Source organism: Mytilus galloprovincialis, chromosome 10 (assembly GCF_965363235.1).
Source record: "Mytilus galloprovincialis chromosome 10, xbMytGall1.hap1.1, whole genome shotgun sequence".
NCBI classification, from domain to species: Eukaryota; Metazoa; Mollusca; class Bivalvia; order Mytilida; family Mytilidae; genus Mytilus; species Mytilus galloprovincialis.
The window spans coordinates 32,375,954-32,448,042 of NC_134847.1; the positions used below are offsets into that span (position 1 = coordinate 32,375,954).

General features: G+C 32.4%; 2 protein-coding genes and 1 long non-coding RNA gene across 3 annotated transcripts; 1 reads left to right on the top strand and 2 right to left on the bottom strand.

The window, feature by feature from the left end:
• The first annotated feature begins 12,461 nt into the window (after positions 1 to 12,461).
• LOC143047389 (organic cation transporter protein-like) lies at positions 12,462 to 31,823 on the top strand. The gene is made up of 10 exons (XM_076220418.1): positions 12,462 to 12,752; positions 18,405 to 18,636; positions 19,948 to 20,051; positions 21,562 to 21,716; positions 22,066 to 22,234; positions 22,983 to 23,192; positions 24,010 to 24,236; positions 25,886 to 26,067; positions 28,646 to 28,797; positions 30,529 to 31,823. The coding sequence occupies exons 1-10, from the start codon at positions 12,610 to 12,612 to the stop codon at positions 30,614 to 30,616; spliced, it is 1,662 nt and encodes a 553-aa protein (XP_076076533.1). The 5' UTR covers positions 12,462 to 12,609; the 3' UTR covers positions 30,617 to 31,823.
• On the bottom strand, positions 19,648 to 30,350 carry LOC143047390 (uncharacterized). The gene is made up of 3 exons (XR_012969541.1): positions 30,198 to 30,350; positions 25,902 to 26,065; positions 19,648 to 19,893 (listed from the first exon to the last, which is right to left on the bottom strand). It is a non-coding gene; the product is annotated as an uncharacterized LOC143047390 (long non-coding RNA).
• Positions 31,824 to 33,641: 1,818 nt separating the features above from the next.
• LOC143047391 (uncharacterized) lies at positions 33,642 to 46,775 on the bottom strand. Its single transcript, XM_076220419.1, has 9 exons — positions 46,204 to 46,775; positions 44,205 to 44,273; positions 42,708 to 42,872; positions 41,908 to 42,028; positions 38,786 to 38,912; positions 37,697 to 37,879; positions 36,021 to 36,144; positions 35,075 to 35,500; positions 33,642 to 34,409 (listed from the first exon to the last, which is right to left on the bottom strand). Exons 1-9 carry the CDS (start codon positions 46,379 to 46,381, stop codon positions 34,084 to 34,086), a joined length of 1,719 nt encoding a protein of 572 aa, XP_076076534.1. The 5' UTR covers positions 46,382 to 46,775; the 3' UTR covers positions 33,642 to 34,083.
• Between the last annotated feature and the right edge of the window lie 25,314 nt (positions 46,776 to 72,089).

The window sequence follows — 72,089 nt, forward strand, 5'->3', positions numbered from 1 at the left end:
GCAACTTGTATTTTTGTATTTAAAATGATTCGTTGTAACGAGAATATTTGTGGTGAATGGAAACTGTGGGGTAAAAATCTTAAATTGCCTAAAATGTTGCTGGACCCAGTTTCGTTATCTGATCTGAATTTTCTGAAATGTGCAAGGTAGATAGACATTAGCCTTTTGATTTTTTTTTACTCGGTAAGTTTTGCCCTAATTGCTTGAACTTGCTTGCAATATTAAAGCCGATTTCAATGAGTGTGTAGACAAAGGGAATATCTTTGGTATCTTGCTTGCTGAACAGAAAAGTCATTGTTAGGTTATGTAAACTACCCTACTTTTAAAATAAAAATGAAAAAAATAATTAATGAAACTATGTTTTATGCTGCATGCGACAAGCTTCATTTTAATAAAACGACTATTTTTAGACTGTCCCGCGTAACATATTTCATTTATTGTAACCACTAAACTATGATTTTCGTCTAAACTATTTGATATTTTGAAAAACGTTTTTTTCCATTACTTAAGGATGTACTTAGGTGAGGTTTTGGAATTCGGGTCAAATGTTCGGACTCCTTGGTGTTTTTCCATACAGTCTCTTATGCATTTTTTAATGACGTTATGATGACGTCATAGAAAAAAAAGCGTTCCATACTAAAAATATGACGCACAACATCGGTCAACACTCCCATATTTGAAAATTAAGCTTGAAATTCTGTCCAAATATAGATGGCGACTCCGTAAAGCAAATTGCAGACTATTGTGCCGACCTCCGGGAAGTTTACCTCACTGGTACTCATATAATTTGTGATGAGACAATACATGACCTACTCCAGAAATGTCTCAGTATAAGTATTTTGGATATTTCGGGAGGTTCAACTCTTGGAAGATCTAAATTTACCAACACAGTTCTATCATCGGTAGGAACCCATGGTCAAAATATAGAAAAGTTGATGATATGCATGAATTCCAACATTACAAAATCTGGATTTCTTGAACTACTTCAAGTCAGTCAAAGAGCGACAAATCTTTCCTTAACAGTTACAGTTATTGACCCACCTTTCAACTTATTCTCTTTAAAGGACTGCCAACAGCTTCTAGCAGAATATGGCAATACAAGAGCTACACTGCAATAAACAGGAGAAAGTTTCAGGGAGATAGGTTTCATCGGGATTATCATTAAAAAATTATAACATTCAATAATACTATCCATCTGCGTTGAGTATACATGTATGTATGATAGACTTTGACTGATTTTGGAATATTCAAATTGCATATTTGGTCAAGTTTTCTATGGCACTAGACACAGTGCAGATAATGTTGCGAAGATGTTTCATATACTGGGGACGGAATACCGCTACGGGAAGAATAAGATTTTTTGAATGTAAATTTTCAGATCTAAGTAAAAATGTTGAGACGAGGTAAATACAAATACGGTGTAAGCCCTAGCTGGTCTGTATAACAACAGGTTATCCAAATGAGAACATATATCGTACCTGATAACAGTTGCTTGATGAATATTATATTGACTAACATACTAAGTCTGATTTGATAACCATTATACAGTCAAGATTCTACTTCGTCAATATTATCTCCCCATTACGCCAGTTCATTTTCACAATCGCAGAAATGGAAGCCATTGTAGGGATGACGCGCTGCCAATTTTGCTCTTGGAAACCGATAAATTTATCCACATTGCACCATTACGATCCTCATATGTCAGTTGTATTTTAAAAGACAAATGTATGGCAAGCCGTTTTACTATTTATTCGAATTTCAAGATATCTCCTATAATATAAGATATCTTATATAATTTATAAGATATCTCCTTTAATATATAAGATATCTTATATAATTTTATTTTTATAAGATATCTCATAGATTATATAAGATATCTCATATATTATATAAATATCTTAAATGTTATATGAGATATCTTAAATGTTATATAAGATATCTTTAATATTATATACTTTATAAGATATCTTATAAAGTATATGAGATATCTTATAAACAATTTTTATATAAGATATCTTATATAATTTATAAGATATCTCATATAGGTTATAAGATATCTTATATAGTTTATGAGATATCTTATAAAGACAATTATATAAGATATCTTATAAACTATAATCTTATAAACTATATAAGATATCTGATAAACTATATAAGACATCTTATAAACTTTATAAGATATCTTATAAACTTTAGGATATATCTTATAAACTAAATAAGATATCTCCTACAATATTTCAGATATCTTATATAATTTCATTTTTATGAGATATCTTATATATTATATGAGATATCTTATATATAATTTAAGATATATTTAATGTTATATAAGATATCTCCTAAAATCTATAAGATATCTTATATACTTTATAAGATATCTTATAAAGTATATGAGATATCTTATATACAATTTTATATAATATATCTTATATAATTTATAAGATATCTTATATAGTTTATAAGATATCTTATATAGTTTATAAGATATCTCATATAGTTTATAAGATATCTTATATAGTTTATGAGATATCTTATAAGGACAATTATATAAGATAGCTGATAAATTATATAAGATACCTTATAAACTATATAAGATATCTTATAAACTATATAAGATATCTTATAAACTATATAAGATATTTTATAAAGTTTATGAGATATCTTGAAGTAAGAATAAATAGCAAAACGGCTTACCATGCAAATGTATCAACTAGCTAATGAGCATCAGTTAATGATCTTGTCTGCATTGATTCAACTTAAAACTATTGTCTGATCGGTTGTCAGGTGGAATTTTCAAAAAATTATAAGCATTTAAAAAAATTCTTATCAAATATTTCGCGGAAGATTTTTTTTAGTGGTTGAAGACTATTAACCCTAGTTATCACACACAAAAAATTATAATTTTTCGAAGATATGCATTTTAATCATCCAACTTGAAAGACTGCCGTCAAGTACTTTTAGGAAAAAATAGCTATTCGAACACACCTACTCTGTTTTTGCGATTCATTAGATAGGTATTTCACTTGACCAATATATTTCATCTTTTAGTACTGTGATTTTTTTTATGTTATAAAGTCAACCTGGAGCTTTGATATATAAAAATGATTGAATCTGAAGCGAGACGATGTATGAAATATTCATGCTTTGAGCGATATCAAGACAAAATATTCAACCCAAACACGCCCTAACATAAAACGGTGCACTCGATTTTCTCTTTTCGATACAATTGTTACCCATTTTTTGGAATTTTTTCTTGAGTCCCATAATAGAAGGGCAGACACGAAAATTACATTGATATGCATTTTCTACAATCCAACTTGAAAGATACCCATGTCGTCGACTTGCTATCTAATTGTTCTGCTTAACTATGTACTAGATAAATTGAAAACTTATGCAAATGGTGTTTTTAAAATAAAACACTTCGTAATTGAGAAGAAAATTGTCATTTTTTTGTTTCTATTAACTTTTATAAATTTTTTGTCACTATATGTTAACATTACAGTAAGCAATTATCGCCTTCTCTAACAAAGAGCTTCGCTTCTTTTGTTCTATTTCAACCGGGTTTCCGCCTGTATATGTAAGACATGTATAAGTGTTATTGTGGTGTGGATACATTTATAGCTGGTGACAATTTTTTACATTTTTGTGAAAGGGTGAAGGTAAGTATTATGTCAAAATGTTTTCAAATATAAGCCACATTAATTTAAGTCAAATTGTTTGGTTCCTCGTTAATGTCTTCCTTCATTTGTTTTTATTTTTATTGTATGTATGTTTGGTTTTTTTTGTTTTTTTTTTGGTTTTTTTTTGGGGGGGGTTTTTTCCCTTTGTTAGTCAAATGACTATGGTCGAATTTTAGAGGAGAAGTTGTGAATAGGTTTAAGAGATACTATCATAAGATGTGGCAGCCAACAACAAGTTCTCCAAAATGAAAAAAAAAACCATTTAGATATGACTAAAAAACAATAGTCAGCTTTAAATTTAAAGGCCCCGAAATGACAAAATGTAAAACAAATAAAACGAGAAAACTAACGGCTTAGTTTATATACAAAAGAGTGCACGAAAAACAAATACACGTCAAAAAACGACAACCACTGAATTACAGCTCCTTACATATGACAGACACATGCATACAGCATGTGGCTGGGTTTGACATTTTATCCGGATCCCAACATTCCCCCTAACCTGAGACAGTGGTATTACAGTACAACATAAGAAAAAAACTATAAAAATCAGTTCAATAATTTTATGCTCTTCATACTATACATATATCAGAATATTGGTGCTTGTCATTCGCCCATAAAAATACCAGACGCAATGATTGTAAATAACATCAGTTTACCTATTATATTAAGGTTCGTGTGTACCCTAGCTTTGGTTAAAATATCTGTGTATTCACCTCAACATTTACTCTTAGAACAGACAAACATGTGTTCATGTGTACATCAAGCTTGGAAAGGTTTTAGGCATAGCATCTCCTAGATAAATATATTTCAAATGTTTACTTTGTCAACTTGTAGTAGAAGCGAAAAAATTGCACTTCAAATTCCAGTTTTTTATTTTCTAAAATATAAAAATTAATTTCAGATTTATTTTTTTGCCATAATATTTTCCCAGATACATAAGCTTCTCTGTGCTCAGAGTAAATTTTGAGATGTTGACGCATCCATTTAAGCCATATGGTCCACATGAATCTTAACGAATTAATGTTTCAAGTCAGACGGACATTTTTTAACTTTATCAGCTAAATAATGATATCAAAATAAAAGTTTACGGCGAAACCCAATTTCTATTGAATGGTTATACAATGCAGTACTTTTAAACCTCCCATGGTTTGTTGTTATTGTTTATTTTTTGTTTATTTTTTTTTTACATTTGTTGAAAGATATCGCTTTCAATCAAGTCACATGGTACCTACTTTTTACATTTAGTTCAATACAATATTTATCGGGTGTTTTTTTTTTAATTATTATTATTAAAGTACACACTATTTTTAAACTACAACTGTTTGTGTTTATTCCTTGATATAGCAGCACAGTTATATTTTGTGCAATGTCAATGGCATCATGCATCCCACAAGTAGGGGTTCATTAAGGAATGAAAATAAATTTGTGTTACAAGTGAATGTATTGATTTAAGTTGCAGTATAAAAACAATATTTAAGGTAAGTTTCATATAGATTATTACATTGATACAAGTGGATTATCGGATTTCAAATGATCCAATCGAGATAGTTAAATTATCAATTTTAAAGTCCGAGTAACTATTTTTTGCGTAGTAAAGTTCACAAGCATAGGCGGATTTAGGGGGGGGGGCCGGGGGGCCCGGGCCCCCCCCCTTTTTGGGAAAAAATTTGGTTGCTTATATAGGGAATCACTGAAGCGTGACTGGAGCGGGCCCCCTCTTAGGTCAGTCAGTGGGCCCCCACTTATGAAAATTTCTGGATCCGCCACTGACAAGTTGTAAATTTCAAAATCACAATGACACATGTTTAATGGCAGAATTGACAAATTCAAACAGTTATTATTCCTGGGAAGAGTCACTCTCTATAACGTAACGACGTCGTTTGGTTGTGTGAGGCGATGGTGACAACGACGGTAAATGACATGTTAATGTTAAATGTCCCTCCATAGATTGGTCCTCCAAATAGACGACTTAGACACGTTGGCGCGCCCGCTAAATTTCCAAAACAAACTTGATTTTCTGAGACCGCTGTTTTCTGTGCATTTTGAAATTCGTTCTGCCCAACCGGGTTATTATATAAAAAAAAAAAAAAAAGATGTGGTATGATTGCCAAAGAGACAACAATCCACAAAAGACCAAAATGACACAGACATTAACAACTATAGGTCACCGTACGCCTTCAACAATGAGCAAAGCCCATACCGCATAGTCAGCTATAGTAGGCCCCGATAAGACAATGTAAAACAATTCAAACGAGAAAACTAACGGCCTTATTTATGTAAAAAAAATGTTAATTGTTAATTGTGACCGTTCTTGTAGTTTGTGACGATTGCATATTTTTATCCGCCAAGATGGTCTTCGAAATTTCATGATGTTTCTTTGAATTTAGTTTGGAATAGGTGGAAATACTCTGGATATTTTTGTGTCCAGATATCTGAAAGAAATGAAAACTTTAAGATAATTATTAAAGGACAACTATTGAAGGTTCTGCACTTGAAAAACTTAGATGTTTAGGTTTGATTTGTGTTTTGTTATATAAAAATCATTCAGAAAATGTTTATAAACCTCTAGTACAATGTCAACGCCCCACAATTCCAAATCTATATCATCAGAGACATGTACATATTATAGTTTATATGAATTATATTGTATAATATGTCTCTGATATCATAAAGGAAACTAGAAGCATGTAGGTTAGTGTGTTTTGTCGTTCGAGATTTGTCATATCATTTGTTTTTGTAAATTGTTTTTGATATAAATAAGGCCGTAATTTTTCAATTAAATCTTTGCCTATTTTTTTATGTCTGGATCATTCCTTAAATAATAGTTGTCTGTTTGGTTTTGATTTTTCTCATCGTTGGAGGCTATACGATTGACTATATATAGATTCTTATACTGATACCAGTGGATTATCAGATTTATCCAATCGAGATAGTTAAATTATTGAATTTTAAAGTCGTAGCCTTGGATTGCTATATCGTTGATATACCACATCTCTTTATTTTTTTTTTATCCTGCAAACTATTGTACAAATGATGGGTACACAGATAAATTTTTGCAATATTTACAACATGTACATTTAATAAAGTCTTCTGTTTGGGTTGACCGCTTCCAAAAGGACCATGTTGATCAAGCAGTAATGTGGATTTTTTTTTGTGGGCAACAGTATATTTTGGGGTTCTCACGGTCCCCGTTTCGTTTTAATTTGGCGATGAATTTGATTCAATCAATTAACGATAAAGTACTTGTCGGAAACATTCAGGATAAAAACAATATCTGCACATATATTTATACTTTGCTGCGAAACGATGGAAAAGTTTAACCATCCTTGCTTTTTGTCTGTTTTTGAAATGGTATAAATAAATTTTGTATTTACCAACAATGTACATGATGTACATGTGTATTGTATATATTTCATGTATTTATGTTACTGAATTTGATTGTATATTGATGTGTAGAAATATTAACTAACTTCAATTTATTTTTAATACATATTAAAGAAATATTTCTTAAATAATAAAAGAAAAAAGGGTGTTCCTGTCTGGTATGTCATATTGTGCTGCGCGTTTTATTTACATGCCAGTACATATGATGTGTTGCTTTGGAGCACTTGCTTTCATCAGAATTTTAACACGCTCTACATTGTACATCAGAAAATTTGCAGTTCTAAGTACAATGTACATGTATTATATCGTATCATAGACTTGTATCATAGACATATATATATTTAGTATTAACCTGTTTAATATGATTATGCTCAAATCCTGCGTCGTCAAGTTTTTGTAGCATAAATCTTCTTGCAGAATGGTTTGTAAGGCGTCTATTGCCTGAGTCATTTTCACTTTCATTTCATCATTGTCATCGTCTTCTTTACTTTGAATTATCCCTATTATAAAATTGAGAATGGATTTGAATACTTGAGCGGACGTTTTGATTTATATAGTTTATAGGCATGTACAGGACATTTTTTTTTTTATCTATCTATACTATTATACATGTATGAACAAAAACAATTAAAAATTTGAAAAAAATACATGTTCTATACATGTCACATACAATAATTGTTTAGTATTCATTACCTTCACCTTTTTGTTGATATTTTTAACTGAGTGTTTTTTAAATTAAAAAGTTAACAGACTTTATATGATATCCTGCTTCTGTTTAGCTGAGAACAAAATAACAGTGCTTCAATCATGTTAATTTATTTAAATTTTATTTAACAGCCTGATACATGTAATAAATGAAATGAAATTTGATTTCAATTGTTGCATTGTAAAAATATCTAAAGTCTAAAGTGTGCAGATATATGTAGATTATTTGTCAACATGGTGTGTGAACTCATTTTTTTATTGGTGAAAATTCAATATTACAAGTTCATTTTTTTTTATTTATGATCTATTGTGACGTCACAAAAAGGGAAAACCATATAGAAAGTACACTTATTTTTACAGAATGTAAAAGAAATATAGATTTTATCTGTGTGTTTTGTCACAAAATATCATTTCATAAACAGATTCCACCAGTTAATGTTGTTAATATAATATTATTATTATGTTAATACATGTTTGATAATTCTTCACTCTCGACAGTTAGATTTTAAATATTTAAAACACTCGACAAGCCTCGTGTTTTAAATCTTAAAATTTTACTGTCTTGAGTGTATAAATATTTTATCAAACTCAATGCAGTGGTGGATTTGATATATAATTTGTATGTAAAGTAGGTAAATTCAGTATAATACATGTACATGCAGTAATATAAAATGACCAGTTTAATACATGAATGCAAAGAATTTACCTGCAGCAGTTGCCATCTTTTTCATAAATTTTCCTAATTTGTTTATGCCTATGGGTTGGCTCTTGTACCAGAGGCCAGATTTTTCTCTATTTGTATTTTCTTGAATATAAAAAGGATCAGTTGGATTTGAATACTTGAGCGGACGTTTTGATTTATATAGTTTATAGGCATGTACAGGACATTTTAACTCGTTTTCTGGATTTTTCCATGCCATTTGTGGGATGTCTCTCTGGTCTCTTAGACTTTTGCTTGTTCTTGTTTCTTTCATTCATTTGAAGATATTCTAGTCCCTTAGAATTTTGACATGACTGCATGTCATTTGGTGGTGTTCTGTGACTCCCCTTAGACCAAAATATAAAGTGTTAAAAACCCATACGGTGTGTAGAAGAGTTGTAGGATTGTCATCTCCAAGTTCTCCCGACTGAAATTAGCTTCTCGATAATTATCCTCATCACAGAGTGTCTCTGCCTTTTTATTACCATTCACTTTTCACATTTTTTTAATTTGCACCTGTTTTGCTGATAGGACATCTTTCACTTTTGAAAACTCTGCACTTTTACTAATTTGGTAGCCATAGTTATCGTGCCTCAAATATCATTCTGTCAAAACTGCAGAGCATACCTTTTAGGGATGCTGGTTCATATTGGTTTCCATCATCTTTCCGTACAGATATGAGGAATTGACATAAGATTTGGTTTAATTCATGGGGTGGGATTGAATATATTTCTCTTGTTTCAAATTTTGTAACTAAGAATTGCTGTAATGATTGTATGTCACTTTGTGTCTTTCTAGAGGTATTCTTATTTTCGTGGTCTAGAACAAATGTGTCGATACTGTCTTCAGGAATGGTCACAAACTGTCTTTTTTTTTTTTGGTTTTGGAAAACAGTTTAGGGAGGGTCAAATCTCTGTTAGATTCATGTATAGGTTCAGCTAAATACATAAAATTATTATCACTGAACTCATCAGTGTGGCAAGGGTCTATTGCTGGAAAAGGAGATGAAAATTTCTGTTGAGTGTTAGTTTTTGTTATTATTTCTGGTTCAATGTTTTGAACACTGTCTTCTAAAATATTATAACGATATCTGGCCTCTGTGACAATGCAACTTTCACAGAATCCAGTTTAATATCCCAAAGTGGGAAATCAAAATTTATAGTTTTCTTAAAATCATCCCTTTAATCCCGCCTACTCTAGCCCCGATATTCGGGTCATTGTTGATTTCTGAAGCCATATTTGTTTTTATTGTTGAAGCAGACGATGTCGCGAGTTTGTTTATATGTTGATATGTTGTGATTGATAAATTCCGAGAAATCCGAACGGAAAAGTAGTCCCGGCGGATTGTGACCTTTAGCTTAACCAATCATCTGCTGAGATCACCGGCAACCACACGATTAAATTTTTTTTTATACAATGGGCGCAGAAAGGGATAAATTGACGAAAAATAGAGAAATAAAACTTTTAAGTATCGGCATAACACTTGGGAAGGTCTCGGTAAAACTCGCCTATCCCAAACTTCTCATCGCCTCATACAACAAAAGTTTATATATATCTGACATTAAGGTTCTTTTGGTTTGGGTTTATATCTTGATATTTGTTAGCGTGTCTGATGGAGGTTATTCCCGATATACGTACGTGTCGTGTGCACTCAATTCGGTTACATAAAACTGAGAATTGAAATTGGGAATGTGTCAAAATGATAACAACTCGACTAAAGAGCAAAAAACAACCGAAGGCCACCAACGGGTCTTCAACACAGCGAGAAAATCCCATACCCGAAGGCGAGCTTCTCCTGTTTTTCATACATGATGCTATCCGAAGGTTCATATTTAATTCTCTCTTATGTTAGTTCAGCAACTACATGCATTTTGTTTTATTTGTTAAACAATAGTATTATACCAACTTTAAAATCAACACTGGAAAATGCGCTTAGCAGTATTTTTTTTTCAGAGCCGACCACAAAACTGGTCCTTGTCCTAGTTCTATTATTAGCAGGGTTTTTTCAAAGCTGACCTCTAAACTGGTCCTTTTCCTATTTCTATTATTAACAGTATTTTTTGTCAGAGCCGACCACTAAACTGGTCCTTTTCCTATTTCTATGATAGGAAAAAAATACGGTAACCGCGTATTTTCGTTGGAGCCCAACAAAATCTTATGATGAAAACTCATATCAGTTGTTAAACAGTATAGGTATACGATATTCAAGAAGATGGCCACCAAGGGTGACTGTGAATAGAAATATGGTCACCTGGGTCTTCTTCCGACAGACAGGGACACTCTTGCAAAATTTGGGCATTTTGTTTGGCTGTTTGGGATGTACAAGTACGCAGCCACGTCAATTCAGAATAAGGATGTTAAATCAGATACCTCGTTTAGAGAGAGTGTCATTCTTAATGTTCGTCAATAGCCCTTCAAAAAACTCTTTTGAGAATTGAAATGTGGCTTGTTTCAATACAAAATTTCGATCCCTATCAAATATACCCTCGTTCACAGTGATGGCCGGAATTTCCCAACCCTCATCATAGATGGCCTCCAACTTCCCGTAACTTTTGAAATATTTTTTATTTAACATGATCAATATAGATCTAAGTCTTATAAGTAGAAAAGTGAGAATGTTTACATTTTGTTCTTGCAAAATACACAATTAAGTAAGATGTCTTCGTTTTCTTTTAATCATGTCGGCATTTCACCATTTTGCGTTGCTGTGATGAATTTTGTAAACAAAAATATCATTTTGCAAATTGACTTTTTCTCTTATATAACTCCAATTTTATCATTTTTCAATTAATGGTCTTACATTTGTGTAGTTCTCAGTATCCCTAACGACACTGTTGACATAGAACGTTTGTGTATGCAATGTTATCAAGCACGTTGCATTCCAAACAAAGAAATGGGTACCGGAGGGATCCAATGGCCTTCGAAGTGAAAATTGGTTAATTAAGATGGGAGTCGAACTAAACACACCTGCCTTAAGAATAATAATATATAACAATCGGGAAAATAAATACACAATGGTTCGAACAACATATCTAAATAATTGAAAATTCTGAAATTTCATATAATCTAAAGGTTAAATGCTGCAGCTTGAAGTATTGCATGGATTGTGTCATAATACAATTATGTTAGAAGATCTTAGAAGGAATTACATGAGGCAGCAACATATTGAAGGCCATCCGAATGGGTCTTCAATACAGCATTCGGAAGCGTGCTTCAGCTGGCCCCTAACCAAAAACGTGTACTATTTCAGTGATAATGGACGTCATACATGCAGTGGTCGTTACATACAAACGTTCACCTAAATTGTCCCAGTCAATGGGTGAATTTAATGTGTCAATCAATGGCCACAGCCACACTGTTTTGAATTTCATTCTAATTACATCCCCTTACTTAATATTTCATGCATTTAATATCAAGAAATTAATTGGGAAAGTGTATCAAATAAAACATGCAAGTTATACACTGTTTACACTAGTGACGATTACTGTGTCCTTGGACCACTTAATAAAGATCTCTCAAGAAATGCATGGTGCATAATTATTTTTTTTTTTTTTTTGCAAATTCTCTACACAATCATAACGAAGTTATTGTATAATTATACATCCCTACAATCCGAACGCGTGCCCTCATTATTATGGGTTTACGGTAGGACCGGAGAAGTATAGGTAACGATGATATAATACCCAGTCAAACTTCTGGGTTACTAGATCTGATAAAAAATAGGTAATTTGTGTTCTTACTCTCGTTGCACTATTTCTAGATTATTGTGACTTAATACAAACGAAGATTAACATTAATCTTGACAATTGTTTGTAAATACAGAAGAAAAATTGGAAATTAAACCAGATGTTTTAGTTTGATAACACTTCTTCAATGTATAAGAAGAAGTTTTGATTATATCAGTTATCTTTTTTTCTACTCTCACGTTTATAGTTTAAAACTGGGTCAAACATTTAATCATGATCAGTATCTTCTCTTAAACCGTCTTTACACATGTACATGTACTAAGGTTGCAAGTACTATTCGCACAGTGTAAAATCCGTCCGAAAAGCAACACGTTCGAAGTGTCTGCGCTTTTCAAAATTTGACGATCATTCATTAATTTCTGTCATATTTTATAGCATTAAATTTGGCAAAATGAAGTTCGATGATATTTTGATGAAACTTGGAGAATTTGGTTTTTACCAAAAACGTTTATATGTTTTACTTTGCATGCCTGCAATTCTTGTCGGATCTTTTATGATGAATTTAGTGTTTGTTATGAAGACACCCGAGCACAGGTAAGGTAGCAACTATTTAAATTCGAGGGGGGAGGGGGAATTTTGTTTTTTTTTAATCAGAAAAAAATTTCGCGAACAAATTAATTTAGTTTTTCGATGCGATCAATCACTAAAAAAAATTCCCCAAAATTCAACACTATAAGGTATGGGGGGAATTAGCATTCAGAATAATTTTTTTGGTCATCTGCTTGACCATTTATTTATTTTTTCATCAAATTGAAAAAAAACATAACCCACCCACCTCCTTCCCCTGGAAGTAAAATGATTGTTCCCTAAGTTAATTGAAATAAATGCAGCGTAAGCGGGGGTGGAATAATTTATATAACTTGACTCTGCCAATTCGTAGATTTTTCAACTGATGACCACTTGGCGCAGATCCATAGTTATATTTTGAGGTTCGGGGTGCCTCTATGCTATTAATGTCAATGAGCGCAGCAATGCAAATTTTCTGATGACCACTTGGCGCAGATCCATTGTTTGAGGTTCGAAGTGCCATAGAGTGATATTAATGTCACCGAGAGTAGCGATGCATATTTTCTGATGACCACTTGGCGCATATCCATGGTTTGACGTTCGGGGTGCCTCTATGCTATTAATGTCACCGAGTGCAGCCGGATGCATATTTTCTGATGACCACTCGGCACATATCCATTGTTTGAGGTTCGCGGTGCCTCTGTCCTATTAATATCACTGAGCGCAGAGATTCATATTTTGTGATGACCTCTTGGCACAGATCCATTGTTTGAGGTTCGCGGTGCCTCTGTCCTATTAATGATTATGAGTGCAGCGATGCATATTTTCTGATGTAAAAAAATTCATATTTTCATCAGTTATGTACGTGGTTCTTTGACGAGTGCTTCATGCTGCAATCAATTATCATAACAATAACATATTGGCCCTATTTTACATGTAGACAATCATGAATACTAATTACATGTCTTTAATGAAATGATGAATGTCTTTTTATAATTAACCTGATATTTTCTACAGTAAATGTGTATAAACAATTATTATATTGTATCATAATTTAGCTGCGTGCACAGTTCAATTAAAACTTAGACAAGAAGTGTCTAAACTCCAAAAATCTGACCACCCATCGGGTAATTATACAAATGTATACAAACAAATTAAAACCTATAAAAAAGACATTCACAGTTAGCAAGTGAAATCAGTATGATGAATGTTTTTCTTTAGAATGAATTTATCTATTTAGATTAAAGACATTGTTTTCCCAGATTGCATATTTCAAAAATAAAAATACAGTTCTTAAGATTTTTTAATTTTCATCTTATTATTTTTTTATTGAAGGCAGCACATCGTTTGGAATATTTATGACTCAAATAGGTCGAAATCTACGTTTAAGCCGTGACGTCTTAGATCGCAACGAACGTAATATATTTTGAAACAACTGCATTACCAAAAAACGCTTTTACAACACGGATATATGTACATATAATTAATTGGTTTCATTTTTTTAAAATTTTATAACAATCTACTATTGAACAAGCAATAATTTTATGAACAATTGTAAATTATGATATTTGATATTATTTATAAAGCAAACAAGAATTATGAATTTTCTAATATTAAAATGTGTGGGGAACTTGTTTTATTTGTCACCATGTTAGGCTAAACAAGTGTGTTAGCTTTTAAATTCTTTATATGTAGCTGTGAACATTCATTGGTGTCAACGTATGTATAAATGATTGTTGTTTTTCGTCAAAGTTGGCAAAAAACCTGCTTCTACTAGTATTAAACAGGCCAGCAGTAAATACCGGTGCATTCTGGCAAATATTGGTCAACTGAAATGTACATGTACACTGAATCAAGTACAAATTGTCAAAGAACAGAAAGTTTCATAATAACGAGTTTAATTATTGTTTTTCGTTTATTGTTCAAATTAATAGAATTCAAAAGAATTTATATTGGGTAACTATCGTTGACACAAAATGAGTATATTCCTTAAAAAAACACAAACAGAAAAGTACTGTAACATTGCATTTATTGGTGTTCTTCGTCTCGGCACTGCCTCGGCACAATAGATAAACTGTGTGAGACAGTCCCGATAACCACAAGACCCAAAATAGGAGTATAACAATAGTACCAAACATAGCATGAATGTTCCGAAAGAGGTGCTGACCAAGTGTTGTTACTTTGTAGTCGATCCATCATCCAAGATGGCAACCAGCGGAAGACTTAGTTTAACATAGGACCCTATGGGAAATACATACAAATGTCTTATTTTAGAGAGCCACTGAATGGAATGAAATCAAACATAGCATGAACGTTCCTAATGAGGTGCTGACCAAGTGTTGTTACTTTGTAGCCGATCCATCATCCAAGATGGCCGTCAGCGGAAGACTTACTTTAACATAGGACCCTATGGGAAATAAATACAAATGTCTTATTTTAGAGAGCCACTGAATGGAATAAAACCAAACATAGCATGATTGTTCCTTAAGAGGTGCTGATCAAGTGTTGTTACTTTGTAGTCGATCCATCATCCAAGATGGCCGCCAGCGGGAGACTTAGTTTAACATAGGACCCTATGGGATATATACAAATGTCTTAGTTTAGAGAACCACTGAATGGAATGATAACAAACATAGCATGAATATTCCTTATGAGGTGCTAACCTTATGTTGCTACTTTGTAGCCGATCCGATATCCAAAATGGCCGCCAGCGGGGGATCTAAGTTTAACATAGGACCCTATGGGATACATACAAATGTCTTCTTTTAGAGAACCACTAAATGGAATGAGACCAAAGATAGCATGGATGTTCCTTATGAGGTGCTGACCAAGTGTTGTTTCTTTTTAGCTGGTCCATCATCCAAGATGGCCGCCAGTCGGGGACTTAGATTAACATAGGACCCTATGGGAAATACATATAAAAATGTCTTCTTTTAGAGAACCACTGCTTTGAATGAAACTAAATATGTCATAAATATTCTTTATGAGGTGCTGATGAAGTGTTGCTACTTTGTTGCTAGTTTACTGTTCAAGATCTAGGTGGCCACCAGGATTTATTATCAAATAAAACCCTTTGTGGTTACAGAGAATTGCTCTTAAACACATGTATCTGACGATAACATTTTAGGGATTCTACATAATCACTGATTATACAATTTCACTGTGACATATCTAAACAAATACCTAAGTTTGGTTTCATGGTCCACCCCACCCCTACCCCGAAGTCAAGGTTCTGGATCCGCCCCTGTTAGAATTGCGTGATCGATATATATAACTGGACTCTTACTAGAAGTTGGTACATGCATTTCATTTAGAAATAAACCGAGACTTACGACGTCAGCGAAGTTAAAGAAAATGGGACTCATCAAAGAAATTTCAAGTATTTATAATAAATTTCGAATATATGCCAGCTGAGGATACCCTCCGAGTACGATATTTTCTCGCTGCGTTGAAGACCCAATGGCCATTGGTTGCCGTCGGCTGTTGCCTGCTCTTTGGTCGGGTTGTTTTCTCTTCAACATATTTTCAATTTTAATTGCCGTTTGGATTATGCAAACAAATAATTATTCAAATACGTATTTGTACACTCTTTGAAAATACTAAAACTCTCAGTACATCGTAAATATATGAGGCGCAATTATTATTGTTAGATAACATTTATCTTGAAAACCATAATAGTCCTGCTCCTTTATGCTGAAGATTCTTTGTAATCATTGTATCTACTTTGAAAATTGTTGACTATTCTGATAATTGAATATCTCCCCTTTAAAATTGAAGATATAGATATTTGTTTAAATTGTTCAGGTTACTGTGTCAATGTCAAAGTTGAGTAATGAGCGTCTAAATAAATAGATACATAGGCATTTATGAAATCAAGGTTTAAATATGTGACACGTGGTCGCTTTAAAATATGTAGCAATAAAAAAAAACGGTCATTCCACCGTCTATTTGGATCACTTCCAATGTCAATATATAACAGACTTGGTCAATATATAAGGAGATGTCGTATATGATTGACAATGAGACAACTATCCACCAAAGTTAAAATGTAGTTGATGTAAGCAATTTTAGACAACCGTATTGCCTTCAACAATGAGAAAAGTATACTGTAAACCAATTAATTGTCGCGTGCGATTAATTTTCGCGAGTAGAAAAATGTCGCAAATATAAATCGTCGCGAATATGTAAAACATGGATCTTTTACAATTTAACTACATCAAACAAGGTCGAGAATAGCCTGGCATCCGGCCCAATCTAGCTACGCGTCGTAAGGGCCAGGTGGGGAACAAATATCATGTGATCGATTCAGAGCCAGTTGACTCTGAATCTAAAGTGAGGCTGAATAAATATTTGCATAAATTTAACCCGAATAATTCAGTCGTTATATTCCGCTGATCTACGAAGGCTACATTAACGCCTGAACGTCTTACTCGATCAAGACCGTCAACCGGAAAATTCACACCGCTTTGCAATATGGGAATTTTGATTTAAATTGGCAGCTAAAGAAGGAGGAGTTCCGGATGTTAATTGATGATAAATGATGTAAACTGATGTTAATTGATGTTAATTAATTATTATCGGATTTGTGTTAATTGAACACACGTGTTTGGTAAGACAATTTCAAGAGAGTTGTGCAGACTCATATCCTGATCGCTGCTGATTGGCTCTCTCTCACAGAGAGCAGGCGACGCGGCCAATGATCACAAGGAGTTCAAGCCCTCGTGTGGGAGAAAATCGGACACGGAAAGGGCTTGAATTATTCGAGTTAGCATAAATTTTGATGTGTGATGTAAACCAGCAAAGTTGGAATCCAATTCACACCTTGGACATGTGAAATCTTAAACTTTTAACTTTCCCACCAGGCGATTGCTGATAAGAATTAACCCTTTTTCTGCTTACTAATTATCATCATACTAATAATTAGATATGATAGCACTATACATCAATTCATAAAGAAAAATAGTGACAGTCTAATTTTTACTAATTGATGTTAAACAAATAATAATTGGATACAGATGTAAAACAAAAAAACAAACATTGCGCGACAAAATTAGTATTAACCAATCATTGACAGGCAGAACATTGATACACGCCTGGCTATACTGACAAGATTAGCCAGGACCCCAGGCTAGGTCGAGAATCGTGATACTAGATCGCCGCGTATGGGATAGTGAGGGCTAAACGCGCATTAAAGTATCCGCGAAAATAAGTTGGTTTACAGTAGATCAGAGCATTCAACCTGGGACTATTATACAATAATACAGTATAGTCCCAGCTGTAACAAGTGTGTTATGTTATTTCACAACGACCATTTAATTTCAAAGGGGAGTTACTGTATTTTTTCAAAATATTCTGATTCCCAATTTGATGGGGAAAAATATTATGATCAAGCATTAATTTTGACTAAAAAATGTTCTAAATGACATATTTTTACCATACCTTTTAGTGTTAAATTTTGAAAAAAATATTTAATTGATCGAAAAAAAAGTTTCGCGATTGATTTTTTTTTTGTCACAGACAAAAAAATAACATAACCCTTCTTCAAGTTAAATGGTTTCTCCCTTAACAATAATCAATCAATGTTTGGTATGCATGCGAATATATTCATAAATGATCAATATAAATAATTTTCATTATCTTTTTTTATCTTTTTTTTATTTTTGATACATTTTTTGACAGATGCAAATTACCTCAGCTGGACAATGATACATACGAAATCACGAGTGAATACCAGAGACATCTTATCAACATTACGATTCCGGAATCGGACGATGAAACCATAGAATACGATCGATGTCATTATTATGTTTATCCTTTTGGCGAAAGTCCATCTAGGCAGAATGCAACAAAAATCACGTGTACTGAATGGGTATACGATAAATCAGTAATAACACAATCTTTTGCATCGGAGGTAAGACAGCTAGAGATTAATTAAGTTGGCACCTCTCTTTGGTTTAGGGGAATATTGAATGTAAGAAAAATAGATTAAAAGACCCAAATAATTTAATGTTTTAAACATTTACCTAATACATATGTATGTCAATAAAGGCGTTTTCGATAATAAATATACGAATAAAAGGGTTTATCGCTATTTTGTGCATTTTTCTTTTGATCTTTTTCTGTGATAATTTTCATATCATGCTTCTCGCTTGAGATGGAAAATTATCGCTAGAAACTAAGGAGACCACGTGGCGTTGCTAACGAAATTGACATGAAATTGACAACGTCGTCATAGGTAAAATAGCGATAAACAGATTATCATTGGTCATCTCAACTCGATTGCTTTTCTCACTTTCGCTGTACCAGCTCAAGCGAGAAAATCAATCTCGTTGAGATGATCAACGATAATCTATAAATGTACATTTGGTATCAATTTAAATAAGACGATAAGCAACTAACAGAACCGAAACAAAATTGAATATATAGAGATTCAAGACAGAAATTTTCCAATGCGTACATTACAAAACTTCAACAATAGAAAGGTTAAGTCACAAAAATACCGAACTTCGAGGAAAATTCAAAACGGAAAGTCCCTAACCAAATGGCAAAATCAAAAGCTCAAACACATCAAAATTATTGGACAGCAAGTGACACACCCCTGATTTGGTACAGGCATTTTGTTATGCAGAAAATGATGCCTGGATTAAACCTGGTATTATATAATGGAGCTAGCTAAACCTCTCACTTGTATGCCAGTCTTTACTGTTATTTTACATGTTTAACGTCAACGATCCCTTCAACATGGAACAAAACCGTATGTATCACTGTAAGGCCAAGAACACAGACCAAGATTGGTCTAAAAGGAGAACGAATATAGACTGTAATCTGTTTGTTGGAAAAGCGACACACAGATATTGGTCTCCTTATTAAATAACATCAAGTTACAATGTAGTCTTAAGAAATATATACCTCATTAAAACAAACACTTTCCAATTTGATCACCAACGGATAGAAAAAGTTTTTACAATTTATATTGAATGTAAACAAATGTTCCAGATTCGTCGTGAAGTAAATCCATAAAGTTATATTGTTTTTGAAAGTTTATATTGTTTCCTCATTGGGAATCAAGTTTAAGCTGTTTCGTCTCGTACTCTCGTTTATTTATATTATTATCATTATACTTCTCCGTCAATTTCGCGTGAGTTTTTTGATGTGTTCCAAACATACGCTGAAATAAAAAATTTAAAAATGTATCTACTAGTATTTCATTTTGGTATTTTAGATGCATTTAGTATGTCAAGATACATTATTGACGTCACACGCTCAGATGATATTTTATTTTGGTGTTTTGGTTGGAGATTTGTTATTTGGAATTCTTGCAGACACGTAAGAACTTGAAATATGAAAAATTAGGTTAAGTGAGCTCAATCAGTATAGAAGAATTGGCTTTATGAAGCAACAGTAATATGGTAGCAGAGGAGACAGAATTTAATCAAAAATATGTCGCATTTTTCATTTTTACTTGATTTTGCACATAACCTTTTATGATACAAATTCCATAAATTAAAAAAAAAAAATAAAATAGTACACTTTCAAAAGGCAAAACTAATCGTGTAGTGGAACCTTTATTTTGATTTGCTTTCATGATGTTTGATTCAAGTCCAAAAATATTTCATTCGTAATCAGGACAAGAACAAACAAAAAAATGTTCTGCAAAGTGTGTCGACCAAGCGGAAAATATGGTTCTGTAATCTACAGTTACATGTAAATTGGCTCGTTACCTAACGTTCCAATTCCGTCCTAATCGGGCTTAATATTTCTAAAAATTACTGGTCAAACGGACACGGCTATCGAGTTAAGGAGGTCGAGAAAACTGTCTTTTTTTAAATGTATATATCCCGGGTGAGAAAGTTTGTATCATAAAGAGTTGTCAACCACTGAATTACAGGCTCCTGACTTGGGACAGGCACATACATAAATAATGTGGCGGGGTTAAACATGTTAGCGGGATCCCAACCCTCCCCCTAACCTGCATGGGACAGTGGTATAACAGTACAACATAAGAACGAACTATAAAAATCAGTTGAAAAAGGCTTAACTCATCATATGAACAAAAATACAAGTGGACGTACGTGGTCTACTTAGTTGACTATTATTTTTGATCGCCAACCTAATTCCCATTCTATCGCATGTGTCAAGTTCTGAATCCAATTTCACCAGGAGCATTTTAAAAGTTTTTCATTTTAAATTTTGTACAGAAGAAACAATCGTAAAATACATGTATTACATACCGATGACATTAATATGGATGTAACTGAGTTTTGCTCTATACATATAATCTTAGAAAATGTATTTTTACATGTTTCATAATCTAAAACTGCAAGAAATTTGATTGAAAGATTATTGGTTGCCTAAATTCCAGTGGCAAATATTTCATGCATGATCAGGATGAGAACATTCTAATTAACAATAAATATAAAAGGTAAATCCTGTTATAGGGGAACGCCCGGGATGAGGGTCGTATGCCACTGGAAAATGAGGGTATGTTAGATAGGGAGAGCAGTTGTGCATTGCAAGAGTTCACAAACAAACCCCCAAATAGTTGATAAATTATAAGGTTTCTGTATGTGCAGAGAGCGTGGCACTTTCTCTGCACGATGCATCGGATTTGACGTCAACATTCTGACTGGACGTGGCTGCGTATTTACTCATACTGCATAAACAAAGTTTACAAATTTACAGCCGATCGATAGAAGTAAAAGAGTCACAATATTTCTACACACCATTACCCTTGTAAATATTAAACAAAAGTTCAAACCAAGGAAGTATGAAATGTGTTGGACGAACAATAATCTATATTTCCATTATATAATCGGCTTTACATTGATCGTTGCAGATTTGGAAGAAAGAAATCTCTGTATTTAGCTATAATAATATTGATTGGTTCTGCGTTTGGAGTGTGTTGGTCGTCTAGTTATATTACATTCGTTATACTGGAGTTCATCATTGGAGCTGCCAACCATGGAGCTTTCATGATATGTTGCGTTCTTGGTGGGTAAATCTATTATAGATCTATATATATATATTTTCTACATATAAGTATTTTGTTAACTTGACGACTTAGAATTATCATTACCCTGGTATAAATGTTTCGTATGTTTAATACATAAAATTGAGAATGGAAATAGGAAACATGTCAACGAGACAACAACCGGACCAAAGAGCAGACAACAGCCGAAGGCCACCAATGGGTCTTCAGCGCAGCGAGAAAATCCCGTACCCGGAGGTTACGTATATATTATGTATATTGTGTTAATATGTAAAATAATCCAGATACCAACATGTATTGTGATGGAAGACCATGGTTGATAATTACTTTTACCTCGATGTTTGTCAACAGGCTTAGAGATGGTAGGACCGTCAAAGAGGAACTGGGCTGGGATTGTCATACACATGTTCTTTGCAGTAGGACTTGTTTACCTTGCTGGAATGGGATACTTTCTACGGAATTGGCAACATGTTGGATTGGCCATTGCAGCTCCATGCGTATTGTTTCTTTGTTATTGGTGGTATGTTTAACTACATTTGTTCATACAAGTATATAAGATAAGGAGGTGTGAAATGATGGACAATTATGCATACTTGCCTTGGTCCTAGAGAAAAAAGTGGTTTGTGCAGATCATTTCTCTGTTCAGCTAGAAAACCATTTCACAGGAAAAACTTCTTTTTGTTATATTATTTTCATTGACTTTTCAGTATCAGAAAAATTCATTTGAGTTCTAAACAAGGAGAGAGGTGAAAAAAGTAAAGTAACAAATACCGAACTACAAGAATAAAAATCAAAACAGAAAGACTCTTATCAAACCGCAAAATCAAAAATTCAAACACATCAAACGAATGAAAAACAACTGTCTTTTCTGACTTGATGCAGGCATTTAATGTAAATAAATTGTCAGAAAATGGCTTAAACATACACGAGTGGCATGGCATCTGATATGTTCCGAAAATGAGGTTTCCTCATATTGACAAAGTAAAATATCAGCTGAGAGTAAGAAAATGAACTCTTGTTGTGGTGAAGATTTTAGAGCAAAGATATTTCAATATATGTGACGTATACTTCAGGTTACGTTGGAATGAAAAGAATATACTAAATTATAAAAGCAAACCATTTTTTCAAGAAGAACAAACAACAATAGGATCGAAAGATATTGACAAGACACAATGATAATGAATATTTTTTTCAAGAATCCACAGGTACATTTGTTTATAAAAGAACATTTGACAGATAGAAAGTACGTTACAAATTTCTATTCAAAGGATCATACCAGAATCCCCAAGATGGCTGCTTAGTAGAGGTAGACATGACGAAGCAGTAACGATTTTAAAGAAAGTAGCATTAACAAATAAAGCAAATATTCCAGAAAAATTACTGCAGATTCAGGATGAACCCGACCCACATGGAAATTTATGGCATCTATTTTCATCAAAGGTGCTCTTTGTCAGAACAATGATTATTTTTCTAAATTGGTAAGTATTTTGTAGAATTTGAATGCTCTCTTCCTTGTTATGATGAGATGGAAACACTTAAGGTGGTACCTAACACTACAGGGAGATAACTCTGTAAAGTCAGCTAAACGTTTTAATTACGTTGTGTTGTAAAACGAATATTAAGCCTCTCAATGATCAAAATTGATGTTTGTCAAACTGCTATATAACCAGTGTAATTTTTCTGACAAATCGGTTGGTTAAATTTTTTTTGAAATTTTTATATTTTTGTTAAAGGGTCAAAGTAAGTACTTTATGAAAATTAAACGAGCCAAATTAATTTTAGTAAAAGTGTTGGGTACCACCTTAAATCAGTTCTAGACATAAAATTAACGACATGTAAATAATGGACCGATTTTTACTATTTGTGTTGGTTAAAGGACAGATGATCATGGAAAAAAAGATCCGAAAACTATAAATATACGATGTTTGCAAAGACCTGAATTTAAAGAAAAAATTGCGGAAAATTATCTCGCAATGAAATTTGAAACGTTATCTCTCTAGAACGTACCACACCTTTGGGAGAAATGAATAAATGCAATATTTAAACTTTTCGAAAATACTCTAAATACTTTTAGACATATTTATAAAAGAAAACCACTAGAAAAATCCAGAATCATTGAATACTTATTTTACAAAGAAATTTACAAGAAAGAGGACGAAATATACCAGAGGGACAATCAAACTCATAAATCGAAAATAAACTGAATAATTGTACAATATAACTTAAAATGCACTCCAATGTATCTACCCTGCATGTGAAATATTATATAATCTGACTCTCTCTCTCTCTTTCCAGGGCAGTTGTTAGTCTAATGTATTATGGTGTAACTATGAATGTTGGAAATATGGGAGGAGATTTTTATCTAAACTTTTTCTTACTAGCATTAATAGAATTTCCTGCATATAGTATATGTATATACCTGGTAGATAAGATTGGAAGGAAGAAACTGCATTGTGGGTGTATGTTGTTAGGAGGGTTTGCGTGCGCATCAACGATATTTACAGTTTTATTTGGAGGGAAAAGTAAGTGTTTGGGTTATCTTTTTATTTCATGCTAAGATTTAAGTAATACAACAGGTACATGTATCAACATGCATGTTCATTTATATTCAAAACAAAAAATAAATTTGTTTACAAATTCCACTTGAAAAATGATCTTTGGAAGTCCGCTTACTAGTATTATAAGATAAAAAAAAATGATTTCATAAAATGCATATTCAATTAAAACAGAGATAGTGTAAAATGTTATATTTGACAAAAGATAAAAATAAACATGGTATAATCAATAATTGCCGATAGAAAAGTGATTACTAGGAGGCAATGGCATATTCATTTTTAGTTGGAATATAGTTTGCTCTTTAATAGTTATCCCATAAGGACGCGGTGTGTCAGTGTAAGATCATCCCGATAGCCGGAGGCCAGAGGGTGATCTTACACTGACACACCAAGTCCGAATGGGATAACTATTTTACATCCCAGCTGATTAAGAATAGACGAAAAACCATTTACAATTCATAAAATCTAGTTTAGAACGCCACACACCCATTATAATATACTTTAAATATTACTATAGGATGTATACCCTTTATGACCCCCAAACACGATGAGTAGATATCAAATAATGTCAACTCGCCCCACTGGCCAATCGGCCCACACTATATCGCCACTTTATGAAAAAATCGCCCCACTCTTGTAACCGACTCGCCAAACTTTAAAAAAGTGTAAAATCAAATTGAACAATCAGTCTGACAACTCATTTATTTAACGAAAAGGGTTTAAACCCCACTGAGTAAAGGTCTGCCAACTCGCCCCAGTTATAAAAATATCTTGCTTCCTTTAAGTATGTTAAATTTCTGATAGTTCGTATCCAGTCGTCCTGGTGTAGTGGTATGTGTCGTGGCTTGATATGCTAAAGGTCTTGAGTTCGAACCCCAGCATATACACTGGATTTTTTTCTACCTGAATTTTGATAGATAGTCTTCTCCGTATAATTAATTATAAGTTTTATACTGAATTTGTCATTCCCGCCAAAATGTTACAGAACAAAGGAAAGCATGCATAACAAAGAAACTTAAACTGGGGTGATCTGGTGGGGTGATCCGGCTCAGATCACCCCAGTTAGAACAAAGGAGCTGGGATGTAAGATTTTGATCTTTATTGTAGATCTCTTTTTTTTTTAAATAATTCGGATCAGCTTTTAAATTAACTTATTTTAGTTGTTTTACATTAAATATACACATCTATAGTATATGTATGTCAAGATGTCTATACATAACTGAATTCACATTATATCCACTGGGTCGATGCCACCCATGCATACTGGGAGATGATATTATTAGCCTAGTATTCAGCACTACTGTGTTGACATGCATTTTCATTAATATGGTCCTATAATTTCGTTATGAGGAAATATTCGAATCACAGGCTTATTACACGCTAAACTTTAGTTATACGTACAATGTATATTATGTTCGTATACAAACTGTCAATATTTTGTATGTCCTTTTATGTTGAAATTCTAGGCTAAGATAGTCCCGAATTATTCAAAAACATTATTAAAATTATGGATCTCGGAAGAGAGAATGAGGCTAAATTATATTGTATTTGTGCATGCGCATTGTATTTCAAATTGAGAACTACAATTTTATCTTTATCTTTAACCATGACAACAGCTCTAGAGCCACTTACCTTAGCGTTAGCCATAGTTGGAAAGCTAGGTGCTAGTGGAGCTTTTTGTGTCATATATGTCTTCTCAGCCGAGTTGTACCCAACAGTTGTAAGGAATGCTGGAATGGGAGCCAGTTCGTGTATAGCACGTATTGGTGGAATGCTAGCTCCATACGTAGCAAAATCTGTAAGTATATTGTTAAATGTACGTAGTACCAAAAAAAAAATAATCATTTCAAAACAAAATATTTTTTCCTGATACTATCATTTCAGTTTTTAATACTATCATTATTTTACTTTCATATGAGAAAGGCGCAATTAAAAATTAGAGGCTCTAAAGAGCCTGTGTCGCTCACCTTGGTCTATGTGAATATTGATTAAAGGAAGCAGATGGATCATGACAAAATTGTGTTTTGGTGATGGTGATGTGTTTGTATATCTTACTTTACTAAACAGTCTTGCTGCTTACAATTATCTCTATCTATAATTGATTTTTATAGTTCGTTCTTATGTTGTACTGTTATACCACTATCCCAGGTTAGGGGGAGGGGGGATCCCGCTAACATGTTTAACTCCGCCACATTATTTATGTATGTGCCTGTTCTAAGTCAGGATCCTGTAATTCAGTGGTCGTCGTTTGTTTATGTGTTACATATTTGTTTTTCGGTCACTTTTTTACATAAATAAGGCCGTTAGTTTTCTTGTTTGAATTGTTTTACATTGTCTTATCGGAGCCTTTAATAGCTCACTATGCGGTATGAGCTTTGCTCATTGTTGAAGGCCGCACGGTGACCTATAGTTGTTAATGTCTGTGTTATTTTGGTCTTTTGTGGATAGTTGTCTCATTGGCAATCATACCACATCTTCTTTTTTATATTGGCCAAGTAGTTTCAGTGGAAAATGTTAAAAACAAATTACAAATTTTATGAAAATTGTTAAAAATTGACTATAAAGGACAATAACTCCTTAGGGGGTCAATTGACCATTTCGGTTATTAAGTTGACTTATTTGTAAATCTTACTTTACTGAACATTATTGCTGTTTACTGTTTATCTCTATCTATAATAATATTCAAGATAATAACCAAAAACAGCAAAATTTCCTTAAAATTATCAATTCAGGGGCAGCAACCCAACAACGGGTTGTCCGATTCATCTGAAAATTTCAAGGCAGAGAGATTTTGACCTGATAAACAATTTTACCACCATGTCATATTTGCTTTAAATGCTTTGGTTTTTTTGAGTTATAAGCCAAAAACTGCATTTTACCCCTATGTTCTATTTTTTGCCATGGCGGCCATCTTGGTTGGTTGGCCAGGTCACCGGACACATTTTTTAAACTAGATACCCAAATGATGATTGTGGCCAAGTTTAGTTTAATTTGGCCTAGTAGTTTCAGAGAAGAAGATTTTTGTAAAAGTTAACGACGACGGACGCAAAGTGATGGGGAAAAGCTCAAAAGGAACACACTCAGGTTTGTAAAAGTGGGGCGAAAGATACCAGAGGGACATTCAAACTCATAGATCGAAAATAAACTGACAATGCCATGGCTAAAAATGAAAAAGACAATACGGCTGTTCTCAGGTGCTACAGAAGGGAGACAAGTAGATAAAAATTATATTTGACAGCACATTGACCTATACATTTGTAAACAAAATACTTTTTCCTGATACTAACATTTCAGTTGTATTATCGTATTTTAAAAGAAACACACTCAAGTTTGTAAATAAAGGCAACAGTAGTATACCGCTGTTCAAAACTCATAAATCCATGGACAAAAAACAAAATCGGGGTAACAAACTAAATCTGAGGGAAACGCATTAAATATAAGAGGAGAACAACGACACAACATTCAAATGTAACACACACAGAAATGGACTAAGCATAAGGCAAAATCTTATGAGAAAAACAAATATAACACCAAAACCAAATACATGTAAAAGAGGGACGAAAGATACCAGAGGGACATCCAAACTTGTAGATCGACAATAAACTGACACTAACAATGCCATGGCTAAAAACAAAGAGACAGACAAACAATAGTACAAGACACAACATGAAAAGCTCAAGACAAAGCAACACGAACCCCATCACAAATTGGTGGTGATCTCATGTGCTCCGGAAGGGAGACAAGTAGATATACAAAACAAAGGGAGATCTGATATGATAGCACATTGGCCCTGTACATGTGTAAAGGTTTTTTTTATTGGAGAGTAAATTAAGGCAGTTGTTACCGATGTTCAAATTTCAGAAGACAATAATCATGAGAACAAACAGAAACTTCAAATAATGCTAGACAGGTTGCGTCGTCAGAGTTAACAGGACATGCTATACATGCATCACCCGTCATGTGTATTAACATTTTGGCAACATGTTAACACGAATGATAAGTTTACACAAGCAGTACGCGTGCTTTTGAAAAAGAAGGGGAAATAATCGATACCAAAGGTGAACAAAACAAAACTATATAATATTTGACCATGCAACTTATAGGGCCTAAATAGAACGGTAAACCTTATGTTTACTTTTCCAAGAACTATAAATTATATCTTGAGCTAACGCTAAGACTATAGGCAACACTTTTGGTACAGAAACTAGTATTTTGGGATGTTTCCTCATTATTTAATCATTTTTAAAGCTGTTCTAACGAAAACAAAAGTATACTTAAATTTATTTGCAAAATAATATTTCTTTTTTCGTTATTACTGTTATTCTTTATATCTTTTATTTTTGGTTAAGTGAAATTTTCTACAAATATTCATATAGGGAGAATTAGTTGATGGTAAGTTTGGAAAAGCATTACCATTAGTAATATTTGGGGCAGCTTCAGTATTTGCTGGTTTGATGTGCCTTTTACTACCCGAGACCTTGAATCAAAGACTTCCAGAGACGATAGAGGATGGCAACAGATTTGGCAGGTAAAGAATTTTGGCGATAAAGAACAATTGCTTAATTGAAGACTTGATTCTTGGCATATAAAACAATTCAAACATAGAGTCGATTACAGAGCAGAAATAGCTCCTTATACATATATCCAAGAATCATGAACACCGTCAGTGTTGAAAGAATACTTCAAGAAACAAATACTGATTGGCATAGGCGTCCAGACTTTCAACACTAATCCTATATTACTGTACAATACGTAAATACCTAATACATGTAATAGACATGCATATAATGCATTCTTTTAGGGAAAATAAAATTAAAAAGATACCGAACTCCGAGAATCATTTTAAACAGAAAATCCCGAAACAAATGACAAAAACTAACTCATCAAACGAATTGATAAAAACTGTAACATTCCTGGCTTGGTACAGGCAAAGGGTGATTGAACGTTTTCAGACGGTATTTCTCTGATAAACGGAAGATAACTCAATGTGAACTTTGTTCCATCTAACATAGTAGACATTCACACAAATACATTATCGTGAATGTATATAGGTATGATACGTACGACAATTATGGACGTCTCAATTAGGTACGATATGTAGGAAACTTATGAAAAGTGTTAAAAATTTGGACGTCTATATTGATAAGTTTTGATTCTTTGATGTCTTCTTACAACGCATACAATTTTAGTTAATCCCATATCTGTACAATAGTATGTGGGAGTATCAAATAACATAACTTGATACTCAATGACCTCTTATTATTGACATGAGTGGAAAAGCAAAAGATTCTATCATCTTGATAAAATCATATATATTATCGGTAAGGGAGCTACCATTTGATTTTTATGGGGGGGCTAGGATGAAATTTGAAAAAAATAGGCAGGACAGGAGTTTTGAGTAAAAAAAAAAGGCAGGATGAGACACTTGCAAAAAAAAAAGTCAGGACGACAATTTAGGTAGAAAAAAGTCAGGAAAAACTAAAAAAAAAAGGCAGGACCGAACAGAGTGAAAAATAAAAAGGCAGGACAGAGATTACAGCTAAAAAAAAATGCAGGACAACATTTTTCATCCTAGCCCCCCCATAAAAATCAAATGGTAGCTCCCTTATATAGGCGAGTTTAATTTATTGTTGTGCTCTCTATTGACACTTTTGATTAATAATAATTGGAACAAAAACGAAACAAAGATAATATCTAACACAAATACTTGATTTTAGGCATCATGGTACTTTGTGTTAAAATTTTCACCAGCAAAATACTACTAACAAAGTACTTTTATCAACATTCTAATGATATCTTAGTAAAATGTTCGAAATGAAGATCAGAAATATTTAGACCATTTATTCTTTAACGAAATCCGGTTCAATAAACAAACCAACACTGTACGTGCAGGATATCACACAAATGCACTGTATTGTTATCACTTACCTGACAATCTCATATATTGTATATGAGGCATCGGTGGCCTATGTACTTCTACTGCTGTAATCACTACCCTGTCAACAATGAGGTTGTGAGTCCGAACCTCGCACGGGCGGATGTAATCGACTCCCATCTTATTTGACTAGGATTGACAGTTTTCCTATCGAAGCTCGGTAATTTTTTTCCGTGCAATCCGTCTTCCTCCACAAAACAAACCTGGCCGCCACGAAATACCCAAAAAGTGCCGTTAAAACACCAACTATCAATCGATCATATATGTTATAGCTACACATCAATTTGGAGTACTACATAACCATTCTATTTTTTATTCTTTCAGAGGTAATGATTACAATGATTCCACAACTATCGTAGAAAAGTACACATCAAAAAAGGAGAAACAACTTGTATCATCTGAGTCCTTGTAAAACCTAAAACATTGCCGGACATTTTGGTGCATTTGTAGCCGTTCTCTTACCATATTCAGTAAATGATAGTCATGTGAAAAACAGGAAAAAGAATCCGTAGATGTTGCGTTTTTGTGACGATAGACTGATGCTATTATATAATAAATAATAGTTTAAAAGACAAATGTCTTTCCCCTTTTTATCTAAGTACTTTTAAACGGCTCAAAAACGATCGATTATTTGAAAATATGTCTAATCAATTCAACATGGAATAACTTGTTCATACTTTTTTTATTTTTCAAATCTAAATATTGTTCTGTTATACTAGAATATAATAGCGACAAGGAACGAAACAGAATCAGATGACGTCACGAAAAGTAATTTATATGTATCCCGAGCAGAAAAATATTATTATTCTCTTACTCAATGCAATAGTAGAACTTATATTTTTCTATACTTCGATGTTATTCTTCATTTTTCCTGTAAACTTACTGTGATATTACTTTTAAAACTGTTGATGAACATCAAATTTAATTAAAGTTCACACGTATTCAAAATTCGAACATATGCAGATCAAAACATATGGTAAAAATATAATGATCTGTGTTCTAATTGTGATGTACTTGTATGTGTACAAAAGCAAAATTTCAAACATAAAACACTAAATTGTTATACACATTTAAAATTGAATCATTTGACCTCTTCTAATACCTGATTGTACGCCACAGCTAATTTTTGCACATTCAAGAAATTCTAAACCGTAGTGTAGAATGACTTTTGTTATCATAATTTTTTAACCGTTTTTCAAAAAAACTAACGGAAAATTTTAAATACTGTACATAAGCTTTAAAATATAAAACTTCATAATTTGATCTTTCTCATTGATTTTTTTTCTTCTTTTGAGTTTCTTAAGAATAATATGAAATGAAGTGAAGTACATTATGATTAAGTACATATTAATAGTCGACATAATTACATCTACTTGAAATGAATGGGGTTTTTAAAATATAGGGTAAATATTTGCTATGTAATTGTATATAACGATATATACCCATAGAATAGATATATATGAAACAAATTCATACTTGTCATTCCTTATTTAAGTTAGAGAGCATTTGGTTATAATTGTATCAAAGGTTTCATTTAGATAATATTTATTTCATAACTGTGCAATCCATAATATCAGAAGATATACATTTACTGTTTGTCAATAAAAAGGGCAAATCTATTTATTTTTTTTTTTTTTTTTCATTTTTGCATTAAACATTCACCTAAATAATTTCTAACCCAAGGGTCTTCTAGAATAAAACATTAGATTAAATTACAAATATCAATTTTGCGTTTTTCTGATTAAGCTATTGAATTAAAATGTTTCTTTTTATGCCCACCTACGATAGTAGAGGGGCATTATGTTTTCTGGTCTGTGGCTTCGTTCGTCCGTCCGTCCGTCCGTCCGTCCGTCCAGGTTAAAGTTTTTGGTCAAGGTAGTTTTTGATGAAGCTGAAGTCCAATCAACTTGAAACTTAGTACACTTGTTGCTTATGAGATGATCTTTCTAATTTTTAAGCCAAATTAGACTTTTGACTCTAATTTCACGGTCCATTGAACATAGAAAATGAAAGTGGGAGTTTCAGGTTAAAGTTTTTGGTCAAGGTAGTTTTTGATGAAGCTGAAGTCCAATCAACTTGAAACTTAGTACACTTGTTGCTTATGATATGATCTTTCTAATTTTACTGCCAAATTAGATAATTACCCAATTTCACGGTCCATGGAACATGGAAAAGGATAGTGCGAGTGGGGCATCCGTGTACTTTGGACACATTCTTGTTTATGGATAATTTTACCGTCATGTAATGTTGTCATTTTAGTGTTAGTTTACATTGCAATTAAAGTGCGAGGTTTGGCTAGCCACAAAACCAGGTTCAACCCACCATTTTTTTCTTAAAATGTCCTGTGTCAAGTCAGGAAAATGGCAGTTGTTATCTTATAGTTCGATTCTAGGTGTGTTGCAAAGTCGTTTGTTTTTTGTTGCACTTCAGTGGTTCTATTGTTTCGTTGATTTCCTCTTATAGTTGATGTGTTTCCCTCTGTTTTAGTTTGAAACCCGGATTTCTCTCAGTAGATTTATTTCCTTTGAACAGATGTATACTAGTACTACTGTTGCTTTTATTTAACCTGTAAAACAATAGACGCAATCCAGAATTTTCTATCAAATAAAAGAATTTGCTGTAGAAACTGGTTTTATGCGAATAAAAGTAGTTTAGGTGTTGGTTTAATGGCAGTTTTACATGATTTTCCAAATTGAAAACAAGGCTCTTGCGTAATGATATACATGTCTTTCAACATCGAAACTACGATTGATAACCTTCTAAAAAGTATTAAGACTACTGAACGCCAAGGTAAATTAAAGAAGGGGGGGGGGGAAAGAAGGGAAAGTCCATAAAAAGTAAAATCACAAAAATAATGAACTCCGAGGAAAATTCAAAACGGAAAGTCCCTTATCAAATGGCAAAATCAAAAGCTCAATCACATCAAACAAACGAATAACAGCTGTCATATTCCCGACTAGGATGGTGGATTGAACCTAGTTCTATAGCTAGCTAAACCTCTCCGATGTATGACAGTCGCTTCAAATTCCATTATAATGACAACGATGCGGGAACAAAATAAACAGACAAAAGGTAAACATGTACAAAATACAGTATTCAACATTGTGTAAATCATACGCTATCAACTAACCAAAAGAGTGAGAAAAAAAAATCCGCAATTTTTTTCTGCTTGAGTACATGTATTTTCCGAAGAAAATGGTGAGTTAATCCTGGTTGTATAGTTAGGTATGCTTTCCACTATGATGACAAATGTTACTTTTAAGTTTCAAAGAAATGAAAGTTGATAAAAACCTCGTTTTTCAACTGAGAGTGTTCTAACTGAACACGACAATGATTATTAATATCATATCCATTTTGAAAAAAACTTGGTTATTAAAATGCAAAAAACAAGAAATATATGTTATATCAGTTATTACTATTATTGCACATTGTACATATATCTCTATATTAAAAAAAACAAATTCACATCTCTTTCACACAAATAAAAAATGTATAAAATAAAAACATCCAAAGTTGGTCCACATTTCTTCTATACAAAACTTTTCAACAAAATATAAAAAAGTCTTTACAACTATGTTTCAGTCACCTGATTGTCATACTACTAGCTTAAGTCGTAATACTGTAAATTAAATATGAACGAAATACCATCCTATACAACTATGCGTATACATCATGTTCGTTGGCCCGAATGTTGACATTCTGTCCATCTATATTCTGTCTACAGCCTAGATGCTATGCGTCTTATTGTCATCTTATAGAAAAAACGTCCACTTAAAGTCTTATGATACTTCAATTGTCGTCCTTGAGAAAACAACCACGCATTCAAGTTAAACAACAGTCAACGAATTTTTCAACTGTGTTCCTCTTTGTTCGTTTTTTTTAATTTCTATTAGTCAATCTATCTGGAATTTTATTGTCTGTTCTCTTAACAGGTTTACTACATATATGTATATCACAATATTCCCATTCTATTTTAGATTTAGTTGTATAGCACCATGGTCTATTTCTCTTCATCTTGGACGGATTCCTACAGTAGTTATGTTCCCCTAGTCCATCCGGGTCTGTTTGTAATGTACCTTTTGGTATAACTTTATGTTGATGCGGATACTGTAAATTCCAGTTCTGGCATGTTATACCACTAAATGTGTGAGCTAGTGTACCTCGGTACTCACGACCATCTGAGTGATTACCAGGGATACATTTGCCTGTGAATGACAAAAAATAGTTCACATATTATATATAAAAGCTTTTTTGAACCACCGAGATAAATGTATGGTCAGATCATATGTTTCGTACGTCATATGAATTCGTACTATGTATGCATGCTTCTTCAATGAAAATTGTGACGTCACAATGCGTTCTTAATAGCACAAAAAACAATGAGCCGAAGATATAATTGGTGACAAATGGAAAATTGCAGCAATCTTCTGAAAGCTTTGCAAAAATGATGTTTTCAAATAAAGAATAAAAAACTGGAATACTATTGCAAAAACAAATTAATCCGTAAAGATATGTCTTATTTAAAGGATGTAAGACATCATATTTCCTTCAAAACACATAAAACTTGTAAGAGCAAATATGCAATATTTATTAACATTGATCTATTTACTTCGGCCAAATGTTTGATTGTAGTAGCGAAAGATACATTCGAGTCATGTCTTAAACATTCTTATAATGTCAGAAAATCAAACTGCATCGGTTATGTTTTGATAAATAAAAATGGAAAAGAAAAAGGCTAACATTTTACTATCCTTCATATGATTCATTTATATTATCTGTAGCATTCAGATTAGAAGTGTGACTTATAATCCACACACCGCTCAAGTATTCCCAATAAGTTTGTAACAACACAGAAAATTTGTCGACTTACGTTTAGCAGGACGTTCACATATAAACGAATATGCATTTTTTGGAAAATTTTTGAAAGATCCCGTCCATGCACCTTGCCAACTAATAGCTTTGGTCGTCTTGTTATGTTTGCGTAGAACCATTGAAGTGTATTTTGCCGGATGTCCTTCCGCCCAATTTGAATACTTTATTTCTATTGGTTCATTATGCTCATTTATCCAATAGAAAGTATCATTTATTTTCCTTCCTCCTAGTCTCCATCTTAGCGTATTGGGATATTTTTTTACCACATATTTTTTTAAGAACTTGTCTTCGTATTTATTGTCAACTTGTGCTAGGTAACTGTTGAACTCTCTGCAGTATTTTACCGCGGCTGCAAACTGATATTTTGGTCTTTTTATAAATTTGTAACAGCTTCTTTGAAATTTTGTCCATCCTGGTAGGCAGACTGAATTTAAAAAAAAGACATGTTTAGTAATGATTTTCTATGAATAAAACAATTCTTCTAATTATTCTTTCCATTTGTCAAGTACGCTTGTTCTTACTAATTTGATTTAAATATTTGGGAAAATCCCCCTTTAAAAAGGGTCATACCGGTATCAGGCGGAGAAATATTCAACGCAATGAAATGTAAATTACATGTCAACCCGCAATCGATAGTGAACGAATTCGTTTGAGTATGGACTAAAAAAAAAAATTATAAGAAAAAACATAATGATTTATAGGTTTCAAACAAAAAATATTAACAAGTGGATATGTTTTTCCAAAAATTGTAAAAGAAATAAGTTTGAGTCGTTCTACGCTTCGTTGTGTAAATTGGAAACAAAAATAGTTTCGGCAACTGCTATTTAAATATTCATGAGGGAAAGTAATATCGGGTCAGTGACGGTATATGATATAGAAATATACAGTCAACGCATTTTGACTGCTCAAATAGAACGAGTGCAGTATAAATTTGTATAGCTTACCAGTTTCGTTTGCGTCTTGCTTTTTATTACAGTGATACATATCATTAAGTTGTGCTATGTCTATATTACTCATAGCAGTTCTCTGTCCTATTGGCATCCGTAATTTCTTTCCGATACCTTTAACCTACAGAAACAAACACAAAATATTCATTCTATGATTCAAATATTCAAAAAACCTGATCAAATAAACTTTTAAGGATTAATTTACAATTGACTACAGTGGTTATCGTTAATTGCTATCTGTCGTATACATTTTTCAGGGGTTTTTTTCGTGTCATAAATTAGACCATTGCTTTTTTTTTTTTTTTCGTTTGTTTGAGTTGTTCCACATTTTGTCATGTCGCACCTTCAATAACTGACTTATATTGTAGTGGTATGGTTATTTTTTTTTTAGTTTAACCGTATGTTGAACTATACATTGTAGTTGCTAAAATCTACCTCATTTAGACTTTGGTCAAAAGTTGGTTTTTTGACAATCGTATCATTTCTACTTATTTTATATCGTCTTGTTTCTTTTAATCATTACTACAAGCTAAATGTTTTGACCCTTAAAACGGCCATTGTGTTTTTAATTTTACGTTATACATTTTTTGTTGTACGTGATTTTGAAACATCGGTATCATATACAAATGTAAACATTGTCTTTTTATGATAAATGTCTTAAAGGTCGTCTTCGGGAACAGAGATATTGACCAAACAAGAGAGGTCACCTTTGACCTTAAGTGCTAAATACACACTTTTTAAAAAAGGTATTAGCACAACAGTATATAAAGAGGGTTAAACTAATGGCACGGTATGAGCTTTGTCGGATAGAAACCGACCTTATGGAAGTGCACGTTTACATGTACATATACAGTGAAACCTGACTAAACCGTATCCTGCATAAACCGAAAACATGTCTAATCCAAACATGTTCTTAAGCACCGTCATATCAAATTGCATGCGTGATAAACCTGATAAAACCGAACAAAATCTTAAGTCCCGAAGTGGTTCGGTTTACACAAGTTTCACTGTAGTTGACTTTGATTGGTTTTGGAACATCCAAATATGAAAGAAAGATGATACGCTTGTAGGTCTTTTTTATAGGGTTGTTATATCAACTCAATTTTCAAACAGTGATAGACTTTTCATAAAAATTTTCTCACCAGAAATATTTAAGTTAATTGGTGTATTATTAATCATTTGCCTTGTATGAGGTATCTATCCAGCGCAACTTGTTTTGCTTTGTTAGCGAGATCGTTATTGCCGTATTAACGGTATCGACTATTTTATTCGTACTGTATATTATAAAGCAAATTATTGCATAGCAATATAATATTTCCCACAGAAAGAACCAAAAGTTATCATGCAATAAATTCCAATATTGCACTAGTGAAATAAATCTTCAAAATTCATGACGTCATCAACAACAAAATCTTAGTTTAAACCAATTTTCACTTTCGATTATTATATAGCTATAAATACAATAAAAGGGTTATTGCATGAGTATTTGGGAATATTGTCCCTCGTAGAAAATATATTGCACTCGCAAGCTCGTGCAATATAAAATTCTACTCGGGACAATATTCCCGAATATTCATGCAATAACCCTATATTATAAATATATACTTGTCTTTAATCTTTACTCAATACAATGGAAACAATTACATTAGATTTTAGCTAAAGCAAATATTTACCTTTATAGTTTCGTCTCCTGTATTTGTGAAAGTGAACTCTTTGTAATGCATTATGCTGAGGTAGTCATAAGGGTAGCCTCTTGAATTTACTAATGTTTTATTAAGCTTTTCAAAATCCTTTTTGTACCTTGATGCTACATTCTCCATCAGTACCTCCACATAGTCATCTCTATCTGGCCTAGACTAAATAAAACAACGATTCATACATATAAAAAAAGAGTAAAAATCACAAAAAATACTGAACTCCGAGGAAAATTAAAAACGAAAAGTCCATAATCAAATGGCAATATCACAAACTAAAACACATCAAACGAATAGATAACAACTGTCATATTCCTCACTTGGTACAGAAATTTTCGTTTGTAGAAAATGGTGGATTGAAATTGGTTTTATAGCTAGCTAAACCTCTCAATTGTATGACAGCCGCATCAAATTCTATTATTTTGACAACGATGCGTGAACAAAACAAACAGACATAATAGGCTAAAAATACAGCAGTCAACATTGTGTTATAATCTTACTATAATATCTCTAAAAAAAACTAAAAAATACATACAAACATTGAACAACGAAGCACAAAATGATATCTACATGTATACCAACATATTAGCAAAAATTAAAGACAAGAATTTAAAGATAACATATTAGCCGATTAAAATTTACAGCGAAAGAGAGTGGACATCAACTTTTCTCCTGTTTTCCTGTTTACTTTGTCATTACTGAAAATATGAGATTAAAGCAGTATAAAGCTTCTATATAAACCAGCAAATATACCAGTATGACTGTGTTGGCAAGACGCGCGTTTCGTCTGTATATATAAGGCTCATAAATTACACCCTTATAAAAAAAACCATAAAGAACAACTAAAGTACGATGTTGACGAGAGATGAGGAGTCAATGTAGATTCACTTTATTAAATAACATAAATAAGTGAGACTAAAGCATACTCATTGATTTATAAATTAATTTTCAATATGTATTAGCATTTGTCGCTTATTGATACGACCACCAACTATGAATTTTCGGGGACTAACTTTTACTTTCAATCTACTGATTAATTTGAAAAGACTGTCCTTTAATTTTTCTTACTTGTTCATGCCAGAACCCAAGCGCGTGCAATAACTCGTGTACAGCCACACCCACTACTTCATTACATCCTCGTCCTATACTTAGTTTCTGTTCGCCATTGCCAACATGTCCTATATTAGACCAACATCTGGAAGTGTTTTGTATTACATCAGATATATTCCACAAAATATAAAACGAATAGGTTCTTTTACGAGAGATCAGAAATTAATCTGACAAGTTGATAAAGAATTCATCTTGAATGCAAAAAGACAAGTTAAGATATCTTCTTCACGGTTATATTCTTGGTTTAATCGAAGAATCAAAATCAGTTACTAACAAAGTCTTATGAACCGGTCGCTTCTGTATTGTCTCTTTTTACATATTCTAACAAAGTCTTATGAACCGGCTGCTTCTGTATTGTTTTTTTTTTTTACATTACTAACAAAGTCTTATGAACCGGCCGCTTCTGTATTGTCTCTTTGTTTAGTTACTAACAAAGTCTTATGAACCGGCCGCTTCTGTATTGTCTCTTTTCGCAGATTCTAACAAAGTCGTATGAACCGGCCGCTTCTGTATTGTCTCTTTTCGCAGATTCTAACAAAGTCTTATGAACCGGCCGCTTCTGTATTGTCTCTTTTCGCAGATTCTAACAAAGTCTTATGAACCGGCCGCTTCTGTATTGTCTCTTTTTACAGATTCTAATACAGGTAACCTTGATTCTATGACAGGGTCAATACAAAAACAGCCAGTACATATAACATTCGATGTATGTTTCATTATAATACGTTATTCTGATCGGGGGCGGATCCAGCCATCTTAAAAGGGGGGTCCTAACCCAGGACAAAGGGTTCCAACTACATGTCCCCATTCAAATGCATTGATCGTCCCAAAAAAAGGGGGTTCCAACCCCCGGAATCCCCCCTCCCTTTTGGATTCGCCCTGTTGATTGGCTAACTGCAATCATACGTTATTCCTTAAGGATTATATACCCTTGTGTTGATTGAATGCTAAACATATGGAAATTTTATAGAAAATCTACAGCCTTTATCCTTGTACTCTCATATTTGGCAATTTGATGACTGAAAGATATAGGATTATTGCATGCAGTGCTAGCATTGGTTTCTTTTAAAACAAGTTTATTAATGTAGTTATTGGTTAAAATTTAAAACAAATAAAAATATGGACCAAATCAAGTACACCATTAAGGGTGCGCTCGACAATTTAAGTTTGAAAAATTCGTACAAAAAAAGGCTACAGAAGGGGTCATAAACCTTAATGAACTTCATTTCAAAATGAATTGTAACATTCATGTTGACACGTGATTCTAAAATAAAGTGCACACGTGAATAAAAGAAAAAACTTGATAGTAATCGTGTTTTTATGATCATAGCGAAAAAATGTAATTATAAGTATTGAATGCTTCTTTTAGTAATTGCATAGGGTTATATATATGCTACACAACTATGAAATTATAAGAGTTATACCAAGGGTTTCGTTTGATTTTTTGCGCAAAGTTTTAAAGTCGTCCCGGATAGCACATGCACTCACAGCTGTTTTGTTTTATACGGAAATAAAATATGATACTAGTATTATAGTGCCTCACGACTACTGTCAGCCAATCAAATCTACGGATTAATATATTGAAACATACATGTATTGTATTTAAACACATGTAAGATTTTGATATGAATTGTTAGATATCGTGACACAATATAAGTTGTAACTTAAAACACATATTGACAATTTCAATTTATAGAAATGTGAATTTTAGTCACGAAATGTGAATCACACACTGTTACAACGTATTTAGAAAAAAACTAAACTTTTTTTTATTCAGTGTATTTTTTTTTTTTTTTTTAAATAATTCAAAGTTGTTGATAATTTAAGATATGTTCACTTAATTTCCTTCTTATAGGTATATTTCAATATATTCATTGTAGCAAACAAATATGTTTGAAACCGTTTACCCTTATTTACAGTTTAATTATTTTGGACCTCTCCACCAACGACATTTTGAATTGTAATTATTCAAGTTATGAATGCTTCTTTTTTAATTGTGTTGGGAATGAAGCGCTTTATACTGAAATGTGCGAACGATCAATGTTTTTACAACACCATAAAATTATTAAAAGAAGTTTTGAATTCTTATAGTTACATTTTAACGTTACAATCCTGCAACTAAGTGTTTTATATCAAGCGTTTTCTTTGTTTTCCTATATATTCTTTTAACATTGTCACGGACACGTGTAGCACATGCCTTCATTAATGTTGTATTTTATACGGAAAGGAAATATGATACGGAGTTCCCCGCAATTGTTTTCAGCCTATCGAAATACAGGATTCTAATGACACATGCATGTAATGTTATTATCCAATCATATTATTCATACATAATCTACCGAAAACGACCTATCCCAAGATGATTCGGAGCACCAAGAACTGGAACTGATTATCCCTTATCCTTAGTTTTTATGTTGTGTTTAGTGGATTGTTGAAAGATGTGGTGTGTAGTGGCGGATGCAGGGGGGTTCCGGGGGTTGGACCCCCCCTTTTTTTGGCCGATCAATGCATTTGAATGGGAGCATATAGTTTGAACCCCCTTTACTCTGTGTTGGGAAACCCCCCCCCCCCTTTTTTTTTAAAATGGCTGGATCCGCCACTGGGTGTGAGTGCAAATGCAACAACTCTCCATTCAAGTAAAGATGTATAGATAATAAACAATTATAGGTCAAATGACGGCCTTCAACACGAAACCTTGACTCCCATCGAACAGCAAGCTACAAAGGGTTCCAAAATGACTAGTCTAAAACAATCTAAACAGATAAACCAACGGTATTATCTTTATCAAAAACGAGAAATGAGAATCATTTATGAACCACGTGCACACCATTGTCTTATTTTCTTTTGACAAAGTGCTTTAACGTTTGATTATTGTTCTCGTGGCCTTTGATTTTTCCGTGATAATCGCAGATCTAGAATGATGTAAAAGGGCATTTATATTGATTAAAAGGAATAACTGTAAAACACTGGAATCTGAAGCGGGACAGACGGACGGAATAACGAACAGACAAACGAACGGACGAACGAACGGATGACAGTCCGGAAAACATAATGGCCATAAATTGGGCATAATAAAAACTTACCCCGGCTCACTAATAAATCTGACGTAATTTTCATCCTTATTTTTGGCTTTCTGAAATCTTATACAAGTTTTGTCTGCAATATGCTGCATAGCTTTTCTTATCACTCGTTTACTCTTTTTATCTACAGAATATATATGGCGTTGTAAACATGAGCGTGCTGAGAAAATATAAGGCGTCGCAAGCATGCGCGAGATGAGAGAATATAAGGTGTTGCAATTATATATTTGAATATATATTTCTCAAATGTTGGCATAGGTTGAAGACACCAAATTGGTTCACCCCCACTCTCGAAACCCCCACCTTACTTATCTTAATTTTTCAGGTCTGTATCATTTGGTAAACAGGGATCAAAATAAAAGATTGCCTGCCCAAAACAAAATCATATATTGGCTTTGCTCATTGTTAAAGGCCGTACGGTGACCTACAAAATGTATAGTTGTTAATTTCTGTATCATTTCGTCTCTTGCATGTGGAGAGTTGTCTCATTGGCAATCATACCACATCTCCTTTGTTTTTAATTTCACCGTCATTGATTATATAAAAGCAGTAAATTTTATTTAAAAGTAGAGTTAGTGAAATTGTATAACCAAAATGTAAACTACTTTGTCATTAAAAGTACTTAATGCGTCAAGAAGTATGTTAGAGAGTCTCGTATGAAAAGTCAAGTGAACTATACTATCAAATATTTAATCTATTTAAATTTTTATTACACCCGTAAATCTATAGATGTCACAGTAATATGATTATAGTATATTTACAAAGATCAGATTGTCATTAAATAGTATTTGTATACAGCTTACCAATATTCGACGCCCATTTGTATTTAAGTATACCAAAAGGCCATAATTTATTCTGTGTTCGAACGGCAGATCTTTTTTTACGATAAGAAACTTCGTTATCTCCAAAAATATACTTCTCATTGGAACTGTCCAAGACAATATCACCATTATAAAAAACGGAACCTCCTGCAAAAAAGAAGCTTTTAGTATTTATTTCGAAAATTTTGATATTGGCAATAATCAATTATATTTGCATAAAATAAATTATACCATCATGAAATATCACAAAATTTGTTAAAATTTGTGATGTTCTGTTGTACATGTATTCTCGTTCAGTTCAGAACATAAATTCAAATTGTAGCAAGTATATACATCCAGTGTTTCAAATGCTTGAGATTTTTGTCTAATTAACACTATTTGACATGTACGGTACCGATGGTCTCTTTTTACCACATCTGGTTTTGAGATACAAAATAATTAATGTTTAAATCATTTTGTTAATCAGATGATATAAATTATTCTACCAGTAAAACTTAAGTAATTGAAATGTTTAGAACCGTTTTCATGCTACAAATAAATGAACCTAAAATAAAATACGTTATGCATGATTGACAAAACTAACTCAACTTGTGAAAAACAAAAGCTGTGTGTTACGCAATCGTCATTGAGTTATTGAACTCTGTTGTAAAACAAGCAGACAATTACCCAATAGCTATTGCACGACAAAATATTGCGATTAGGCAAAGGTAGTTGCTGGTAGGTTTTTAAAAGGCTGATGTCAAAAACAAGCACGAAAAAAATTAAATAATCTTTTGAAAATTAAGAATATGAATTTCTCAGGGATTTGTGATCTTTTGTGTGTTATTTGGTTCAAAATTGAGAATTATCAACTTATACATGTATAGATTGGCTGATCAAATTATTAAATAAAATTGATTATGATATAATTAAATGTATCATAGTGTTGTGGTTTTTTTTTTTCATTTTGGCCAGCTGCTACCTTTTGAAACTTGGCTAATTAAACGTAAAATATAGCAAAAAGACAGATATGAAGTGAAATAAAAGACAAAATAATTATTGAAATCCTGCATCGAAACTAAAAATCCTGCAACAGAAAAGTCTTGACGAAATAGTTGTCACTGGCATTATTATCACATGTAAGATCAAAATGGCTACATGGCTAGGCATATACTTGATTACAAGTTCCATGTGGTTCTGATTTCAATGTCATAATCAGAAGAAAATGATCGAACTTAAGAGACGAGTTCAAACATCGGAGTAAAAGAATTCCAAATAATTTGCAAAAAACATTCCATATTTATACCATAAGTTCCTCAAAACTTGATAAAACGAGCAATTGATATAGCTTATGAAAAACCATTTACTATAAAGTGCTATTAAAAAAAAAAGGACTGGTGCCTTTACTAGCAATCTTATGAGTCACCATATGCATTCTTATAACTTTTCTATGTTAAAAACATAAATTTGAATTAAATCTAGAACTTTCTTTCAACTCACCTGTACCCCTTGGTCTTCTGGGTACTCCGGAATCATCAGAGAACATACACAGTGAAGGTGGGCATATATCTACAATGTAATCAAAATTTTAAAACTTGTTGATAAAAGTTTATCAGATGAGAAAAGGGGGTAAATTGATAGCAATTACAACACACTGATAGGGATGCACGACCGATCGTAGCTGGTTGAGATATATACTAGATGTTAGGCGCTCCGTGAAGGCCAAAAAGTGACATTGAGATGAAGAACAGCAATTAAATTGTTGTTCTTTAATTTTGCTTTTTGTGTGTTTTTTTTTTTCTGTGACTGTACTGATTTTGTATCATGAATGGATACCCATTATCCTTTTTTCTATAACAGAACAATCATTCTTCGCATTTTTTTGTGGCGAAATGGACCCATTCAGTAACAAACATCCTTTTTCGTCTGTAATGTTTAATTTGGTGTATTTCTAATAGAACATGATACATTGTACTTATATCAGGAATTTTAACAGGCTTAGTTTTGCACTGTCTGACACCAGTGTTTGTTGTTAAACCGATGCAATACGGACGGACGTTATATTAAAACATTTGCAAATTTTGCCCGATTTTGATAATTTTGCTAATTATTTCATGAATATTGTTTGCTGTTAGAATTTTCGATTGTTCAAATTTTTACACCATGATTGCTTTGTTACTGGGGAAACTTTCTTTGAAGAAACATGAACCACGTCACGTTTTTTGTTGGAGTAAAGAAACCATTTTTTTGTGGTTTTTAGATCAATTCCGTTACCTTGAACATTTAAGTGCAAATATTTAACACAAAATCCAACGATGGGATATTTCTGATATTAAAGAAGTTTTGTTCATTCTTATTATCATGAATTGCTGTAACAATGCAGTAACTCTTTATATGAATTTTTTATTGGGAGGGGCAGGGGACAAGCGACGGACAAATAATATTTTTAAGATAACAAAATTTTGGAATAAATACCTATCTTGCACCTCTTTTAAGTTTTGTGGGTAATTAATGCACAGTGCACAAATTTCATCCTCATTACGTGTAGAAAAATACCTTATCACAGGAAATCTGATTTTTACATCGTTTTCAACTAATTTGTTGATAAACAAAACTGATTGCTTTGATGGGCAATCGTTTCATTTCAGACATATAGTATTTCAAACTGTGACAAAGTGATGGAAGATTTATAAACCACATAAAATTGATTACTTAAGACATGAATATTATCAATATGATGAATGGTGTATTTCCACATTTTAAAAAATCTCCGGCTACTGATCTTTGGAATCTATGATAACACGTCTTGTCAGGTCATCAAAATTTAGATTAAAAGATTCGGTCAAGTGGTCATTTCGGGACGTAGGTTTATCAAATATTTGCATAGAAGGCCGGGATTTTGATAAATTTTTATGCACAATTTTTAAATGTGTGTCAAACATTGGTTACAGACCAGAACGAGAATTGTTGATTTTGTTTTATAGAATATTGCAATGCGTTTTATCGAAGTTTTTGTATAATGGTTTTAACACCTTATACACTTTTGATTCATGTAGATTTTATCTGATTAGCATTCTTCATTTGTGTCAAAACTGAAAAAGAACGGCTGATCTCAAAGTGCTTTGTTCAGAATTGTGAGAAAATTTTATAACACGACTCGGGGTTATTTAGGTTATTTTATATTTAAAAAAAGTTAAAGAAAGAGCCGACTGAATGACTGAACTTCAAATTTCGTAACAATTAACTACAAAGACGATCATATGTATTAAAAAGCATGGTTAAATATTAATTTAAATTTTAAATTCGTTAAATGTTGTTTGAGAGGTGCTTTAATGTATTTCCGAAATCAATTATACATGAAAAATTTAGGTAAAAATTTATGATAAAATTTATTTGGTTAGTTATAATAGCATAAATATTGCTTAGGAAGAAATATGCCCATAATATACGTACAATATTAAATAAATGTCTACAATTCAATTTAAAATATTAAACTTACTTCTGTTTAGTTGCCAAAAATCCCAAATATCTGCCATACGTTTTTGTACATGGACAATTATTCTTTCTATCTTAGGAAACGTATGTCCGTGTACATGTACCTCAGTGCCAATAGGTAACGCTGTAATGCAATTGGCAAAACATATCGTAACAAATATACAATAACTATTAGTATTCATCCTATAGCTCGAAAAAGATCTAATCAATACAATATCTGTAGCACGTCCAAAGAAAGTCAGACAACAGGTTAACAGTCAGTGCACGACTCAAAGTTTATTTATCTTTCCGTTAGGTTGTTTATACGAACAAACAACACTTGAAATTGAAGTAATTTTCTTATTTGAAATTGTCCGTTCAAATTTTGCCCTTTTATACATCTTGAAATTAAGGAGCAAATAGTTTCCGTATGTTATTTATATTTTGTGACGTCATGATTTGTATTGTGTCGCTGTCACATTGCATTTTGAGACCGGAACTGTAGTATAACACATGAAATATGTAGCATCCATTCATAAATATCTAAATATTATTGTACATTAAAATCGGGTCATTTCAGTCGGTCGTAACATTTAAATACGTAGGTGTGTTAAAACTATAATCCCTCTGCGGTTAATATAACGATATTGACTGGTCAACCAGAACCTAACAAAATGAATTTTACTTTTTTCCAAAAGTCTTAATTTTAAAGTTACAACCGAAAGTGCATACATTTGCACAAATGCATTTAACATCAGACACGTGTGTGCGTTTCTTTGCAGAATAATAGTTATTTAATTTGTTTAAAAAGATGAATTAACATATGAGAGAATAATTAAAATCTTTTTAATGCGTATTTGCTAGAGTCGTTAATAGACAAGCTATCTATTACATTAAAGCATGGTATTCTATTTTTGTCTATACGTCATTTAATAGTCTAAATAATATTATAATTTCATATTTGGAAAGTTTGTATTGGTTTTTTTCTATGCGCCGGAAGTGATTTCTCTATGATTAATGGTTAAAAGTTACTTTTATTCAGTTGAAACCATCAAATTTCAGCATCATTAGTTGTCAATAATAATAAGTGAGTGACTTGCATACCTTATAAACCACAAATAAACCACAAATACAATTGTGGTCACGTGCTTGCTCACCTGAATGCATCATAGTAAATATTTTCTGCATGTTTGTTTATTTACAAATATTGTTATGATTACATCAGAAATAGCTGAAAATTTTATGCAGGATAGTAAATAGGGGTTTGCATACCTGCATACGAAATAATTGAATGCGTGCGTTGATGTGAATAGGAGAAAGATCTCAGATGAGCATACGCCAATAAGACAACTCAAAAATCCAAACACTCCTTATCATAATCTTTCATCAATAGAACATAACTTGTCTTAAACTACAGTCTTAACAATCGTGTAGCTATAATTGATTTTAAAAAGTATAAGTAAAAGCATGTAACTGACGAAATAAAGCAGCTGCCAAACATAACATCAGATAGACATGTCAGCCTCTAGATATCTTTGCTTACGAAATAGTGGGATGCGTACATGTATGTGCGTTGGTATAAATAGGAGAAGGAACCCGAATAAGCAAACAGAAAATGAGACAACCAAAATATTTAAAAAACGGAAAGACTTCTTGAAGTCAACTTGCAGTCTTAACCTTCCACCATTAGATCAACCATAGTCTTCAATGTAGCAATCTAGTAACTGTAGTTGACTATAATAACCACTAGTAAGAGCATATATCTGACAAAATTTACCACAAGAAATATCAAAACCTGCAGGAACAAACAAATACAATTAAAAGACAGAACATCATTAGGATGCGCACCAATCATCTGTTTCGGTCATTTAACATCTTAGTGAATATCGCCAATAATCATTTTACAGATTGGACATGCATGCAAACCAGTATATGCCTGAATATGTATGCCTGAATCAGTATGCCTGAATTTGGGGTCTCTCATTTCTTTTCAGATGTTTTATTTTTAACCCTATTGTTCTCTTTAATGTACATTCTTCATTTTTAAGCCCATTATTCTCGATTCTGTAAAACACACCCAGACCCTGTACCGTTAAACATGTGTTCTGCTTATCTTTTTTTTTTTTGGCCAAAAAAAACACAAGAATGTGTCCATAGTACACGGATGCCCCACTAGCGCTATCATTTTCTATGTTCAGTGAGAAAAACAATGTCAGACTTGTTATTTAAAAACGTAAGGTTGGAGACCATTTACTGTACATACCTTTTGTACTCTTAGAATTATGGAATTTAGAGATGTAAACCATTTTATGCATTTAAAAGGGAATAGCATAAACAATAACAGATTTAAAGTGCACGAATGTGCAGCATAATTGTTTTCTTACACTGTTTAGTACTAATCTTGTTTACCCTTGTTAACATGATTTATGTAAAATGACTTTTTTTTAACACATGGGTAGAATTTCATTCATTTCATCAATGTCACAGAGGTATCGCATTGAACAAAGAAATTACTATAGTGGTTTAAAAGATTAAAATGACATAACAAGTCAATCATAATATATGACTTGAGACTCTGTAAACAAATATACAGAATTTTAGTGGGAGTATTTTGAAAACATTACCTAATACAGGAAATGGGTTGCTTTAGTAGGAAGATAAAGCACTATATACTATAGGACTGGTATGCAAGTACTCTTATTACTTTAACGCAAAACGTGAAACGCCGTAACTTTAATGTGGTCATTTTTATAAATTTCCTGTTTACAAAACTTTGGATTTCTCGAAAAACTAAGGATTTTCTTATCCCAGGCATAGATTACCCTAGCCGTATTTTGGCATAACTTTTTGGAATTTTGGATCCTCCATGTTCTTCAACTTTGTACTTGTTTGGCTTTACAAATATTTTGATATGAGCGTCACTGATGAGTCTTATGTAGACGAAACGAACGTCTGGCGAACTGAATTATAATCCTGGTACCTTTGATAACTATTTTGAAGAAGCAACGTATAAAACAGTCATTAGTATCTACATAAATAATTTTACTCCAAACAACATTGCCTCCATCGTCAATGTAGTATTGGTTCATGAACTATAAAAGAATCGGTCAGTTATCGCAAAAGTTGCACGAAGTTGACACTATGACTCATACTAATATTGCCAATAAAGGAATGAACGAATCTCGCATACTGGAAACGCAGTTTTCTGTTTGTAGCCCTTGGCGATTTAAAGCTTGACGTACTGTAAATTTAGACATCAGTCAGTAATTAAAGATCGATTTTTTAGGGTTTTTTTTGTGTTCACATGTTGTTCTCTCGTTGACGGTCTTCATTATTCATTATTCCTATTTAAGTAACGAAAGTAAGAATAAAAATTAATCATTTATTAAAAAAGCTAGACAATTATTTGTTGTTGAGAGAAGAATTTATAAGTTTTACAAATTCTTACATAATCATTCCAAGGGAGGACCTATACTCGGCAATAAGCGTAGGACTTCGGGAAAGTTCGGAGAGCCGACAACCTTGCTTCGGAAGTTGACATCTTGCACGATCCTCCTCGACAGATACTGCAACGGTATTTTTCCTCTTGCTTCTACTGCAGAACTTCCATCTCAAAAATATATTCCATCCTTAATTTAATCTTGATTATTGTGAGTTTTAAAAGTTTCACTTTACTTTTAATACGATATTGCAGCTTCATTTAGTAAAGATGTTAGAAATATTGCTTAAACAATTGAGCAGTGTATATATACCATAAATAAATCGCTTTTATAAATCAGCGCGAGTCATATTATTTTAAGATGAACAAAAGTTTCTGTGTCATTTTGGTCTCTTGTGGAGAGTTGTCTCATTGGCATTCTTACCACATACTCTTTTTTAAAAAAAGCTACAACGATTAAATTTATTCATTTTTTGAAGAAAAAAAAACCAATATACCAAAGACAGAAAAGAATATATCCGAAATTGAACATGTCCTTCTTTCATTTCTGTTTCTTTGAAATCTTCAATAAATAAAGCTACCGTGTGGTGGATATCTGCCAATGGAATATAAAGTACTGCAAGACCTTATCCATCTTAACAAGCCCTTATCATAAGGTACTAACGCACTTTTGTAGCCGCAGTCTTGGTTTTCCGAAAGTGATTTCAATATTTTTGTTCGTTTATTTTTAAATGTGACGTTTAAACGTGTGGAGGGTATTAAGAAAATGCATAAATTAGAATAAAAGTACGAGATTAAGTATCTTTTTTTTATTACAGTGACTTTAAAATCAATTATATTCCTGGGGGTAATGAGACACATATAAATACGACTCCACAACACATACATGCTGGGATTATTTTTGTCACTAAGTTCAAATGCACCTTTTATTTAGATTTCTACTATTAAATAGCGCTATAGGATAAATAACTTTAAAAAAATAGCCTAGAAATGAATTATTTAATATTTTGATTTCAAATATTTTGACTTCGAACATCACTGGTTATCACTGAAGAGACATTGATTGCCGAAGAAATACACAACCAGTTCAGTTATTTATTTTTTATGCACTTTTAATCTTCAATAGCATTACAAGCCTATTAGCCAATACTAGTACTCGGTACTGGCACTGGCTTTTTTGTATCAGTCTTTAGTTTTCTGTTGTGTGCATCACTTTTCTGAAATCATTTGATATGAACGTTGATGTTTTTATTTTCAATATGATAATATAAAATGAAAAAAAAATCGTAGTCTTTTGTTCTTCTAAGTTTCACGGAGACTAATTTTGAAAACTATAACAATATAAAAAAAAAACAGTAATAAAGACTAAAAGAGTTTAAAAAAAATAGTTATTAGTTCGTTACAACAAATTATGAAACCGAATAAAAAACTGAAAATCTAAGATGTTGAATGATATCAGATGTAAGTTTGCATGGAATTTCTGAAGTTTTTGTCTTCGTAGTAAAATGTTAATTTTCATACAAATTGCTTCAAAGGAATAAATAAAAATGCAGACAAAATTATTGTCAAAAGGTCGTGATATTTGTGATAACCGATCTAGAGATGGAAACAAATTTGGTTGAATGTCATTGCAGGTTACTGTAACATCTTATTATGATTTGCAGAATTACAATTTGATTTCGAAGCCGGTCTATATTATCAAAATATTTTTTTCCAAATACAACATAATTATAAACTAAAGTCGTATAAAATTTCAGTAATAAATTTGAAGTTGACATTTTTCATTTTTCATCCTTGAAAAAACAGTTAGATGACAATTAAGTACATTAAAACTGGGACGGTGTTAAATGTGTTGGTGTCATAGTACAAAGCAGTAACAATTTGGTATATAATTGAAGTCAAATACGTATCAAAGTACAATGAGGGTTCACTTGGTTTTAAACTTGCTTTAACTGGATATTTTATCAAAGTACGAAAATAAGAATATATATATTATGATAACCCATGATACAAACTCTCAACAAGAGACAAAATAACATACAAATCGTGCGACCTTTAACAATGAGCAAATCCCATAACACAGAGTAAGGTATAAAAAGTCCCGAAATGTAAAACATTAATTCAAACGAAAAACTAACGGTCTAATTCATGTATATAATAATGAACTTGATACAAATATGATGTAAAGCAGCAAAAGACAACTTCTGCATGAATAACATGCTCCTGACTAAAGAATATTTTTGACTTAATATGTTTACATATTGAAGCGGAATTATAGCTACTTTACTGCTCATTATTTAACAACTTATGATAATCTGTGGTTGTTGACAAAAAGTCATGCTGGTCTTTTGGTCCTTTTGCGGATCATTTAAAATCATGCAAGTTGCCAACATCACTTTTTTAGTCATTTTTTTTTTTTTTTTTTTATTATGTAAATACTGACCTTTCTTAAGAAGAGATTGGTAATTACATAAACAGCTGCTGAACCGGTACGGTAACACTTATTGTCCGTATGATAATTTTTGACATTTTACTATGATTTGCAAATTGCCCCCTAATTGTCAAAAAAAAACAAGGACAATAAAAGATACGGTTTTGCAGAACCACTTGTATACGCTAAAGAGTTGTTACATTAAAACCACAATAAAACCAAAAATTGTATTAAAAGGTCTATTATAATTGTTTATGTCCTATATCAATATTTACATCAATCCGAGCACAGGCACTTGGGTATATGATACAGATAATTAAAAAAAAACTGTTGTTGATTAAAATATTTTATTTTCTATATTAATAATACATATCTATCTCTTCTGTGCATGTCTCACCTACTTTCGAGTGATTTAAACGGCTCAGAGAAAATACCCAATTTTACTATCCATATTTGTTTCTTAGTATAGATATAGTAAAATTGTGTATTTTCTCGGAGTCGTATAAATCACTCGAAATTAGGTGAGACATGCACAGAAGTGATAGATATTTTATAATTATAAATGTAGAACATTGAATATTTTAATCAACAACAAAAAAAATAAAAAAAATATCTGTATCTTATACCCAAGCGCCTGTGCTCCGAGTCTTAAAACGTTATGGATTGATTTTAAAACAAGCTACCAAATAATATGCCATCGGCTCTGCGAAAATCAAAGAATGAGGTAAGATAATAACAAATGACATGGTTTCTTATTTTTTATCTGAACATGTGACTTTGTAAGTGTCGCCATGTTGCAAAGCAATATTTATAACCCGAAAATATCTATCGTCATTTGATTTTGCCATGTGATTATGGACTTTCCGATTGGATTTTCCTCTGAGTTTATTATTTTTGTGATTTTACTTTTTTCGAACTAAAAAGTAAGATTTTAAGGGCCATGATATACTTGATTGCTTTATAAAAATTATAAACATAAAAGGTTGGCTTCAATTATCTCGTTTTAATTTGATTCCTGCATTTCTCAAGTGGATTTATTATTATACAAATTTTAAAAGTGCAAGTCTTGGTCAATTCTGTTTTCTTTTCTTGTAAAATTGAAACGGGTTGTAATTTGAAGTGATACGTTTCTTGAAATTACGTCTCTCCGCATATTTGCGTAACGAAATATAGGAGAAATGTACAATCAACCAAATACTCACCTTAAGATGCAATGCTTATAACTATTATAGTTTGTTATAGTAAACTTGGAATTGATAGTAAATAGCAAATACACTTAATTTATAGTATGTGTATGTTCATAGTATACAGAAAAACAGAAAACAAAAAGTAACGGACTTTGGAAGAAAGGAGCTCGAGGAGGGCTAAAAAAATTGTCCTGTCATCAAGTACCTATTACCATAATTACTTTTGATACCTTTCCTGAAAATATCCAGTCATAAAATCTTTTACAAAAATTCATCTTACAATTAGATACTTTCAACCACGCTCTAAATGCCCGCGATTTCGCGGGTGTGTTCTAGTTAAATTATAATTTTGGTAAATTTTATACATTTGTAAGGCAAAGTATTTGAAGCTTTGATAACTTTTCCATGTTTATTAAGTGTATTTTTGACACTTTTATTTATTTAGTACTCGCACTCAAATTAATGCATTTCTTTTAAGATGCACTTTTAGGCGTGGACACAGGAAAATGAAAATTTGTGTTATAGAATGAAATCAACAACTTGACAACGTTTATGCTTTTACTGTATCTGCCCCTTTCTAATGACCACCCTTTTTTAAATTCTCTTTTTTTGGAGTCATTTATAAATGCAAAAATGATACATTAACTATTTTTAACTCATTTTGCTTCTTATTTTGTGAAATTTTATTTTACAAAAAATCTTAGCGGAAAGTATGAACCTGAATTTGATATTTTTTCAAATAAATTGTTTATCTTTGATTTTATCAGTTTCTTTTAACTTCTTATACACTTGTGAAGTACAGATAAACATCTTATCATATTTCATTTAAAGAACGGTATTATACCTTAATCTGCGGCAGTTAATGAGAGGTGACAATTTTCTATGAGAAATAATTTGATCACATCTACAGATAGAAAGATTTAAGAATATATTAAACAGATGTCCAGTACAACTTTGTCTACGATGACCTTTTATTCGGGTGTCCCAGTAATCTTAATATTCGATTTTCGTATAACGACGCGTTGGTCTGACGGTACATCTATTCCTTTATAGTCGAATGACATGTTTATGTGATGGTATACTTATTAACTTATTAAGTGTATATAAAGGTATCCCCTTGTCGTCTTACGACACGATGGTCTAACGGTACATGTATCAATTTGCCTTCCAACTACATGCTGATTTAACGGTACATGTTTCCCCTTGTCGTCTAACGACATGCTGATCTAGTACATGTGCATGTATCACCTTGTCGTCTAACGATATGCTGATCTACTACACGAACATGAATGTATACCCCTTGTCATCTAACGACATGCTGATCTAGTACATGAACATATATCCCCTTGTCGTCTATTGACATGCTGATCTAGTACACGTACATGTTTCCCATTGTCGTCTATCGACATGCTGATCTAGTACACGTACATGTTTCACCTTGTCGTCTAACGACATGCTGATCTAGTACACGAACATGTATTCCCCTTGTTGTCTAACGACATGCTGATCTAGTACATGAACATATATCCCCTTGTCGTCAAACGACATGCTGATTTAGTACACGTACATGTTTCCCCTTGTCGTCAAACGACATGCTGATTTAGTACACGTACATGTATCACCTTGTCGTCTAACGACATGCTGTCTGATCTAGTACACGTACATGTTTCACCTTCTCGTCTAACGATATGCTGATCTAGTACACGTACATGTTTCACCTTGTCGTCTAACGACATGCTGATCTAGTACACGTACATGTATCCCCTTGTCGTCAAACGACATGCTGATTTAGTACATGTACATGTACCCCCGTGTAGTGTCACGACATACTCTCAGACTGATCTAACGGTACATGTTTTCCCTTGTCGTCAAAAGACATGTTGACCCGACAGTTAATTGATAATAGCCAATAAAATCCCGAAGGACTAGACAATTTGTGATAAATCCATTAAAAACTATTACGAGTTGTATTTTATGATAACATCTGATTCACATGCAAACACCGGTTTTGTTTTGTATATATACTTAAAATTTACTTGTTCCAGATATGATCCGCAAATTTCATCTCAAAGAGACGCAAGTAAAGGGAGAGGGGTAGTACAGAATTTTTGCATGATCTTAAGCTCTTATATAACGATGATGATGCATGGCTGATTAAGTCAAGTGGCAAATTCATCCACATTCAAGACGAGAACAGGTTAACGTTATATGTATATTTACCCTGCATTGTACTAGATAGACACACTGAGCCTGATATTTCATTTGCTAGTTCACAATTCGCCTTTTCAGAATCTAAAGGACTATGGGTAATCTCATTGTTCGTACACCAAAATGAAAATAACGTTACGTCATTGGATGAATTTCCCTTGTTCAGAACATTTTCAACCAATCACAACGTTTTGGTGTACGGTTTTAGAAATATTACCCAGCGAATTAACAATCCAGAGGAAGACATGACACCCTACCCGAACACATTATTTTGACTCCAGTAATTGCTCTTTCCCTTTAATGCCGCATGCTTAACGGGGAAAAAAAGCGAAAAATTTAATGACAATTTTAAAGTCTTTGTTTCGGTCGGGTTTCGAACCCACGACCTACTACATTGAAGGCGAAGCTCTAGTTGTTCGAGACATATAAATGTTGAAAAAAAATCCCACACAGCCTTAAGCTTATTAGTTGACCTTTGCAAAACAAACAGTGCATGTAATGATTTTGTGGTTTTTGGGGTTTTAGACATATCGTCAAAATTGGCTGCTGGAAAAAAGTGTCTGCTATCTTGATTGGCCGATAAAAGTGGCTGCCAGCTTGAATCTGGTGATTTTGTGTCATGGATGGATACCCCAGATGATAATATTTCTATTATGTGAACTTCCCATTTCATGATATAAATAATTATGAAACTTAATAGTTAAGATGGCTCAGAAAAGGAGTTTCTATGGGAAAAGATATTTTCTAGATAACAGAAGTGCAACCTTCAATCTGCCTAAGAACCTTGTATTTCATAAGTATCGTATCGTCGTAACCACAGTTCATAAATCTTTAATAATATAAAAAGATAGCATGGTTAAAAGTTTATTATACAATTTTGTCAATAAATCGGAACTACAATGTATAAACAGCTGGCATATACAAATGGGAGAATTAATTAGCTATAAAACCAGATTTAACCTTCCATTTTCCTCGAAAAATGCATGTAGCAAGTCAGGAATCATTCGTCTCAACTCGGCCGATTCCGTACCCTCAGAGTAGCGGATTCTACCGAGGATTGCCGAATGGTCAGGAATATGACAGATCTTTTTCATTCGTTCCGTTGGTTGCTAAAGTTTGAATTATCAATTTTAATGGACTACACCTTCTTGAATTTACCATGGAGTTCGGTAGTTGTGTCTATTATGGAGTATATATAAAGAATTAATTAAGAGAGGATTTTTTGATTCAAATTTATACAACAAAAAGTGGTGTTGTCATCTCTTCTGTCTGCAGAGAAAATGTTTTGTTCACAATAGCTTTAAAGTTGACTACTCATCATTAAATAGATTTATAATTTCTCGGGTAAAACAGGATCTGCTTATCCTTCGGGAGCACATGAAATTACTCCCGGTTTTTGGTGGGGTTTATGTTGCTCAGTCATAGTTTTCTTTATAAAGTTTTGTAAACTGTTTTATGTCTTTTCGTCGTTTTATTGCCATGGCATTGTCAGTTTTTGTTTTTGACATATGAGTTTGAATTTTCCTTAGGTATCATTTCCTTCTCTTTTTCCACCTATGCACAGGTACAAATGTATTTTGTATGATTGGTTTTTTTTAACAATTGAGATACAAAGAACGACATGGAAGACCTAAATGGTGTACAAATACAGACAACATATTAATGAAAAGAAACGAAAGACGACAAAATAATCAAAACGAGACACCGAAAACTAAATATTGAGCAGCATTGAACTGATCAAAGAAAACTAAATATTGAGCAGCATAAAACTTTTCACAAAAAACTAAATATTGAGCAGCACAACACTTTTCACAAAAAACTAAATATTGAGCAGCACAAAACTATTCACAGAAAACTAAATATCGAGTAGCACAAAACTATTCACAAAAAAAACTAAATATTGAGCAGCACAAAACTTTTCACAAAAAAACTAAATATTGAGCAGCACAAAACTATTCACAAAAAACTAAATATTGAGTAGCACAAAACTATTCACAAAAAAAAACTAAATATTGAGCAGCACAAAACTATTCACAAAAAAAACTAAATATTGAGCAGCACAAAACTATTCACAAAAAAACTAAATATTGAGCAGCACAAAACTTTTCACAAAAAACTAAATATTGAGCAGCACAAAACTATTCACAAATAACAAAATATTGAGCAGCACAAAACTATTCACAAAAAAACTAAATATTGAGCAGCACAAAACTATTCACAAAAAAACTAAATATTGAGCAGCATAGCAAACCATCGAACTCTTGGTAGCAAAACGAAGAACCGAATCTGTAATGAGAAGGCTAGACGAGAAACCAGGTATGTTAAAAACGTATGACGATATTTGGTATATACTTTTTTGATATTTTCTGGATAGCCCTTCTTTTTAGTTTGTCCTTAAGATTGCACTGCATTAAACATGTGCTAGCTATATTTTATAGCAAAGGAGTGCAATCGCATGCACCTAGCGCACCGGAAGTTCTGTTCTCTGTTAAGTAGGTAGGTTTGTTTACAAACACATCAGGTAAAATATTTAGTTTTTCAAAAAATGATTGAAGGATTGGAAAGTGTCTTTTTTCTTTATTAATATTATGTAATGAATTTGTTATGAATTTACAGCTATTTTCACAATAAATTTTCTACTAAAAGATATTTAAAACGATGAAATATTTATCTGGATTCATCGTGTTGTTATTTATCTCTAAATGTTAAATTACCCTATACTAATTCACTTGTCCAATATATGATCGTTTTGGACTTTTAAAAGGGTATAACGTTTTATAGTTCGTCAGCTAGTTTAGAATTTCTGAATGTTTTTATTTTTAAAAATAATAGGACGTGATTGCCAATGAGACAACTATCCACGAAAGTTCAAATCAAGTAGATGTAAGCAACTACAGACAGTCGTATGGCCTTCAACAATGAGAAAAACCCATACATATATTCGGCTATAAAAGGCCCCGACACGAAAAATATGAAAGAATTCAATTGGGAAAAAAGTAACGGCATAATGTTTAACATAACAATTTACGAAAATAAAAAATGACAGACAGGCACTAATGACAATCACTGAACTACAAGCTCTTGACTTGGAATAGGCATATAAAGAATGTGACGGGGTTAAACATGTTTGAAGGCGCCAACCCTCCCCTAAACAGGGACAGTGGTGTAACAGAACAACACAAGAATTATATTGTCCATTTGACATTATGGTGGGTTTTTTCTTCTGATCCTGCCAAAACGTGTTCAGTTCCTTCTATATATGACTGTTGAGTTCCCCTTTCCATTTTTTTTGCATTCTGCGTAAAATTTCAAAAATGTTCACCAGATCGTTTTGATTGGTTAATCTAATTACCCATAATTCCCAATCGACGAATTGCAAAACGGGCGATGAATGCATAAACATATAGGGAGATGGTCTTACTCTGCTTTTGCTTAATGCATGAATGACCACAATGGAAATATTTCATTCTATCACAATCACAGCATTAAAACAATAGGTGCAACTGGCTTTTAGGCAATGAAATACTGTGTCCTAAATTTAGTTGTCTTTGAAGATAACAATTCAATGAAATTTAAGTACACTCCAATATAGTGAATGTGCGTGCGATTTTGTATTGGTAATTTTCATGATTTAGATCCACTTCCTGTATACTTCAAATTAATGATTGTTCATTGCAGATCATTCAAGACGAGTACGTACATGTAGCTATTTGGACCTGATTCTAATTGTCCGCGTTGCGGTGACATAAATATACCGGGCGTCCATCCGTTTGTCCGTGCGGTCTTGTTGGTGATCTCACATGTTCAATTCCTGACAGATTTTTGTAAAACTAATTTCATAGATTTATATCATTAATGTCTCAGACGAGTTCGAATATCAGTGCTGATTAACTACAAGTTTTAAAAGAGTTATGCCCTTGGAAAAAATAAATACTATGGAAACTGCATCGTAAGTGCTCTCATTTGTACAATTCTTGGTAGTTTTTTTTATGAAACTTTATAAGTTATATTTATGATAATATTTATGTTTATATCAGTTATGTCTAGGACGAGTTCGAAAGTCAGTGCCGATCAACTATTTTTAAAGGAGTTATGCATAAGGAAATTATATTAATAATATGAAAACTACATCGTTAGTGCTCTGGTCCGAGACCGCAATAGTCGTCCCTTTATTTTCGTTGTCCTAGTGTTGACAGTGGGTTACTTACCATTAATTTTAATACCCTTTTCAAATTTATTTCTCTATGTTTATAAATTAATGCCTCAAATTGCAAGTAGGGGGGTGAAATTACACTGTAAAAAAAATTGGGTCCAGAATTTTAAAGGAAAGTAGTGATTTGGTTCAGCTGAAAAAAAGGTTTAAAATTAGCACCTCGGAAGCTGTCAAAAGATTTCAAGACGCCCTAAACATAAAATTGTCCATATTTTGAGTTAGAGCCGATGAAGTTGTCTATAAGTTTGATATAATTTGTCCCAAAAGTAGTACAACACACTGTAAAAGTTTCTTTGAGAAAGCGCAGGTGGCATTTTTTTTATTCTCATTTTCTAAAAGAAATGCACTACGAAATAATTGTGGTCTCGGACCCTGTCATGTGTTCAATTTTTAACAAATTTTTATGAAACTTATATTGTATATTTATATCAGAAATGTCTCGGACGAGTTTGAAAATCAGTGCCGAACAACTATTTTTAAAAGAATTATGGCCTTGGAAACATTTATCATATGGAAATCTGCATCATTAGCGCTCTCATATGTACAGTTTTTCAGTTGTCAGATTTTTATGAAACTTATATTGTAGGTTTATATCAGTAATGTCTCAAACGAGTTTGAAAATCAGTGCCGATCAACTATTTTTAAAAGAACTATGCTCTTTATATATATATAGATAAATTTGCACATGTACAATTTTTGCAGATTTTTATCAAATGCATATCAAAGCTGGGATAATTATACCAGATCAAAGGTATATAACAGCATTGTCACAGACAATTTCATTCAACAATATGGTTATATTTTTTTGCGATAGAGGTAAAAATCTTACATTTTTGTATGCAAGCGTGAAAAAGATTTTGAATTATCCCTCTTTGGTCGCTAGATTTATATTCATTTATAGAAACAAAATTGGAACATATATTTAATGTTTTGAAAAACCTACATATACCTTAAATTCTATTGGATTGTGAAAATGAAATGACTATGATTGATTTACCCAATCTAACTAATTAATCCTGCAAAAATACGTGATGTAAACTGATCTAAAACTTCACTGATATATCGTTGGAACCTCAACTACATCTGATTATTCTCAAAGTGTATTATATGTGAAATTATTACTCTCTTTGAACTCAAAGGAGTAGGTTCAGTAAGACCCCTTTTTGGCCCCAAAATATAGCAGTTTTACAAAATTGTGAAATTGTAATATTTTAGTTATTTATTGGAAAGTAGAATGCTTCTGCTACATAAATATAAACTGTTTTTGACAATACAATGTACATATATCGGGTATTGGCATCATTAAGTCATGCTAAATTACTGAAATCTTCACAATTTCAGCATTTTAGTTAAATTTTAGACGGTTTCCGTCTTAAATGAAAGTGGCCGCATTCGTGTTCATTCATAATATTGAAACGTAAGTTGTATTGAATGATAATACATAACATATATAAAGGTTGAGGATGAACACGGATGCGGCCACTTTCATTTTTGACAAAAACCATCTGAAAAGTGACGTTTTTTGGCATATTTGATAGATTTTTCATATTTAAGCTTGAATCGGAGCGTTTTCAATGACTCAGTCAGTTAAAATCTTTCACAAAAACTAATCAAATCAATTGAATAAGACAGTTAAGTGTTTAAAAAGTGTACAAAATCTTTCGTTAGATGAACCTGAAATTTGAGGCCAAAATCGGCTCTTACCGGACCTACTCCTTTGACAGTAATTCAAGGTCATGTTTTCGTATATTTGATTTATCATGCATCTAATCTGAATTAAAGACGGTGAATGCAAACATGTTTACATTCTATAATGGTTTACTTGTACAAATTGTGACTTGGATGGAGAGTTGTCTCATTGGCACTCATACCACATCTTCTTATATCTATAAAAGAATCCAAACTTATCAAGCTGACTTAGATTATTTGTGAAAATAATAAATAATTTCAAATTTTAAAAATGTTAGTAATTTGACCTCTATGTTAAAGTTCAAGGTATTATGTCAATTGCTATTATACTCTTATTTCTTATTGATGAAGCGAAGCGAAGTAGTTGCTGTCGAGTAAAGCAATAAACTCCTATTCTCCAAATAGACAATTATAAATAAGTATTTTATTATAATACTCAAAGAAACTGTTGTATATTTCGAAACAAAGTATGGTTATTCTCTTTATAATGCAACTCTTTTCGTGTTTTATTTTTTTTTATTTATTTTTTTTTTTTTTTTTTTTTTTTGTTAATTTAAAGTGGACGTCGTAGAAACTATAGTATATTCCTTTTTGTCGGCATAAAACTCGACGGAAACGCATTGAGGCGTCATAAATAAGGCGATTTTCGATCAATCATTATGACTGTATATGACTAATGAATATACGATCAATGCAAGTACCTTGATCCTCTGTTCGGCAAACAACATTTTTGAGAAAGGACAAGGGACAAGTTTAACCTAGTTTCCTTGGATGCTTATAATATGACCTGATGAAGTTCTGATGGGAAGATTACATAATCGATGTTTAACGTTGGGAATCCGGTTATTTCCTAAATATCACTCCTACTTTTAAACCATTATTAATTTAAGTATTTTAAAAAGTCATAATAAATTCCATCGAGCACAAAACTAATCCAAATTCGAATTCGATTTCGAATATTTGGATATTATCAAATACACTTAAATGTATTTGGAACGAATGCCTATTAGGGTCACACAAAAAACAGTTATATCACGTAATTACGAGATAATATTTGTTTTATCTCGTAATTACGAGATGATTATCGCGCAATTACGAGATAATATTGTAATCTTGTACGAGATAATCACTTTTTCATCTCGTAATTACGAGATAATAATTGCGTAATTAGGAGAAAACTATTTCGTAATTACGAGAAAACTATCGCGTAATTACGAGAAAACTATCGCGTAATTACGAGATAATATTGAGATAATCACTTTTTCATCTCGTTATTACGATATAATTATCGCGTAATTACGGAAATTATCTCGTAATTCAAGAAAACTATCATATTTTATATTTTGAAACGGCGAAGTTTTTATAAAGTTGTTAATTAATCAGCTATATAGTAATTGCTAGTTAGTGGCGGATTTACAGGGAGGGGCGTAGATGGCGTAGATCTCTTTGATTGGAAAATATTTAAGTTTTAAGCATAAAATCGTCGATTTATTTTCATGGAATAATGCCTCTTTGAAAAATCCTGGACCCGCCCCTAAAGGTAAAAGTACATTGTTCATTTTGTCATTTTACAGAAAGCTGATGCATCCTTCCCATATTCAGAACTTCGTGCATGGCTTTTAAAGTCTTATCGGATAAATATTATTTGTCATATTAAAATAACCTGTTTTAGTTAAAACATTCCTCAAACAGTTAAACTGTATTTGTACTGTATTCCTGTCACGTAATGTTGTCTTTTTAGCGATATTTTTAATATTGCCATATAAGCGGGAGGTTTGGCAAGCCGGTTCAACCCACTTTTTTTCTTAAAATGTCCTGTACCAAGTCAGGAATATGGCAGTTGTTATCACATAGTCCGTTTCTATGTTTATTGGAGTTTGTTTTTGTAGCAGTTCAGTGTTTCTGTTGTTCCGTTTTGTTTCCTCTTATAGTTGATGTGTTTCCCTCAGTTTTGGTTTGTGATCCGGATTTGTTTCAGTAAAATCGATTTATGAGTTTTGAACAGCGGTATACTACTATTGCCTTTATCTACTATTTCAATGTAAATGTCATTGTTAGAAAGTCGCAGATTGTTTGGCAAAGGTCCAAAACCAAACACTAAATAAATGCTTTTGTTTTGTCAACGTTAATTGTCAACTTTCAAGCCTTACAATAATCATGAAAGTAATTGAGTTGCGTCTGAAGGTCTTGTGCTGTTTCGGCCAACAAAACCATGTCATCTGCTTATACTATTATAAAAACATATAAGCTATATTTCTTATTCCCTTTCCAGATCTACTGCAAAAGTTTAATTCCTGCAATATTTTTACTGACTACGGAATTTTCAAAGTCGATCAACAATAAAGAAAACAGGAAAGGTCAAAAGTTTTCTCCTTATCGTACACCATTGTCACAAGCAAAGTATTCCGAATTACAGCTATTATATATATATATAATATACGAGTTGACCTCAGGCAAAGTTGGTCTATTATAGATTTTGCTATTTTTTTTATTTTAGGTCCTCTTCAGTTATATAGCTCTTCAACTGCTGTGGTTTTTATACATTTTTGGCGTTCAAATATTCAGCTTAGAGCGTTCCTGATGACGGTAAATTCGGAAAGCGCTTTGGGCGCATGCAATTTATAACGTGTAGTTGTCTTTTTTGCAATATCACTGTACATTCAATATTACTTTATATATCTCGCCATTTATATCATTCAATAACATTTTATAGAACAAACCATCTCGTAATGTAGTGTTAAATGCCTTCTCAATATCCGTAAAATAACTCATAATAGAGATACCAAGATTACAGTTTTGTGCAACAGACGCGTGTTTCGTGATCAAAAGACTCATCAGTGACGCTCGAATCAAAAAAGTTAAAAAGGCCAAATAAAGCACGAAGTTAAAGAGCATTTAGGACCCAAAATTTTTTGAAAAGTTTTGTCAAATACAGCCAAGGTAATCCATTCCTGGGGTAGAAAATCCTTAGTATTTCGAAAAAAATTAAGTTTTCAATTAGTTAATTCATGATAATGATTATATCAATGGTAATCCATGTCAACATATAAGTACTGACTACTAGGCTGATGATAGCCTCGGGGTGAAACCTTCACCATCAGAGGCATCGACCCAGTGGTTGTAGATAAACTCAACAAAGATACTAGGATTTTGTACGCCAGACGAGCGTTTCGTCTACAAAAGACTCATCAGTGACGCTCTATAGAAAAGTCACAATACAATTTCTTTTTCTTATATTTCAATAATTCAAAAAATTAAAAGAATATAAGTAAACATATGTAACTCACCATGACAGTTCTAAGCTTATTAACGTAAATTTGAAGAAAAAAAGTTTACGTTCATTGTAACGTGTCATTCAGTATGGATGACATTCAAGTTTAGTTTTAAGAAATTTTTTTTGAGTGTTAATATTAGGTCAACAGACACGCTAAACTGATATTTAAATTTAAAGAATGCTCACAGATCATACATAGTAAGAAGGGCACTCAAATTGGTAAACATAACAATCAAATTGCACCATTGAGTAAAGCATATTCGATTTTGCTTTAGGATGTTCGCTCCTCTGTTTCCAAATAACAAGATTTTTAAAAGACTGTAATAAATGGATAGTACATAAATAAAGAAACTTGAAAAACATATAAAAAAAAAAATAGATCTGTGTTCTTGTTTTTGAGATATAATCAATTGAAAAGTTGGCGGGAAATGATTCTCTCTAGATTTTTCATATAGTTATCATTAGTTTAAACATATTTATTTATAGTGGATTGGGAAACAAGTTTTGCAACTTATATCAATCCCTTTCCACTTTGCAGGTGCGAGTGCTGCCTTGTAGCGGCATTAGCCTACTCTTTTTCGAAATCTACAAGGGTGTCTTTAACGGGCAAGAGATATAATGGCTCTCTCTTAACACGGGTCAGCCATTTATTGCTAGTTACCATTAGCAACATTTTCCTTTGAAAACCTATGTAAAAATAACAACGATTTAATATAATTCTCAAAATGGCTTTTAAAACTATATGGAATAAAATTATGAAATCAAAAATAGGGATTACCGGTCAAATTTTTCTTGACACTACATAGATAAAACTAGAGAATTTCGAATATCTGACAAAAAGACAAAAACAAGAGTAGCGAACATCCTTAGGGAGCTACCATTTGATTTTTATGGGGGGGGGGGGGGGCTAGGATGGAATTTGAAAAAAAAATAGGCAGGACAGGAGTTTTGAGTAAAAAAAAAAGGCAGGATGAGACACTTGCAAAAAAAAAAGTCAGGATGACAATTTATGTAAAAAATAAACAAAAAAAAAAAAAAAGCAGGACCGAATAGAGTGAAAAATAAAAAGGCAGGACAGAGATTACAACTAAAAAAAAAATGCAGGACAACATTTTTCATCCTAGCCCACCCCCCAAAAAAATCAAATGGTAGCTCCCTTATGGATGTTCACTGTATAATACTAAAAGCAAAATACAACAACTCCTCTCTTTAAAGTGTTCTTACATATAAACAGTTGATCGATTAGAAATGACTATACATTGTATTTAAGAAGTATTAGATCATCTTATTTCACATACCCAACTATATCAGGCCTATTCAAGACCGATAACTCTGTCGATAAATATTGGCGGGTATATAATGTTGTTTAAATCGGTGCAGTACGTTTGCGTGCATTACCATTACATTTGCGGGCAAAAATCGTTACGTTTGCGCGCATCATTTGATTACATTTGCGCGCATTTTTTGACATGTAAACTCAGTTGAACTCAGGTAAAACAGGTAATAATACTTTTTTATTTATTAATTTGTTCAATTATTTACAAGTGTAAGTACCCTGCTCACCAACGAGTAGGAATTCGAGCAGGATCCTTTTTATTATGCACAAAGCACTAAATCCTAGACAAAATATACAGATAAATGTTAAAAGGTAAAAGTACTGATAATACATGACTTTACATGTCGGTACGTGCCGAAAACTTGAAGCCAACTAGAAAAAACAGTCTGTTAACCTCTACATCCTGGAATTTACTGAATATCTCCCTCAAATAATCTGTTTTCTCTTTTTCACTTCATCACACTACTGCTGCTATATCAAGCCCTCTTAGTTTGGTGTATGTGGTGGTCTGTAATTGCTCATTATAGCGAGCATGAAATAATTCTGGGCCGTTTGTAGTACATGTACGCCTAGATTCTGCTGATGATAGTGATGCCCAAAGACTTGGGGGAAATATGGATTCTGATGCAATGAACTGATAGTCATATTTATTATGAAAATAAAAAAATATATATAGTCAATTACAATTTAATTTTTTTAGTGCCTGGATTTAAGTTTGCTAAAAATATTGAATTTATAAAATAAATGACAAAAATTAAAATCATATGCAAAGAAATATCGTTTAATTTTCTATGAAATAAAAAAAAATCTATTTAATATAAAATTTGAATCAGAATATTTCTTTAAAACAAGCATCGTGAAACATTAATATTTGATATTTTTTTAACCCAGAAATCAACTTATCAAAGATTTTTTCATAATATTCATATTTTCATAAAGTTCTTTATGATATATATTTCTTTTGTTGTGTACATGGGGAAGAGAAAATATTTATTTGTACGTTTATGAAAAATTTTGTACATCATAAAATCTAAACTCTGGAAATACATGTATACACAGGATTTTAATGTCACCTGGTGGATTTTGGTTTGACACGATTCTTTTACACTATTCAGACTATGCCAACATTTTGAAATTTAGGCATAAAATTGTATGAAAAACTGTTGGCATAGGTTGAATAATTTGTTACAGATTAAGTGTTATAAAAACATAAATTGATTTTGGGGCTAATCAATCTACAACCAGTTTAAACATAGCATTAAAGTATACAAAATATTTAATTTCTTTACAAGTACTAGTCTTAATGAAAATGTAGGTAATTGTGTGTGTTGATGGTCTCTATTTCATACAAGAATGAGTATTATATTAATGTAATGAAATAATGGGAAAAAAGGATTTTATATTTTTTTTACAGGACAATCATCTAGTCATATTAAATATTTATCAGTGTCATTCTCATGCATATTATACAAAGTATATGATAAAAATGTTTAATTTTATATAAAATATATTCCTTCAAATACAATGACATACAACACTATTGAAACTCATGTATTTCATAAATACTGACTCCTGTAAAATATTTTATGCTCACTATTAATTACAACACATACAGGGAATAAGACACATTTCCCTAGTGTGATTGTCTCAATTGTCATACTATAAGATATGATGATGCATCTGAACAATTAACTGGTGTCATGTTGTTATCTTTGAGTCTCTGGGGCCAGTTTTACATAACTATCTCAGGAGTAAGACATGTCTTAGGATGGTTCCCCCGACATATTCTAGTCCTTGGTGGGTTTCAGAAAGTGGTCCTAAAGGAAATCTTTTAAAGTTGGTCATGAAGTAAGGACTACACGAGAGGTTTCTAAGCATAGTCATAAGTTTGTTTATATAAATTACACTTAATTTTTATATTGAGTTTACAAATTATTATCTAATTATCAATTCGGATGATAGAGTTCTAAGTTACAGACACAAAATGTAACATTCATCTCACAATTTAATGTAATAGAAACTTAACTAATAACCTCCACTTGTATTTTTGTCCATCTGATGAGTTAAGCCTTTTTCAACTGATTTTTATAGTTCGTTCTTTTGTTGTACTGTTATATCACTGTCCCAGGTTAGGGGAGGGTTGGGATCCCGCTAACATGTTTAACCCCGCCACATTATTTATGTATGTGCCTGTCCCAAGGCAGGAGCCTGCCGTTTGTGTATGTGTTACATATTTGTTTTTCGTTCATTTTTTTTTACATAAATAAGGCCGTGAGTTTTCTCGTTTGAACTGTTTTAAATTGTCTTATCGGAGCCTTTTATAGCTGACTATGCGGTATGGGCTTCGTTCATTGTTGAAGGCCGCACGGTGACCTATAGTTGTTAATGTCTGTGTCATTTTGGTCTTTTGTGGATAGTTGTCTCATTGGCAATCATACCACATCTTCTTTTTTATAATAACTAAAACAAAGTAAATAAAATGTGCACTATACCACTGGAGAGTAAATGTCTAATAAATGAACCAAATCTTTTTATTTGATATTTATTCGAAAATTTTCATTGCAAAATTATTTCACCGTGATTATTTCGATTCAAAAACGATTTTGTTGAAGTATGGTATATCTGTATCTTTTGTTGCTTGTTGAAGTATGCTTCATATTAAATACAACAAAATAATGAACAAAAAATATCATAAAAATTTGCACAAATGAAATAGCTTTTTAACTCTTTTTTTTTCAAATATTAATATATTTTAGTGTTTATTTTAGAAATCCTGGGATGGTGTTCTCGAAGCTATCTTAGGACTAGGACGTGTCCTAAGTCCATCTTATGACAGGTATTTATCCTAAGTCGTGTTCTCGAAGCTCTCTTAATTTACAATATATCTCAGTTTTCGTCCTAACTTTAGGACACCTAATTAGGTGTCTTAGGATCATCCTATCTTCATCCTAACATAATAAAGTTTGGATTTCGCTTTTTGTTCACTTTTTTACCTGAAGATTAACATGAAATGAAAGGCACCATCGGTTTTGACTCGTATATAAGAAATAATGCATGATTTTAAACTTTGAACTTCGTTTTTACGATAACACTACCAATTCAATTCTCATTTCAAAACAAGTTGTTTTCCAGTTTAAATTACAATCCTTTTTGGTATAATTTTAGTATTACATTTAAAATCATGGATTTAATTCTTTAATTGTAATTATAAAATTCCTAAACAATTTTATTAATTGGTTTAGTCATTATTAAATGTTTTGCCCCCAAGGGTGACTGGGGAATAGAAATATGGTCACTTGGTCTTCTCCCGACCGGCAGTAAAACGCTTGCTGAAGTGGGGCGTCCGTTTGGCTGTGCGGGATGTATCAAGTTCGCAGTCACGTCCGGTCAGAAGGGGGACGTTAAATCCGATGCCTCGTGTAAAGAGAGTGCCACGCTCTTTGCACGTTAAGAACCCTTGCAACAACCCTTTGAGGGGTCCGTAGGTGGCCTGTTGCAAGGCAAAATTTCTGTCCCTATCCAATATACCCTCATTTTCCAGTGGCAGTCCAAATTTCCCCGACCATCATCCTAGATGGCCTCTATTACAACAACCTACCTATTGTATTTATTGTGAACTTGTTCTCGTCCTGAATATGCATGAAATATTTGCCACTGGACGTTAAGCAACCAACAATCAATCAATCAATATTAAATGTTTTATCAAAAAATAAATTTGACGATTTAAAATTTCGACTTAGGATATGTTTATGACGTCCTAACATAAGATACGTCTGAGATAGCTTCGAGACACAACTTAAGAGTGTCCTAAATTGATCCTAAGTCCATCCTAAAACTGGTCTTATCTATGACTTAGGACGAATCTTGGGATACTTCCGAGAACACCACCCCAGGTTTATTATTAATAATTAATATTTATTTCAACACATTTTTTCTAGTATACATGTAGTATCAAGGGTTCTATTTTAGAATTTTTGTCTTTTAATTTTTTGTTTTAAATTTCCATTTTTACTACAACAAAATTTCGCAAATACTTTATTTTTGTTTCTGAATTTTAAAAGAGTAATAGTTAATGCTTAAATATACTGACTTTATTTTACCTTTTATTAATTAATAGTTGTTATAACAACACACTATTGTATTTTGTTTGTAGACATAGGTTGAATACATTTTTATCAAATGTTGGCATAGGTTGAAGACACCGTACAAGTGACAATATATTATGTAACATTATAACCTAAGTCAGAGTTCACCTGTTCGTCAAGGGACATCAGTTTTTAAAGGTACAGTTAAAACTTGTGACACTTGACGAAGGCCATTTGTTGAGCCGAAATATTTGTCAGCACGATTTAATAACAATATTTTCGTATTATAACATCTTATATCAGTACCGTTGTGCAAATCTTTAGACTGATATATATATATATATATATATTTATCATATACTTAGACTAAATAACATATGATTTTTACCGTATGATAATAGCATTAAATTAAAGTATTTTCCATATTTTCCGAATTGGTGCTTAGCGGGCTGATATGAAAAGTTTATCACATGCTTCGATTGTTATCACATGCCTTTCCGTAACGTTATCACATGGCATTCCGGTGATACTCGGCAAATTCCGGAAAATACACCTCAATGCTACGTTTTCAGTGAAAAACATTACAAAGTAGTGTACAAAACAATAATTTGAATAGTGGAAAGTATATTGTGTAAAATGATTAAATTAAATTAAAAAAAAAAAAAAATATTAGATAAAGGCAGTTTTTAAGTTTTTCTGAAACATAATTTAGAAAGTTACTTTAAAAAAGTTGACTTCTCCAAACAATGTTCATTATGTATATTGTTGAATGATTTTTTTCCTCTGTTGAGGCATATGATAGAAAGATTTCATATTGAATGTATCAAATTTTGGGTCCGACGTCCGTGAACTTTTTACTCTTTCAACTTCTTTTCGGGAACAACGTAGAAGGATCAATTATATATGAATCTGTTATTTTTCTCTACTGTTGAAGCATATGATAAAAAGATCATAACATGTCATTTTCATATCGCATGTATTATCAGCCCTCGGTCAATATCAGCCCTCGAGCCATTCGGCTCTTGGGCTGATATTGAACCTAGGGCTGATAATACATGCGATATGAAAAATGTCATGTAATAATCTGATATTATCACATATTTGTTATGAATACCTTAGGTTTTGCATATGCAATAACCTCAAAATTGCCCGGGGCAAAAAAGAGATATCCATATTGTGCCCTGTACCTAATGACGTGACGTCATTGCATCCTGAACGACACGTTTTTAATAAATTGTTTAATATTTTACCTTTTATGTATCATTAAATTGTTATAATTGAACTTTTTTCTCTTTTCTGCAGAACTTAAATATGTGATAAAAAGATTATAACATGTCTTTTCCATATTGGCCCGGGTATCATCCCTCGACCCATATCGGCCCTCGGCTAAAGCCTCGATGCCGATATGGGAGTCTCGGGATGATACCAGGGCCAATATGGAAAAAGGCATGTTATAATCTATACATATATATATATATATATATATATATATATATATATATATATATATATATATATATATATATATATATATATATATATTAATTTCTTTATAAAGATAAGTTATACATAAAACAGGGAAAATACCTTAAAAAAGGAGCAAAAAATAATTTTTATAAATATATTTCATCGTTATTAATTTTCTGGGAACATTATATCTTGGATATCTGTCAAAATAAATGTTCCCGTGGTTTTTTTTTCACTTCACACTTGAAATAATTTATTTTTCATCAAGAAATTTTGAAATCAATCATATCGAAATATCATTAAAGAAAATAACAGAAACAGCACAGATTCTGAATGAAAATACACGATGATTAAAACAGGACAAATAATTTTTTGACAATTGTTTAAATGTATTTTAAGATATTTTCTTTTTATTACATATATTCATTTTTAAGTTACGGAAATTGCTCATAAACCTAAATAAATGAAAATGTATTAAATTTTAATCATGCATGCAAAATGAAGCCATTTAAGTACCAAGCCACTTTGAAAGTAGAATATTTCGCCAGATATATGTTAAAATATACCCAATCGATGTGCAAA

Bases quoted from the DNA above. Each gene is read 5' to 3' on its own strand.
- LOC143047389 (XM_076220418.1), top strand. From the start codon at position 12,610: ATGAAGTTCGATGATATTTTGATGAAACTTGGAGAATTTGGTTTTTAC. The intron at 12,753-18,404 runs GTAAGGTAGCAA...ATTTTTTGACAG, and splicing joins ATGAAGACACCCGAGCACAG to ATGCAAATTACCTCAGCTGG. The intron at 28,798-30,528 runs GTAAAGAATTTT...TTATTCTTTCAG, and splicing joins GATGGCAACAGATTTGGCAG to AGGTAATGATTACAATGATT.
- LOC143047391 (XM_076220419.1), bottom strand. From the start codon at position 46,381: ATGAATACTAATAGTTATTGTATATTTGTTACGATATGTTTTGCCAAT. The intron at 44,274-46,203 runs GTAAGTTTAATA...ATTACATTGTAG, and splicing joins TTTTTGGCAACTAAACAGAA to ATATATGCCCACCTTCACTG. The intron at 42,029-42,707 runs GTAAGCTGTATA...TATATTCTGTAG, and splicing joins CAAATGGGCGTCGAATATTG to ATAAAAAGAGTAAACGAGTG.